The sequence below is a fragment of the Thunnus albacares genome, chromosome 11 (assembly GCF_914725855.1).
Source record: "Thunnus albacares chromosome 11, fThuAlb1.1, whole genome shotgun sequence".
NCBI classification, from domain to species: domain Eukaryota; kingdom Metazoa; phylum Chordata; class Actinopteri; order Scombriformes; family Scombridae; genus Thunnus; species Thunnus albacares.
In genome coordinates, this window is record NC_058116.1 from 21,727,564 (window position 1) to 21,799,652 (window position 72,089).

At 38.1% G+C, this 72,089-nt stretch overlaps 1 long non-coding RNA gene across 2 annotated transcripts; it reads left to right on the forward strand.

The window, feature by feature from the left end:
- The first annotated feature begins 42,637 nt into the window (after nucleotides 1-42,637).
- LOC122992751 lies at nucleotides 42,638-52,709 on the forward strand. Of its 2 annotated transcripts, XR_006406124.1 has the most exons (5): nucleotides 42,638-43,007; nucleotides 45,138-45,476; nucleotides 45,866-45,901; nucleotides 49,296-49,472; nucleotides 50,854-52,709. It is a non-coding gene; the product is annotated as an uncharacterized LOC122992751 (long non-coding RNA). The 2 variants fall into 2 exon arrangements; XR_006406123.1 differs by lacking the exon at nucleotides 45,866-45,901.
- The last annotated feature ends 19,380 nt before the right edge of the window (nucleotides 52,710-72,089 follow it).

The window sequence follows — 72,089 nt, forward strand, 5'->3', positions numbered from 1 at the left end:
TAATATCATTAGTTTTACTGAATTTTGGCCATAAACCAAAATATCAGATAAATAAAACATTTGACCTGAATATGGCACTGGGTGAAACGTCATAGGATCATCAACATTATTAAATCATGAGGGGGTCATGAATGTCTGAACCAAATGTAATGCCAATCCATCCAAAAGTCATTGAGACATTTCACTCAAACAGAAAAGTCAGGGGATCACCAAAGTCAGAGGGATGCATCGTCTGTGAACCATGACTATTTTATGCCAGTTCTTCAAGTAGAGGGTGACACCTCAACCAGCTGGTGGCGCTAGAGGAAAAGTCTGAGGATCACCAACATTATTAGGATCTATCATCTAGCCACCATGGATATCTCTACCAAATTTCATGGCAATGGATCTAATAGTTGTTAAGACATTTCATTAATCACCAAAAATGTCACACGGTGGCTGTAAAGGAAAAGTCAGACTATCAATAGGCTTAATCCTCTTGAGACCATGAATGTCTGTACAACATTTCATGGCAATTCATCCAATAGTTGAGATATTTCAGTCTGAACCGAAGTGGTGGACCGACCGACTGACCACCACTGGGACTCTGCTGCTAGCACAGCTAAAGAGGAAAACCAACAACAATTATTTTGACTTTCAGTTATAATTACGAGAATGATGTATGGAGAAATGATGAAAGGCACACATATTGTAGATTACTGGTCTGACTATAAAATTTAATTACAAACTACACATTGGTGGGTAAACAAAAAACACCAAAAAGAAATTGTGACTAAAAATCCTCTGAAATGTTGATAATAAATAATAAAATGTAGGGAAAAATGGAATGAAGATAACTACAAACAAATAAACAAACAGAAACACTCTCATATTCCACTCAGTGACAGCTGTTTCAATGCCTTTTACCATCAATTTTACATAGTGACTTCAAGGATAAATATAGCAGTCTTGTCTTCCAAGCCTAACACATAGAGTATCACCTATTACCACAATCAAAAGCACTCTGAGACTACATCCAAGTGCAATCTGAATGCTTAATGGTGTTCCAAATAAATAGGCCCAATCAAATGGATAAATCAAATCTAATGCACAATTGGATCTATTTCTTTGCACCTTTATAATCATTGATGAAATCTATTTGTCTTAAGAGACAAAAGTATTTCAATTGCACTAAGTTATGAACAATAAGTTATCAGTGTACAGTACAATGAGTCGTGAATTGTGAGCAGGTGTACTGTGTTGAAAAAGAAAATGTTTTCTTTATGTGAGAGCTTTGCTCATTAGAAAAGATGAGCAATGGGCAGATGGCTTAGTGCATACATATTCAGCACTGAGGGCACTCTGAATTATAGTATATCTCTGTCCTGATATAATGTGCAATGAAAGGGCAGCGCAAGTAGAAAGCTATTTGTCAATGACATCCTTCTGCTAATAGGATTAGATGCATCTGAAAGGCACTCAAAAAGGCTGTTTGCAGTGAATAAGCATCACTGCAGCAATACTTAATAACAAATACAGAGCTCACATACTGGCATCAGACAAATAAATGGTGAATTCACTTTTCTCTGTAGGAAAATTGATTATTGGTCATATCATCGGTGTTAGATTGTCTTAAAGGATATGGCTGGCTATATTTTCTTACTGTCAACAAATCTCATGTGCAGAGCCAAATCAACAATGAATTGATCTTTCTTATAAGCATTGTGTATATCCAAAGCCTGATATATCTTAAAAACACGTCAATGACCTTTGTACTGAATTTTTGAAAAATTTCGTCAAGAGGTGTTAAGAGGTTGTGATATGTAACACAACAACGAAGCTCTGTAAACAAAACCACATTCCCACGCATGCGCAATGGCGTCTGCCTTACTCGGAACTCTCCAGAGACTGAAAACCTGGTCGCTGCTATTAGTCTTTGGAGCCGTTTGTAATCAAACTACTGTGACCATAATCTTTGGGGTGAAGGAACATGTCACCCAGTGCAGCAGTGTGGCTCATTGACATGTTTTTAATAGTTTTTACACAACAATGGAGGTCTATGGCACAGAGGAATAAGATATAACAGGCTTTGGATACATGCACAATACTTTAAGTAGGATCAATTCATTGTTGGTTTGGCTCTGCATATGAGATTTTTTTTTTTGATGATACGAAAAATATAGAAAATTTGCCATCCATACCCTTTAATATCATTACTCAGATTGCAATTAATGCAAACTTTATAGTAATAATGACATAATAATCAAATTAATGTTCAAAACTGTTGTTCACTAACTTTCACTACTATGTGTTTAATCGGACAAAACTCTTTACTTGTATAAAACAAAAATCTTCTGCAACTTATTTTATTATTTTTAATAACCTAGAATTTAATTTGCTTCCAGCTAAGGTCACCAAACATTAAGAGTGAAGTATCAGCAAGCCCAACACCCCCAATATAAGAAATTTACAAACCGAATTGCGTCATTCTCCATGAACATTCCCTGTTTTTAACTTGCATACTGAAATTCTTGGTATTACCAAAGGTCTCTCAATGTTGTTCTTCTTTGTCTATATTTTGTAATCTTTTGGCTCTCAATCAGATCATCATCAGATTAGTCAGAGCTCAGTTTACTGATTTACACATCCTCTATAGTGAAACTGAATGTTGGATTATAGAGGACCATAAAAATAGAAATACAATGATTTCAGTCGTGTCAGAAAGGCAGTCATCAGTGATACCAAATCTAAAAATATGCTCAGTTTTTCCTGGGTGTGAAATGAAGCGAGTTTTTTGCCCCTGATCCAGAGCCAAATCCCAGTGTGCTACAGTTTTATTTTTTTTTTCTTCTCCAATATACATCTGCACAGTAGGTCCAATGTAAAGTAAGCATACATTAAAATTTATTAAAATAGGTTTGATGGATAAAATGCTCTGTATAAAGAAAAACAGAGCTTGCATCACAGCTTTCCTGTGATGGTTTCCTTTTTTAACGCCTTTTTGGAGAAGAGTGTCAGTGTGGATCCGTCGTGACAACTACTTCATCTCCAGCATGACCAAAGTACTGAAGTTCAAATGCAGTTTTAAACCAACAGCAGCACTTTAGAGGTATGATTCACCTGCAAACGTTGCTGAAATAGTGGCCTTTTTTCCCCCTTTTAACTCTACATGACTTTACTTGCATCACTTGCTGATGCATGCTGTCAAATCATTAATTGAAACTCCTACTGGCTGCCACGGGTTTATATGAGGAGAGAGAAAACTCTCACAACACTGTGCTGTTCCAGTGTTTTTTGGGGGCATGTTGGAGATTCTTTGACAGGTGGCATATACCACAGCAAACAATCAGCTCAAGCTTTATGCAGCTGATAACAATCCGTTTAAAACTGTCTGGATTGGACATTGCTGAATACTTCGTAAAGCTGCACAGAACTGATGGGAGGAATGTTGGGGAAAAAATAGTGTGACTGAGGCATGATAAGACAAAGATGGAAAGATGGACATGGGCATGGACGGTGTTTCAGAGGTTTGTCCTGCTTTACACACCCTGTACATCGAAGCTGACTTATCGCTGCTCTTTCAATGCAGTCAGGGCTGCATTTATGTTCACACAAATGCAACACATTACACACTGTAGTGGTCACATGTTGCTAACCAAATTTGGAAGTAGCTTGGCTGATTAGATGTGTTCAAAATGCATTATGAGGTGCATTCACAGCCTTTTGTGGATACATCGGGATACATTTTAGCACCAAATATGAGCATCGCCTTTAGAGGATTTTCATTTTTTAGTATCTACTGCTTACTCTCTGCAAACTTGAGAGGTGGCTTTAAAAGGTTTGTGAGGTAAGGGTTAGTATACCCCTTGTCCATTCGCAAGGAACTAAGGCTGTCGTCAGCTTGAATTCTTTTCAATTACAATGGATCCCAATTTTGGCAAAGTGCACTGTTTTGTCTCAGTCCCTTTGGGCATGTGCATTGGTTTCCTCATGCTAAAGAGCCCACCTCCTGCTCTTTCACTGAAATTACTGTTATTAGCTAGTGATTTCAGTTCAAAGCTAAAAGACTAATTTTCTGAAATGTCTATAGAGCAAATGAATGGGGAACTTATTCCTGGAGCCAGGCCCAGTTGAAGAAGGATTGGGCAGGTTTCAGCTCCACAGAGAGAATATCCTCACATCACTTGGGATCTTCTAGTGTAAACATACTGTATGCATAGAATATGAATAATAATTACAGATTTTAATATGCATCGCACTCATCCTGAGTAACATGCATTGGGATTAGTTCAATATGAGAGAATAGAAATTGTGGAAAAAAAGCTATTGAATTCACACTGTTCTTTTGTGAGCCACAACTCTTGTAATTGCCACATCTGTTTGACCCTGCAGAGTTGAGATTCCACTGGACATTAAGTTTTATCATATAGATTTTAATGAGTGAAATGCCTCACAAACCGCCGTGATGGTCAACATTGGAAAAAGAGGTGCATGTTTGTATAGACAGGATGTATTTCTAGTTTTGTCATATGAATACATTTGCGTGTGCTCATCAAGTTATTAACCATGATAAGAGCATCTATGGATTCATTGATCTCATTACCTCTGCTGACGCAGGGCAGTAAAGCACTGGATCGACATCAGGTGAAGGTCAAATCACTCAAGGTGGACCTTTGGTGATGCTCACTGGAGCTAGATACAGACTTTTTATATGTCCTATGTCTTTCATTCATTTTAATTCAGTTTTGTTCTGTCAAGTTGTAAATATTTTACTTCTCAAACTTCTTAAAATGATGTATACTGCTCTGTCACTCACTGCTAACTGCTCCAGTTTTACAAAAAAGGTAATGCAGCTGAATCAAAGACCCCAGAGACAAATTCTACTTAAGCTTGGTTACAGCAAACAATTGTCATTTTTTTCACAGCAGCCTGAAAAAGAAAGTATCTGAATCCACTTAAATAAAGAAATCGACCTCAGGGGAAACCTCTTTTCGCCAGCTTTACCCTTGACATAGTTAGTGCAGATGATTTCAGGCTTCCCTTCCTCTTCACTTCAATCCGATAGAGGGCACAATCTGGAAGCTATTATTTGGGGAGAAGAATCATTATGCTCGGCTACATCACATTGCTACTCAGAACACAAACACTTTTTTTTGAGTCTATTGAATTTGCTGACCCCCAACACCCCAACAGTTTTCAATTACAATAGCCCCTGACCCCCTACACCACTTGGAATACAAATGTAGGAGCTTGAGCATGCCTTATCTCGTGGGTCTTTGTCAAGTGTCTGTCTTATTTGTCTGTAGCTCTTTCCAACTGGCCACACAGGTTATTCTTTGGGTGTTATGCAGTTGTCAGGCAGCTGTCACAAAACCCGGTCAGCCTCCTGTCGGCCCACTGGCCTTTAGCTTGGATCTCCTGTTTCCATCACCCCTATTAACTTTGGATCACTGGCTATATTCACTAAATCTTCCCTCCACGTAATAGAATTAGTGCAGCAATACGCTTTTCTCCTAATGGTCAAATGTGTCTTTTTTTTTTTTTTTTGCCTCCCGTACAGGCCTTCTGTCTCAATTGACATTTTCTTTTTCGTTATTCTCCCGCTGTCTTTGAGGTGTCACCGGTAATTACATCTAATGAGAAAGGAAAGGAGTTGTTCACCTGGAGAGACCATATGACCTCTGGTGAAAACATGCTGTTCCCGCTATCACTCTAATGGAAATGTGCAGCTGAAGTCGGTCAGATTTGATGTGATGCCACTTTGATACTCGTGTACCACTTTTGAATTCAAACACCCTTTTGTGTCCAATAGAATAAGGAAGAAATTATATTTTACATGAGTGCATGTCACAAGTAATGACTGGCAAGTGGAAGATGTATACCTTACCACTTAGTAATGCAGACATATTCTGCAGAGGTGAGAGCTGTAAGTGATCCCATTGAAGCTGCTTAAAAGGAAACTTCTTTTTATTAAGAGAATCTCTTTTTAATGCAACTATTGCATCTTGTCGACTTTACCATGATAAGTAGATGCATCCAGGGGGAAATTATAAATAAGATGTGTATTTTGAGGGCTCCAATACTGCACACTTGGCATTACTACAGTAGGGCCAAAAATGATTCTCCTGAAGGCACATCACTGTCTATCTCATCCAGTGTTTCGACATTTACAGACACTGCTACTACTAGAGAGTGCAAACAACATATAAAATGAAAGGGCAAGACACAAAAGAGGTAATAGAGGGCTATTCATATTGGACATGTTGGCTTAACAGAAGTCAGACATGGTGATCTTGCTAACATGATGTAGAATGGCTTCACTATAAGACAGGGCTGTGATAAAATATCGGGGTATTGAGGCAGTTTTGATAAGTGAGTATGATGTGGGTCAGGAGGCTTATTTATACAATTTAGAGCATTTTGATAGAGCACATGTTCCAAAAAAAGAAAAAAGTCCAGATATACTGTAATACAGGCAAGATATACAGTAAGATACTATATATACACTATGATAAATATATGATATATGAGGAGACCTGCCAATTGCACCATTTGCATCCAGAGATCAGGATCTCTAAAACTATATTTATTTAACATTTTCTTATTGTCAACTAATCCAGTAAAAAGACAAAAACCTTCAATGCATTAGTCCATTTTATTATACTTTGTGACTTGTGGCTCTCAGCTTAAAGCACTCTGGTTCCTCCTGAAAACATTCATCTTTAAAAACAGATTGCAAATATATAGTTTTATATTTCAAAAGGCTAATTTATTCCTAATACAGCGGGGCACTATAGTTTATGGCAAATATTTCTCAAAAGAGGGGGAGTAAATAATGCATTTGTTGCGGATTATTTTCACTCTCAAATTAATACACATAATGTGGTAGTGAGTATTTATGGCACAGTATATGTGTGATTGCCTCAAAATAAATGAGTTTATTTTGTCATCCAGCGCCATGGTGCAGCTGGTTTATGTGTCTTTAATAGTTTTTGTAGTGGGAGAGTAGAGAGTAATACACTATATCAAGCTTTGCCTATACAGGCAATATACTTTTTGGTTTCAGTCCTCTCATGATTTTCTGACAATAGGAAAAATGTACAATCATTCCATTCCATATCATTTAACACACTAAGTACAAATTGCCATGCTAAATAATGTGTTAAAATGACTTACTGCCCCTGCCATTTTTAAAATCACATCAGTTATTGTTGTGGTAGTGATACGATCTTCTCTGCTGTGTAATAATGCTCTATGACTTTCTGCATACATTTCAGTGCTACATGTGTGATTGGTTGCAAGTTGTAGTGATGTTGCAAACCTGTTACGCTTCTTTTCTTCGATATGAGATCTTTCGTCTTTTGCCTGGTTTATAGCTGCATGCCAATTATTTATGCAAGCAGAGATGTGCATGGCTACTGTATATTGCTTTACTTTGTGCAGACCACATGATTCTATTTATTCATTTACACTTAATTGCAGTCCACATTCCTGGCACTGTTTAATTATGTGTAAACAGACAAACACACCCACACACAGATGTACACTTAATCCCTTTTAACAACCCTCACATTTTCTGACTTTGGAACAAACATTTTCTATAACGTGACTGTATTAGCAATGAGACCTCACCTTGAGTTTTAACAGTTTTAAAATATCTATCAGTGTATTTAAAAGGGAAGTGTGTGCATGTGCATGTGCATGATGTTTTGGTAGCCCAAGGCCCTGGTCTTCAGAGGTTGGTATGTTAGTGTAACCCTCCCCCCTCTCGATCTCATAAGCCCCTTTTACACAGCCTGTTTGAGGCGATAATGTTGCGCCATTATTCCACCTTGCCGTTCTGTATAAAAGGTATGAACATGGAATGGGGGGTATTGTCGTTCTGTCATTAAGCCAGCAGCAGAGGCAGTCACGTTGCCGGATCAACGTCTGTGTAAAAGGGACAGCTGGCATGGCAGCAATACATATACTAGATGCCAATGCTGTTATGTTACACATCACACCGCTGTTGTGTTACACACCACCCTTTGTTTGGTTCAGTGTAAAAAAAAAAATCCAGCATGATGACGGGTCGTCTTTATAGCAATATTGCGAGATCTCTGTATAAAAGGGGCTATTGTCTCCTGTTCTCTCTCTTTCTGTAGACTCTCTCTGTCTCTCGTCTCTCTGTATGTGGTCAACGACCTCTGTTACTTTCAATCATTACTTTGAAACCCACGCTCAGGGGAATACTGTAGGAGTGGTTTATGAGGACCACTGACTCACATTTTCTAAGATGATTCAAGTTCAGTCCTATCATTAAACACTTTCTGGTTTAAAATGCTTGCAGTTCTTTTAATATGAAAATTTAAGTACATTTAATCAGGCCATGAACATCCCAAAGAAGCTGTCCACAATGACATGTGGATACAGAATTTATTTAAAAAGTTAAATTTAGCAGCACAAAAATACTGTTAAGAATAAACAGACTGTTTGAGCAAAGTCTTGGCTACCTGCCTAAATGGCAAGCAGAACTGACAGACACAACCTAGTTACAATTTCAAGCTGTGCTTATCTTGTTTGGATGTTTTGTATGCAACGAAACCTTCTGGCACCGTCAGAAATGGATGCTAGATCAGCGATCATCCTGTCTATTGTGATATGCAGTCATGTTTCAGCAAAGACAATAAAATTATGCTGCCTCTAAAATGCCAAGTGTTGTGAGAAATAGAGCCAACGTCACATAAACATCTTTATTGACTGCTCGAATAGCTTGATGCTTTTATTTATAGCTGTTTTGGTCTTTTTAAGATCTATGGATGAGCTGCTGTGAGGAATCACATTTCAACCTCATGCCCTGACATTCAAGGTGCAAGGATCAGTGTTGCAGGTCTTTGCTCTCTGCAACTGTTTGCCTGTTTCAAAAGGCCGCCTGTTGGTGTGCTTTGCTCTCTGCAGGAGAAGATCCCATGGTAGTTCATTATTTCATTACACTCCAACCTGCAGCAGCAGGCAGTGTGACGTGTTTCTCTATCCTCATTTGCAGTGCCACTAGATACAGTTTCTCTGCTCTTTTGCATCTAATTAGGACAGACTGTGTGCCTCCAAACAATGGGATAATGACTGGCACTGGCTGGTTTCTTATACTGGTGCTAAGTACCTCCTGGCTAAACACCAGTCTTGGAATGGGAATCACTTCTAACACTAATGTGTCATAATTATGAGTGCCAGGGCATGCTAGTGCTTATTGGTTATCCACATCATGCCCTGGGCTCTGGAGTGGCTGTGGATTGGTTGTTGCTTTAAATGTGAAATGTTTTACTCCAATTTCTACTCCTTGAAGATTTTAGGAGAAAAGTGGGTTTGGGATGTAGTTTGCCAGTGTATTATTTGTAGGTAAAACTACTGGCTTGTCAGATCTTGGCTTTTGGTATGATGTTGTAAAAGCAATCTTGCTATTAGTGTTGGTCATGAGTGTTTTTTAGTGATAGCACTGATTTGTTTGGTGTAGAATTCACAGCCATTAAATTCTTGAAGCATGTTATTTCCAGAGGCATGATTGACAGTGCAAATTAATATGACAGTAAAAAAAAGTGTCCTCAGTTGATCTCATGCCAAATGATTAGCTGCATGAACTTGACTTTTAAAAGCTGCAGGGCCATTCATCAACTAGCTCTCTGTTGTGAATGATGTGGGTTCGCTGGTGGATTGCCTTTTTGTCAGAATGTGTGCAAGATTGCCCTTATGAAAAGAGATGCAAAATTTCCATATGAAAACAATTCTTAAGTTATTGTGTCAGCTCTCCACATAATGCCATGGCCAAACCTCAATAAATGACATGGGGATGTGAGGATTAGACCCTTTGGTCTTTCACTAAAATGTAGAGCCCTGAGGATTCCCTTTCAAAAAGCTTTCTCTTATAAAGCAAATCTTTTCTCAGGCTCATAAATTATTTATTTTTGAGTTGGATATTTAGATTAATGAAACCTTGTGGATTGGTTGCCTGATACAGTAAATGTAGCCACATTTGAACGTTTGTGGCCAATTAAATAAAAATAACACAATGATGTGTTTCAAGTTGGGCTCTAAAGCTATTCACAGTCAGTTCTTGTTTCGAGCAAAGCACCTCAAAGAGGTTGAGCTTTGTGAGTCATAGATTGGTGTCACAAATGCCTGCATGTGCAGCAACAGTCATACGTACATCAGCAAACTGACACTGCAAATGCTTCCCTGTAGAATACCGCTGTTGTTGGGGGCAGATGCCTATTAGAGCCAACTGTGACATATTTTCACCTTTTGACATTGTATTTCTCTGTTGAATACTACTCTCCCCTTTTTCTTGATACAGATGTTTCACATGTGAAATACTGTATTATGCTTAATGTCCCTTAACATTGACAGGCAGAGTCATTTAGATCCACACATGCACAACAAACGCTATTTATTATGAGCTGTGAGGATAATGTGACCATTATTGAATTTGCACATTATTTCACAGGCTCAAATGGTTATAATATATTACCCCAGGTCAGAGCCTTCCATCAAAGGAATTTTTCAACAGGCTGTAGGCATGTTGTTTTATTAAAATCTGAGCACATTAAAATGTCATTGACTTTCACTGGCTCTGTATCATCCTTTTACAGGCCCATCAGCTCAGCAGGAGTATCCAGTCACTAAACGATTTCCAGTCCATAGGCCAGGTGATGTTTTTTAATTGATTAATTAGGCATGCATGGCCTGATTGTGTATAATTGATAGATATGGATCTTAATTAGGGGTGGGCTGTATAACTGGAATACATAAAGCATAACATGGATTACGCTGTATCATTTGTACTGGTATATAATGAATTTTAATTCTCAGGTCACATAAACTTCACTGTGAGTATGAATACTACACACTCCTCCAAACATGGTGACTTTGGGGCAGCACATGAAAGTACCATTTATTTTTTTCTTGGACATCTTTATGGCCTCCAGACAACTCAAAACCAACCTGTGGACATTGTTCCAGACTACTAAAAATAAAAACAAGCATTCTGCATTCACATCAAAGCTGTGAGACATTGTCAGCTCAAGGCTGGTACTTTGTAACCTTGATGAGGAACACCTCCTCCAAGCTACGGGCACTCAACCCACTTACAAAACAAACACCTGCCTGCTGCTGTCATTAACATCTTCTGCTGTATTAGCTGTGAAATTTGAAAAGATAACAAAATGCTTATTGCAGTTTTAACACAAACTCAGGAATATTAATACATTCTCAATGACGAAGAGATACAGTATATAGCCTCATGCCCTTGACTAGCAAATCAACATTTCTGTCATGTCTTGATTTATACAAACAGCAAAGAAAACATGATTCAGATTCAGTTACATGTTTGTTTGTGTGATACAAACAATGAAGGATGAACCTAATAGGAAACCACAGAAAAAGGTTGTGTCTAGGGAACATCATTAACATCTACTACTTTAATTCTGGCAGTGTGCATGTGATACACATACACATATCACTTAACTATTATGATATTAATAGTTAATTGATAGTACTGCAAGCATCATTATCATAGTCTCTGTACTGCATTTTAATCATGTTGGAAAAATAATACTATGATTTTATGACATGTAATGTAATGCAGCATAATACATATACAGGGGATTAAAATTTTATGTCACACCCAGCCTAATTAATCTTAATTAATTAAATTATAAATGTAGAATTCTGATCGGCAAATACATGGGTGGGTTTACGCTTTACTATTATTAAATTGGCAAAAATGGCCAATAATACTCAAATTTGCAGACAAATTTGATCAGTGCATGTATGGCTATTACCAGACAATGTACATATCTTCACACATTTACCCAACTACTTGTGCAGTTTTATCCTTTTCTTGTGTTTCTCCATTTTCGGCTACTTTCTACTAAGGAAAGTTTTATGCTACAATTTAGATTAAGATTATACAAAGCATATAAACTTTTTTCTACCTCATTCCATTATATATAAGTAGTTAAAATAAGCTAAACATTGACAAGCTGAAAGATTAAATGCTGTGTACATATTAATGCATCAGTAATAAAAAACCAGTAATAAAACACATATAACAATGTTAATACTGAATGGAGTCATTATGTGCTTCACTTTAAGTTCTTACATTTTGATGATGATATTTATATAAGTAAAAATTACTTAAGCAGAATTTTAAAGGCAGAACTTTTGCTTGTAGTGTTGAGTAAAGAATCTCAATACTTCTTCAAATCCCACATTGCTTAGCCCTTTTGGACACATATGCTTCTTTAGTTGCACCAAAACTCTTGCACAGCTTGACTATGCCACTCCATGCCAGACCTAGCTGGTAATATTGTGAGTCTACAGTTTCCAGTAATTGTGTTAATTTAAATAGCAATAGAGTGTTTAATGTGACAGAGACTTATTGTCACAGTGGGATGTTGCTAGGTTACAAGTTCAGTTATGGTAAAATGCCCAATGGATGATGTCTCAGCCAATTGTGCTACTTGTTGAAATGTCAGTTTTACATTACATTTTCTATATTTCCTACACATCGCATTCTGTGAAAGTACTCGCCAGGCTCACTATTGATCAAGCAAGTCACATGAGATGTCAGTTATAAACTCCTTGCATTTTCTCACACACAGTGATTATTTTCTTACAGCTCTTGTCATAAAATTGCAGTGAGAGGTGGATGAAGAATAGCAGAAAATTGTTAGAGTTCTTTGTACCACTGTCTTCGAGGACAGGCTAATTTTATCACTGTCCTCGGCGAGGTGAGGAACATTCAGGCGCTCATGTTGAAGCCACAGATGGTATATGAATCTAGATTAGCGTGTCTATTGATTGTGGTTCAGGTTTACAATGACAGGCAGATGGAGCATCAGCATTTAATCTGATAAACAAACTAAGCAATCAGGGTCATTTATTATTAATTATTATTGACATAATGTATTATTCCTCCATAAAATCAGAATGTACCTTTTTCTGCTGTGCTGCTTGTCTCCTATATCATTACGAATTATTGCAACATTAGGGTTATTATCATTACTGCCTGTGAATAGCTATCACATATTGACAGCTAACAAGAACTGTGTGATCAAGTGATTAAATAATAGGATTATAATGCTACGATAAAGCATTCACCTCCTGTTAAGACAATCTTCAGGGTGTTGCTTGTCTTTGTGAGTCAAGTGATTAACTTAATTGTACAAAGATTGGACTAACTCTCATGTGGTGCCACTTTTCCTCTTTTGCCATCAATTTGTAAATGAGTTTAAGCGATTGATCTGATAAGAGACAGAAAGTATAAGGATAAGGAGTTTCTTTGGATTACGCAAAGCATGAATAACATTGTGCTATGAAATACTGATCTGTCATCTGTCTGAAGATCTGTCTCTATAAACCCTTACGTTTAATGTAATTTCCTTTAGTATTTGTGGGCAGCATGATCACATACAATAAGCTGCACCACAAGTCTTTTGAAGGAAGACAGAGGCTTGTATGTTTCGCCATCCCAGTGCATGTACTTGGTGGTACCTGAGGAGGAAAAGCACTGAAATGTAGCAGTAACTTGATGTGAACACACTGTTGCAGACCTCAAGTGGCATTTATTGTAACTCTCTAAACATAAAATACCCACGTGCTGATCTGTGCTGTTCTGGTTCAGTTCTTCTGTATGTGTAACCTTGTTCTTGGCCTAAAGTGTTGTTAAGGTGTCAAAGACATTAATTAATATAAATCTAAAGTAAGGGTCACAAAATGCTACATAGATGAAAGAGATTACTATCAAGTTGGTGAAACAGCTTCCAAACTATACTTGCTGTGTTACAAGCAAATTTTTCTGTTGTGATGGAACAGTACAATTTTTATGATGTCATAAAAAAAAAGATACCATCAAAAAAGTGGAAGAGTAAGAGAAACATTGTCTTTTCAATTTCACCCTCGTCTTTGTCTAGTATTTTTTTTTTTACCAACATTGTTTCCCTCCTGCGTCTGTAAAGGTCTTAAACCAGAAAACTGAACCAGTGCGGTAAGCAGCAACCAGCCACTGACTGATTGGACCTGTCAGCCCTCAAAACATTTGATTGGATTTGGCCACGCTGAGGTCTCTGCTTTCACAAAGTGAGCCAGCCCAGGGTTCTCCACAGAGACAGAATGTTCAATAAAGTCCCACTTTCAGCCTTCCCTTTCTCCTTCCTCTCTTATCCGGGAACCACAATCAGATAAGCGCCTCACCCAACAAAGGAGATAGAGCACTCTTACTCCAAGTCCATATGTCATGCAGCATCTTCCCACCCAGGAGTTGATAGAGCAACAATTAGACCTCAAATGTGCAAGGTTAAATATTCTTTTAATTATTATCAATTTGTAATATAGTCCTGAGGGCTTTGTATCAAAGCGTCACGTTTAATTATTATGCAGTTAGAATGGAAGACCACTTGTGGCTTTATCTTCTCAGTGAAGTTTCATTCTGCTGGTGAACTCTTTATCTGCATTTATTCAATGGGACTGTATCTGTATTATCAGCACATTTCTGAACATAACCTACTTTGGAATGGAGAGAAAGATGTATATTTTATACAGCTTAAATAAAATATTAAAACTGCACATCAAAGATGGTCTTTCTTGACTGTGCAACAGGGCTCTAGTCAATTTTGCACGTATAAAACGGATAGGAAATATTGTTGCTCAATACTGTAGGTGTTTAGGAAAGTTTGAGAACTTAAGACTGAAGTTGTGCAAATTACTTTTCATTTTGTTTTTCTGTAATAAAGACTGGGTTAGTGGTATTCAGCATGCGTTTGTTCAGATCAGTTCATGGATGACATCAGGGTCAACACAAGGCCAAACGGAGCTCAAAAGGGCTCAGATAATTGGCTCCTGGATTTCTGTCAGAGGTCACACAAACTGCAGAATAATTTAACATGTCAGTGGGAACAGTTTGGATATGAGGATAAGACTCCATATGCCAAACATGGACAAGTGTGTCAACAAGGAACAAGAGTCACAAGTTGAAGGTCAACAGGGTTTAGATGGGTACTTCAAAGGTTAGTTTGACCTCAATACCACAGTCAAGACTTTGCTCAATAGACTTAACTACTGTATGATGTAATAATTGTATGATAATAATAATGATAAATAAATAATTATAAATAGCTCTTGTCCTCATGTCCGATTTCTTCTCCAAAAGTTGCTCAAGGACATCATTCACAAAGACGTAAACAGCTAATCAGGCTTTATGAACCATATAGCACAGAGTTATTCTTAGAAAGGCTCATGTTTAATGAATGTCAGCTGCTCTCAGTTTAATTGCATGTTTAAACAGCACAATTTCCATAACATCACACACAGATCGCCCAATGTTTTGCTGTTCTGAAGTTGATCTTGTTTTTTATTTATTTATTTATTTTTATTTTTATTATGAAAGAGCTGATTGCATGCTTTTGTGCAGACCACCTCCCAGCACACAAGCTGTATTTTTGTCAAGAGCTCTTTACTGATTTCAGTGAGCTGCAGTATATTAAAATAAACTAACATTAAGTATAATCTTCTCATTATGTATATATATATATATATATATATATATATATATATATATATATATATATATATATATATATATATATATATATATATGTATATGTATATATATATATATATATATATACTGATGATGATGAAACTGTGCTGAATTGAAATTTTGCATCTCTGACAAAACTTTAATGGCATTTAAAATCAAATGCAGCCGAGACACAGAGTGAGTAGTGAGTCCTGTATTTCTTCAATTTTTGTTCTTCTGTTTTGTTTGGGTTTGAATGACAAGTTGTGAATTGTTGGCTCAGTGTCACTCTTGTATGTGTGTGTATATTTACGTAGCTCAAGATTACAATAGGGAATGTGTGGGGAGTTAGGCTATTTACAGTAGAACGTCATTGCAACATTTAATATTTAATGATTATTTTTCATAACAACTAGCATCTAGACACTGTAATGAGTACTTTGGTATGGCCTCTGAATGCAGATATGAGCTGTATGTAGTCAGCTCAAGCCTGTCAGTGCTCTTTCTCATGAACTGCACTGGAGGCAGAAATATGCTACTGTCAGTTAAACAAGCTGATTTTTTGATGAAAAAAAAAAGTTTTCTGGTTAGACATTATTCTGAAGTCTTGTGGACTTGCAGTGGTTGGCTAATATTATACAGCTGCAAACAAGCAGCTGAAAAAAATGTGTTTAGCTGGAGAGCTAACTGACCTTACTGACCTTCCAAGTTCAAATTAGTCAGATCAGATTGGAGATCTAAAATGCAACTGTTGGGATCAAAATGCCACATACATGAATGAAAAAGAAATTTACCATTTACAGAACTTGCACTTAGAAAATCTGTGGTTCAATGGCTCTGCAAATGTTTAACTCAATAAAACTCCCTCAGACAAAAATACAGCTACTTGTGTTGCTAAAACTCCAATATAGGGACAAAAATAAATCAACTGATTGTGTAAGATATGACAGTTTGTGCCACTAAACTTCAACAGCTCACAGAGGCTCAATGTAGTCAAGGGTTCCATGGATCAGACAGGGGAAGGCACAGTGCTAATACTACTTCAATGCTTTACACATGCTTCTAACAATGTCAAAACACAAGCATGCTAACATGCTCACAATGACAATGCTAATATGCTGATATTTAGCAGAATGTTCACTATCTTAGTTTAGCTTATTGGCACTAGACACTAGGGATGTGCAGAGATCCCAGTATTTGTATTTGTATCTGTATTTGTTGAGGCAGCAAAATTATTTGTATCTGTATTTGTATTCGAATAAAAGTGGAAAGAGGCTTAAAAATCCTGTTTTTGTTTTGATGACACTTTTCATTTTAGAAAATTAAAGTGTTACAATAAGTGTTCATGAATAAACTACCTTACAAAGGAGGTCCCCACATCGGGTCTTGAACTGGAGTCTCCCAGATCATAGACGACTGCGCTGATTACTGAGCTGAAACTTTATTCATCACCTCATGCAGACAGACCTCTACCTATTTATACACCCATAACACAGAGACAGCACACCGTGTAATGTGTAGGGAGGAACTTCAAAGGCAATTATTGCTTTGCACTTTTCATTTATTGCCTATTTTTTATAACCTAACTTTGTGGAAAGGAGAAGGGGAACAACAGGTTATGGAGAGTACCTTGGGAGCACTTCGCTTGTGTCAGTAGCTCAGCTTTATGTCTGGGGAACACCCCCAACAAATTTTTTTAAAAATATTTGTTTGAAACAAATATTCGTATAAAACCCAGTATTTGTGCTTTGCCGAATAATGTATTTGTATTCGGGGACACCCCTACTAGACACAAAGTATGGCAAAAGCTCATGGGAATGTCATTAGTTTTGGTCAGTATTTGGACAAATTCAAATTTTTACCTGATGATGGCCGTAGATGAAAAGTCACGGATCATTACATCATTAGGATTTGTCTTGTGGGGAACATGAATGTCTGTACAAAATTGAATAGAAACCCATCCAACAGTTGTAAGGAGATTTCCCTTAAAACCTCAAATACCAACCTCATGGTGGTGCTAGAGGAAAACTCAGGGGATCACCAAAGTTATTAGGACACATCATCTGGGAATTGTGAATGTCAGCATAAAATTTAATGCCAATTCATCCTGTAGAAGCTAAGATAATTCACTTGATAAATGCTGCTTAAAACTCTCTAAGCAGCACACCACCTCCTTTTCATTTAAATACCATTTACTGGTGGAAGGTAAATGGTAAATATCAAAGATTTCTTGGGCTGGCAAATTTGCCACGGGTGTATTTGTTTTCCTGACCTTTGTATGAGATTTACTGTGTCAGTAGTGAACACCTCCTCTAACAGAGCAACAATTACTGGGATTCTCCGGGGCTCTAGTCTTTTATTGTTATCATTCTACCATACATGCAGCCAAAGTAATTTGCAGCCACAATATTGCTCTTCACTGGTATGCTGTTACCAGACAGGCATAGTCTTGTATTTTAGCTAATTTCCTCATGTAAAACACTGTTAAAACCAAAGAGATGGTCTTTGCTTTCAAAGTAAATAGGAAACATGGCATGCTGTAGTTGCATTAGTTTTGTACAAAAACAGGAGGCTGGAAACCTTGGGGTGATTTCTGAATTTGATTTAATTCAATTCACTAAACATTATAGCAACATAACAAAGCAGCTCAACAGCATCTCGATGATTAAACCATTGTTTCTGTTCCAGCAACCTTTAATCATGCCTTTGTCTCCTGCCAGTTAGATACCTGTAGCTCTTAATTCTTGGGATTGCTCCAGAGATCTACTGACCGCCTTCAATTTATACAAAACCCATCTTAAATGGTACTCACAAAATCTGGAACATGTTAGCATTCTATGAAGTCTGGTGATCTCTTGCTGTTCACTGCCACCAGGGCCATGCTATGCTGGAGACGATGGCATTAGCTGGCAGGGCAAGCAACTTCAATGTCTTCTTTTAAACCTTAATAAAAAACTCATTTTGTAAAATTGGTGCTTACTTTTGCAGCCATTTGTTACTTTCATAAACAATATATTTATCATGTTAATGTGTGTATTTATTTCACTTCCATTTAACTCTTCTTCTATCTATGAAGCACCACTTTCGTAGAAACATTAGTATAAATAGGAGGATTATTACGATCAATAAAAAAGATGTATGGCAATGCTGACTGCCCATTTTAACTGTTGTCTGTAAGCAATCTACAATATCTGTATTTCAGATGTGTTTCTGGGAGATTGAGAGAGGTGTTACTTGTCAAGTTTTCAATTATCATTTATTTCACAGCAGGCAGTGCCCTCCCATACTCAGTCTCACATGTCTTTGCGGCACATTGTTGTTATGAGGAATGCATTATTTAGTACAACAATTTCTGGTTAGTCTGTTGATCCGAGACTCCATTTCCTATTTCGGATTTGTGTATTCAAATGTGACAGTTGTGAAAGAGCTGCCTTAATTCTCTGCTAGGTCTGAGTAAGCTATACGATTCAGAGACAAAGAGAGTCTCATCCTCATAATGTAGACTGTTCAATGAGTCGCATGGTAGAAAATCCCTTGGAGCTCATTCACCTGTATCTTTCTAACAAGGTCTCTTCTACTAACAGTGACAGGATGATGCTATTTTCCTGATATTAATTGTTTAGTTCCTACGTTCTTAGTGGTCCTGCACTGAACAGTGACAGCTGATGACAAAAATATTCACAGTAAAAATGTAGTTTGCTCTCCTTCAGTTACAACTTCCTATTTTGTGTTATATACAGTAGGCCTTAAAGCTGCCATAGATCACTGTCTCAACATGGCTATTAATGCCTTTAGAAAATTTTAGCTTTATATCATATCTTGGTAAAAAAAAAAAAAAAAAAAAAAAAAGTTCCTACTTTTTTAACCACATAAAGCTGTGGTTAAAAAAGCCTCAAAGCTGTTTGGAGTGTTCAAGGGTTGGAAATTAGATAGGGTTTTGCTAATTTCTTGTTTAAAAAACATTTTTTTTCATACAAGTAGTGACAATGGAAAGAAATTAAAGCATTCACACACTTAATTCAATTGCAATTATCCAGTCTATTGTCTAATAGGGGTGTGCCCGAATACAAATACGTTATTCAGCAAAGCACAAATAGTGGTTTTGTTTATGAATATTTGTTTCATACAAATATTTGAAAAATTATTTGTTTTCAGGAAGAAAAAAAAAACATGTCAAATACCAGTGCACAGGTTGGTTACATCGCTATCTCAGTCTCTCTCCTCTGCTGCGCTGTTACGTCTGTCAGCAGGCCTCAACATCCACCTGCTACATGATGCACATATCCTAATTTGGACATCACTTTGGACATCAAGTTGGAGTTGGGGGTGTTCCCCAGAGATAAAGCTGAGCTACTGACACTAGCAAGGTGCTCCCAAGGGACTCTCCACAACCTGTTGTTCCCCTTCTCCTTTCCACAAAGTTAGGTTATAAAAAATAGGCAAAAATTGAAAAGTGCAAAGCAAGAATCGCCTTTGACATTCTTCTCTAGACATTACATGCTGTGCTGTCTCTGTGTTATGGGTGTATAAATAGGTAGAGGTCTGTCTGCAACGAAGTGATGAGTAAAGTTTTAACTCAGTAGTCAGTGCAGTCGTCTATGATCTGAGAGACTCCAGTTCAAGACCTGGTGTGCAGACCTCTTTCGTAAGGTAGTTTATTCATGAACGCTTATTGTAACACTTAAATTTTCTAAAATTAAAAGCGTAATAAAAATGAAAACAGGATTTTTAAGCCTCTTTCCACTTTTATTTGAATACAAATACAAATACAAATACAAATACAAATAATTTTGCTGCCTCCAGAAATACAGATATAAATACAAATACTGGGCCCTCTGCACATCCCTATTGTCTAAGCATTTTGTCAAACAGCAGCTCTGACAAAACTCTGCTCTGCGTGTTTGCAGTCAGGATAGGTGTCTGGATGCTTGATATATTTTCATTTACACTCTTATTTGCAGCTAGCACCTTGCCTTCTGGTACTCTGCAGTAGCTCTGGGAAATGTGTTTAAGGAAAAGGAAGTACAGACAAGTACAATTTAGTTTGCTCAGGATTCACTGTCTACATCTAAAAGACTGAGTAATAGTCCCTTCCATTTATTCCATAACTATATTTTCCTCGGGTGACAAACAGACAACACTTATAAGATATCAAAGTGTAATTTCTACATCTGTCTACCCTCTGAACGAGTTCTGCTGAGCATTCAAAAGAAGTTGCTCATTAACTACCCCTAGAAAATGGTACATGCTCTATATGATGCTATACTACATCCTTAGCAGCAGTAAAACTGCCAGCAGAAAGTGGAGAGTTATTTCCAGCTCTAATAGGATCGGGGCACTTTTATCTGGAGTTTTTATCAGTTGATTAACTAATGCATTGTTCCTCGTCGAGATGTAGAGAGTTGTTTCCGTCACCCTAGGCCGAATAGGTCAAGTCAAGGTGAGATCCAATCAGGCCAACAAGCACTGTCCCAGGCTGGCGGGTCCTGGTGTAATTACACTCTCCAAGACTCCTGGTGAAGTTACAGATAAGGTGTGGGCATTGTTAGGGGACTTGGGGAAACCTTGTCTACGCAAACATATTGTTTCACATTTTTCATGTTAATTGCATTGTCAGGATTTGGTGTTGCTTTGCATCATAAGCACAAAGTTTCAAGGTGACTTCTTCCGTTCAAAGTTGATGGTGTAAAAAGCCTTGTGTGATATGTGTGTCATATGTGTTGATTATTTCAAAAAAAATCCTTGTATTTTCAAGCACTTGTGGAGAATAGCTTACCAGTCTGGTCTGCAGTTCATTGTCTTGTCCCTATTTTAGATCTTTGTGTTGTGTTCTCAGTGAAGGTACGCATGCTGTTTGACCTGCATGTCTTTACGCACAGCACATTTCTTAAAATATAAACTGCAGATGAAGCCCTCATATCATTACTGCTGTGGTATGAGGAACTGTCATTCTGTTCAATCATCTAAAATGGACTTAACATCCTATACGCCGTTGTAGATGACATTTATTGAATAGGATCTAACCACACACAGGCTCAGCCTTAAATGCATAGAGTTATATTTGTTTGAAGCATTCTATGTAGGATTGGAACATTTCTGACAGTAATATTATAGGTTTAAAAGAAGACACTGTAGCAGACAGCCTATTTAGAAGATGAGACCATACACTCCCACTGAAATTATTCTAAAAACAAAATTGAAAAGAATCTCTGCAGTGCTTCAACATAAATTTTGAGTATCCATTTGCCACTAATCTGATTTTTTGTTGCACGTGAAATCGAATTACCCATATGGTGAATCTCAGCAATATTTCCATCTAGCTCTTGCATACTGTGAGAGCCTCATGGTGTCCAGGTCATGGTTCTTGCTCCTCTGTCTCAAGGCCCAGTGCAGCAGGGTAAATTTGTATCCCCTTGTGCATAGGTGTGTCTGATTGGTGGATCAAGTTTTGTGTCCCCCTGTCTGGGACTCTCATTGAATTACCACCATGTGGGCCCAGCAGCTGTTCCTTCTGCTCTCAGCAGGTCGCTGTCGTTAATTGAAGCGTAATGGGCTCAACAGCAGGGAAGGTCAGACAGAGCGCTCTGCTGATGCACAGCCCCTGTCAGAACCTATACACAACCCACCTAGAAACTTTCAACTCCTCTCTGGGGTTAGACTGATATCAAGCTGATTGAGGTTTTACATGTCAGTCAAACCTTTCTCTTTCCACAAAGGTTGCACTATATTGTCAGGTTTAATTGCCTTTTTGTAAATCAGGTTTATTTAAAAGCATGTACAATTCATAAGAATGTGCCTCATGTCTTAATTACCACAGCATACCAACATTTTGTGTGTATTGGTATGCAGTTCTGCTGGTATGTCTCACTGTGTTGACACTGACAGATCCCACTTCCAACTTGGCACTGGTTGTTGTGGATACTTCTCTTTATGTGGTAGCTCTATAGTACCAGCCACTCAGAATTGCTACCCTCAGACTGATCCCAGTTTCCAGTCACTGGGAGTCCCCCCTGTCCTCCTGGGCGTATCTACTTTCCATTGTAAACATGCCTATTTATTCCATTGCAGGGTGTCACCATGAGATGGCGCATCCTTAACAAAACTAAGTACGGATCCAAAACTGACTGGACCTGACTTAAACACTGAATAGACTGACTACAACCAAAGACTGAGGAAAATTTGAACTGGACTTTGTTATACCATAAGAGCATTGCTTTAGAGTAGCTAAGGACACATCTATATGTTTTATTAAGAGGTTGAATAGACACCAGTCCAATATTCATTTAACTACCCGGTGGTCATTAGGCATTGTAGGGTTTACATAACCAAGAATCCGCAGCAGTCTCGCCATAATCAGTATCAATCATTAATGTATTGCAAATCTATATGAAATACAATTGTATGTTGTGTTTGCAAGTGAATGTTGTGTTTTATATGCAGGAAAGAGTATTTTCAAGTTAATATTAGGTACTTGTGGTCAAAGTAGAGATCTGAGGACCTGCTCAGCTTTTTGGATGGAGAACCAATACTGTGCAGAGGCAGGAGCCAGGCACACATGCTGCAAGGGGAGGAGAGGAGCAAGACTCACACCTTCTCTCTCTCTCTCTCTTTTTCTCTCTCTCTCCACCATCCATCCCACCCCACAGACACACACCAGCACACGCTCACATACATGCACACACACACTCATGCAAAAGCATGCATACACAATTGTTAATGCTTTTATGTTAATCTTTTTTGCCAAATATAATGACCTCTGTTGTATCTTTGTTTAATTGAAGGAAGTTCTGTGACATCGAGTTATTCTCACACACACAGGCACTCATTCCTGTGACCCAATGATAGATATATCATATCATATAGTTATGATAAAATTGAGGTTACAGATATATATTTTTGAACATGTAACCAATTATTTCTTTAAAATGCCCACCTTATTGAAGACAGAAACTAGCTGGCATGACTTTTGATAGATATTTAAGCAGTTGTAAGAGGTTTGGTAACAGGACTGAAAAAATGCAACCATCTTCCATTAAGAAACCTTGCAAAAAAATACATAAAATGGCCTGAGATTGACCATTACACATTTTGAATAGTTAAAAGGTGTGTTATTAGATACATTGCTGAAAAATATGAAGAATGAAATTTAATTTTGAAAAGTTACAATATGCAAATAGCATCAATTCAGCGGAATGGCCCATATTATGCAGATTTGGTGTACATTAATTTCCTTACGTACATTCAGTGGGGGGTGTACAGATGACCTCTTGGCTGGGACCCCATTTGGTGGACTCCTATTCCCTGAGGATTGTCTCTTCTGAGCATAATAATGAATATGTATAAATAATACATATGAGTATTATATTACATTAATGAAGGTGTATGTACAGATGTCACAGCGCTAAGTAAATACTGCATATAGCACACTGCAATAACACAGAGGACCACTGCTACACAGTCCTTAAAGATGCATATCACTCTGTTCCCCTGGCAACTTTGGGCCACTCTGATCACTGCTTGGTTCATTTTATTCCAGCCTGCAGGCAGAAACTAAAATCTGCAAAGCCCGTTGTCAAAACAGCGAAGAAACGGACCAGTGACGCAAAGCAGGAAATGCAAGACTGTTTTAACTGCACAGATTGGAGTGATTTTGAAGATGCAACTGGCAACCTGGATAAAATGACTGACACTGGGACATCTTACATCAGCTATTGTGAAGAAATGTGTGTGCCATCCAAGACCTACTGCACATACAAGAATATGTACCAAGATATATGAAGAGGATGTGAGCTAGCTCTAATGCAACAATTTCCAATGGGAAATAATTGCACATGAGCGTAAATTGTTGGAGATATAAGGTTGAGTGGATCATTTTAACCTTACATGAAGTCACAATGTAATTGTTTGCCGTCATTTAGTGGTCTGAGACGATGAATAGCAGTTTCTAAACCACTTCTCAGGAGAGGAAACAAGGTCAAGGCCTTGGGTGGGCTAAGAAATACCAGCATTTTACAGTGGATGAAATTCCCATGCTATGATATAGAATCACACAACAAATTCTAAATATGTACAAAACAGGCCACTTTGTGGAATGATCTGGCTAGAATCTGAGGATGAAATGAGGCTATATATAGGCTATAGACTGTAAACAGTAAATGTTCTCATTGTATTACAGGAGTATGATGAACAATGAAAAAGTGAACATGGTCCAATAGAATTAAATTACGTAAAAAGCATTAAACACTAAAGTCTAATGAAGAGCATGTGTTATCAGATCAAGTGAGATATACTTGAATGATTGTTACCCAATCAGTGGGCTACATGTCTGATATAGTGTTTGTGACTGTTCCCCTAGCAACTTCGATTGTGGCCACCTCAGGCCCTCATCATAGTGCTGTTTAGGATCATTAAACATTAGGTGATTTATAGTATCTCACTGGTAATCAACAATGTTATTCGATTTCATTTTTTATTAGATGTTGCTACTACATATAGTTAGAGGTCTGTGTTGCACTGCCAGATTGTTCAAATCAGGTCAAACCAAACTTAAACCTACCTAATGAGCCTCAAACTGCACACAACAAAACTGTCTGACCTCGGGTCCTGTAGAGGAACTAGTGCTGGTACTCAATGCTGCATATACAGTATGTATGTGTTTCCACATATTACTTTCTTCTTCTACAGACTCGTAAACATGTAAAAATATGGGTATATATCTGAATCAGGAGTTCGTCTGTGTTTCCTTGCTCCCCATGCTGGGACTTTTAGCTCTGAAGTCAGCTCCAGCAATAGCATATCCATTCATCTTGGTGCTCACACCTGAAAGCACCATGCATTATCCTCTAAGCTCCACTTAGTTTGAGGATTCAAAAAGATATCATGGCTTATTGGCATGAGATCAGGGAGTCAGTTTTATGAGTCAGAAAATCCCGTTGTTATTAAACATGATACAGCTATTGGGGCACTGAAGGGGGTCAACACCAGGAAAGCAGCTGGTCCAGGTGGCATCTTCGGGTGGGTTCTCAAGTCCTGTGCTGGCATCCTGACTCCAGTATTCACAACCATCTTCAACCTCTCTCTGACTCAGTCCTTGGTCCCCACATGCTTCAAGCAGTCTGCTATTGTCCCTATGCCAAAGACTGCTTCCACTGCCTGCCTGAATGACTACCGCCCAGTTGCTCTCACCTCAGTAGCCATGAAGTGTTTTGAGAAGTAAGTAAAGGACTACACTCCTCTCTACCAAGCACCTTAGATCCCTGCAATTTGCCTACCAAACCAATCCAATCTCCCAGCTACTGCACATCACACTCTCCCACCTTGACAACAGGGGAGGGGACTATGTTAGATTGCTGTTCATAGACTTTAGTTCAGTGTTCAACAGTATTGTCCCATCCAAGCTGGCCAGTAAACTGACTAACCTGGGTCTAAATGGCCCTGTGTGCACCTGGATTTTCTGACCACTTGACCTCAGGTGGCCAGGGTGGGCGGATACACCTCCGACCCTCTCATCCTCAACACTGGCATCCCCCATGTTGCGTGCTGAGCCCCCTGCTGTACTCCTTATACACACATGACTACGAGGCCAAATCTCCAACAACACCATCATGAAGTTTGCTGACGACACAGTCATAGTGGGCCAGATCTCGAATGATGATGAGGCAGCCTATCTGGAGGAAGTGGCAGGCCTGTTGCAGTGGTGCCAGGCCAACCACCTCTCCCTGAATGTCTGTAAAACCAAGGAGCTGATTATGGATTATGTCAGGAAATGTCAGAGGTCTTACACCCCACTGCAAATCAGCAGGACTCCAGTGGAGAGGGTGAGCAGCTTTAAGTATTAACTATTACAGAGGACTTAACATGGACTACACATATTGACACTGTGACAGCAAAGGCAAGACAGCGCCTGTATCACCTCAGATAGCTGAGGAAATTCAAGGTCTCACAGAAAGTCCTGCTACCCCCTCTATTCTGCTGCAGTGCAGAGCATCCTGACAAGGAGCCTAACCGCCTGGTATGGGAACAGCTCCTCTCAGGACAGGATGGCCCTGTAGGGAATTGTGCGATTGGCTGAGTGCACCATGGGTACCGCAACCCCCTCCCTGCAGACAGGACACAACAGGAGGTGCATAAGCAGAGCTAAGAGGACTCCACCACCCCAGTAATGGACTGTTTGTGTGGCTGCGATCAGGCAAACGCCTGCGCAGCCACAAATCACACAATGAGAGACTGAGGAAGAGTTTCTTTCCACAGACTACCACAGCTATGAACAATGAACAATAAACTCTTGAAGGACAATATACTCAAGGACATTCACCTATGGACTGCATATTATACTACATGTTGCACTACTGTCTTTTACATACTGTTGCCACCTTATCTGCAATCTTTATAACCATGTTTACAATTTGGTATATTTTGCTTATTTTGTATTTTGCTTATTTTGTACATATTGCTTACAACTGGTATTTAAATACTTACATAATAATGTTTAAATTCTTATTTTGTACATTTTGCTTACAACAGCTATTTGAATACTGTTGTCTCTTTATCAACATCTTGTTTTTTATTGTTTTATTGTTGGCCCTTCCATTCACAGATATAGGTATAGATTTTGTAAATATTAGCTTAGCTTTTATAGGTTTGTGTACTTGCATTGTGCACTGCCTAGTAGTTTGATGCAACAACATTTCACTATACATACTTGTATGCATATGTTAGAAATCAAATCTCTTTAATCTTGAATCTATTGCAGGCATTGTTTGACTAGCTGTAACTGATTCATTCTTGTCTCGCTGGCATTAGAAGTCTCTGTACCACAATGAGTTGCTTTCATGAAAGAGCCTTTGAATTCTGGGGTGTACTGTAAAACAGGAGCTGTGAAAGATTTATGGTGTGGTGGGGTGCCCTGGTCAGAGTCGAATGTGAGATGTAGTTTCTGTATGTATGTATAGATTCAAGTCCTAGCTCATGCTGTGTTGCTACATCTGGAGCTGTAATTTCCATGTCTTAGGAGTAGGAGTATTTTCAGTTTCAATGTGATTCCAAGAAGTGATTCTGACATGCTCAGTTACGGCCCAGTTTACAAATGTATGTTAACAGGGGTAACCTGTAAGTTGTCTTTTGCCACTGACCTTTTGGCTCTCTTCGTCAAAGAACAAAGAGTTGTATCTTTAAGACTGACATAAGTCATTTTGAAAACCTTTTCCTTTTACTGAGACTAAAAGTCAGGTTAAAGGGGGTCTATTATGCATATTTTCAGAACTATATTTTTAATCTAGGGCTCTACTGGAATATCTTTGCATGATTTACAGATCAAAAAACTCTTTAGTTATCTTATACTGACCTTTTATGCAGTCCCTCGGTTCAGCCTCCCAAGAAGCCCACTCTGTTCTCATTGGCCAGCTCTCAGAAGCTGCCCCTCGGCAGACGTCTGCTGGCTCCAGAGGCTACATAAACAAAACATGAAACAAACTAGTAGTAGGATTTCACTACTTTTTCTCATTCTTTACTTGAAATGCCAACTTCCTAATATTTCCCCTTTAAGGTAAAAACACTTACTTTTACATGGATCTACATTACAGTATCAGCTCAGCAGATATATATCTGAACAATTGTAGTATGATAGGATTTTTGTTTGTGTGTGACTAAAATTCCACTACATATATTTGAAGATGTTTACAAGGTTGTCTCTTGTGAATAAACTTTAATACTGAAAGCAATAGTGAGGAATAGTCATCCAGTCGTCCTCCTTTGTGTTTAAAACAGACAATCAAAGTAGCTTCTATAAATACTGCACAGATTAGACATTTCAGTTTTATTATATGTCAAACATGTCTATTCTGTTTTTCCTTTGGATATAATCAGTAATTACATCTGCACAGATCCATGGGAGAAAACTTGTCCAAATGAAGTATGCATCCTCTTGCTTGTCTTAGAGATGTGATCCAATAACACATCACAGTGGCAAATGTGTGTCTTTTGTAGAAGAATGTGTAGACTGTTATTCTTTGGCAAGAAATCCATCTAATTTAAAAAATGATGTGGCTTAGTGATGCAGAATGTCTTATATTAAGGTTAAGCTGTTACTAATACATAATCAATTATTAAAGTCTGTGTATGGCTTAATGAATGCAACCAGGCTATACAATTTTCCACCGCTATAGCATCTTAATAACTTATTAAATCAATACTGACATACTCATTTAGTGAAATGAATAATTAAAGGTCATTTTAAAGTTGCAAATTCTAATCAGGATTCAGTCGCTTATATAAAAACATTTTGAATATTTACATTCTTCCAGCATGGTATCTAAACTTGGCCCCATTGATACTCTATTTTTGCATGTTTTCCACTCACAGAATGCTTGATTTTCTGGCGTATTCTCTGACTCAGCAGTGCAGCAGACTAACCGGTTAAGAAAGAAAACCTTTCTTTGTGTGTCTTATTCACTTTGCACAAATCTCTACAGCAAATAAAGAGGAAATACAATAGGTGCTATTTTTGTGACATGAAGTACACACCGAGAAAAAACAGAATTGGCGTGCCCTTTCCTAAATCCTACTCTCTATCAGGTGGAGTGAAGTCGCTCTTTATTTTCCCTGACAGGGATATGGTTTTAACTGCCACACTGGCAAAACATTAAAGCATACATTACAGAAAACATTAGCTCAAGTATACAATATCTTTCAACCATGCTATTATATTGCATGGTCAAAGGAGAAAAGTTTTTGTGCTCTATTCTTATTATAGTTAAAAGGAGATTTTCCAATTTCTCCATTTAGCTGTCATAAATACACTGACACTAATGACATCCCAGGCACATAATTTGTGTTAAAGTACACCATGTTGCATAAAACTAGGCCACAAGCAGAGGAACTCAAAGTAAGAAAACTGACCTTTTTGAAATCTGTTGTTGTTAGCACTCCTTTCATTACATGATCTGTAGATTTGTGCATTTTTAAAGTATCATGAACACAATATAGGTGATGTAACCAGATATTTTATGTGTGCAACCATGTTTTTATTCATGAATACTGCTGTAAAAGGATAAAAAAAAAAGCTGGTTATTCCATGAATGTGACTGGAAAGCTTCAAGTTCAGCAGCAATATACCATCCCACTGTGTTGTGCCACTAAGTGGGATTGTTTAAATTGATTTTAATGGATTTTGACTGTAAAGTCAGTGTAAGAAAATCACTCTCTTAATCACCCAAATCACAATACCATGTTTTAGGAGTCCTAATAAAGTGTCAAATAAAGAGAACTGGAAGATCTCATCTTTTCGTTTCCACCCTTGAAAAACAAACAGGTGCTGTCTCTTTGTAATGTATAAATGTCTCAGCAAGCTGCCAAGTTAACATTTTTATTCAACATCATTTTCTTTAAGCTATATCTTAAGCTATCATTTCTTTGTGTCAAACCACTTTACTATTGAATGACAGGAACAAATTCTCCATTACCCAGTTTAAAACACAAAAGAAAAGTCTGACAGCTGCCTGTCAAACCCTCCTACTTCACACATTGTGACTGGTGTAAGAATGAATACAGACAGCAGAAACCACTTCGGAGCTCTGCTCCAAAATGTATTTTCTATATAATATTTTTTGTCATCAATCTTTCTGAAAAACTGAGACATGGCATTGGAATATTCTGTTCATGTTTTGAGCTAAAAGGGTATTCTGTATACTACTTATTTCAGGATAGGCACAATGGTGCTGTCTTTGTGCTTGCTATAAATTGTATCTTCAGCTTATAATGGCATAGTAGCTTGTGAATATTTTACTCAAAGAGTGTCCTTTCCTGTTAGAGTTTTCATCAGTTTATTGTGCAGTATGAACCACATCCCATATTTTGGAAATGCCTTAAATGCCATCCAGAATGAGGAGTTTAGTTAAGAGGAGCAAAGCACATATTGTATTATCCATTGCCTGCTAGAATCTGAATCCATCAAAAGATTGTCAAGAGACAATGTTGAACATTTTAGATGTTTTTAACTTAAATTTACAAAAGATTACAATAATTATGATGAATAGTGATGGTATAATTGAGATGATAAACGTGGATTTTACTGTACCACTCACAGTCATCTTTGTCTAAGGGAGAGGAAGCCTGGTTGGACTCAGAACAAGCATTATGTTGAACACAGTATACTAGAATACAGATGGGGTCCCCAACCTTTTTTGTGCAGCAGACCATTTCTTGACAGTGTTGCAGAGGACTGGCTAGCCAATCTTTATTATTGTTTTTATGGCATGAAAAGTTTTGATAGGAAAATAGGCAGCACAGACGGACACACAGTATACATTATAGTGCACTGCAAAATAGAACAGGATTAGTACAAATGAAGTTCAAACTTCCACATTGGCTTTAGCACTGAAACTTTTACAGCACTCAGCAAGATAGAACAGACAGACAAGGATTTATAAAAATATGAACACAAACTGTACCCATCGCAAAAAATCTCATTTTGACATCATAAAAAAGATAAAGAAAACAAGTGAGTTTGAAGGTGCTTTTAAAAAATTACCTCTCTGAGACTTTGTAGAAGGCTGATCCAAAGTCCTGAAGCAAAAACAGCAAAAGCATGATCACAGTCACAACCACCTTATGTGCCTGCAGATGAGACTCAGCCATAGCAAATGCTAAATGTTAAGTGTTGGTATGGAACACTAGAACCAATCATGTATTAGGGATAAGTGGTCAATTTTAATTTATATGTTGCCATCATTCGAGAGCACAACCCGCTTCTGTCAGCTATTATGATTCCATTATAATAATAACCAAGTTTATTTGTATCGTACTTATCAAAACCAACATTACAAAGTGCTTTACACAAAACAAATGATAAAACAAAAGATAAAGGCAGTAGCATGGTGTGACTTCTCCACTAGTAGAGGCTACGGTCCTGGGTAACTCTGTGTATTTTGGCTGTGAGCATGCGCCACACAATGTAGCAGGGAGCCAGCTGCTGGTGGCTAGTGGCTAGGCTAGCGGTTTCTAAAAGTTTAAAAAAGTATCTTTTAGTGTCCACTTAGTAACTGCTTTCACATTACAGTTATCAACACAATACCACAATGATCCGTGTATGTTTTGCCTGCCTTCCAGGGGGGTAAATTTTTATCTAATAAGGAAGCAGCAACTGGGTGGAAAATGTGTGTGGTGTGTGTGTGGTGTCAACTAATTAGGGGCATGTTTCTGTAATTTATGTGAGAGTAACTACTGAAATATATATACACACACAACACAACAATAAGAAAAACATTTTTTCATTAAAATATGTATTTCACAATTGGATTTGCAGGGGGGCCGGTGCCCCAGTGGCCTTCATGGACCACATGCCCCTGGATAAAAGGGTAAACAACAAAGCAGAAAACAATAAAACAGACAAGACAAGATAAAAATTTAAAACAAACATGAATATAAAGTAATAAAATATCAAGTATATGAAATATGAAATAACCGTTAAAAATGAGTTTTTAGAAGCGATTTAAAAGATGGTTAATTGGCGAGACTGAGCTCCTGAGCTGGGATGCTCTGACAGCAAAGGTTGTGTTAGTCCCCCCCCCACCGCCACAACTCACAAAATACAAAACTAAAAAACTGCGATTTGACAAATATGGTGAAAACCACTGAAAGACTGTGCCACATATAACAACCCACTGCTTAAGTCTGTTTATCAGTGACAGGGCCTTTATGTTCTTTTTTCGTTTATATTCTTTCATATTTTATCATTTTATTATATTTTATTAATTGTAAGCTTTTTATTGTCTTTTTTAATTAAAGTAAAGCACTCTGAAACTTGTTTTGAAAAGTGCTATATAAATAAGATATTACCATAATTATAATTAATTAATTAACAGGATTCCATGATCTACTGTATCTGCATTCATTAAAATATCATTGGAGACTCTGAGAAGGGTGGTTTGATATTTATGAAAGCCTGATTGAAAACATCTGACAGGGTTTCCAGAAGCTGTAATAAAGCTTTCTTTTCTATGATTTAGACAAAAAAAGGAAGTTTGCAAACCAGTCTTTAATTATTGTTGATGGAGGAGAAAAGGCCAGGGTGGCTGGACGCAGGCAGTCTGGAAGCGGTTGGGAAGGCAGCTGTTGGAAAGAGAACCCAAACTTTTGATAAAAATTTGGAGAGTATGATGTCAGCTGTACTGGAGGTGGGTTTCAATTTCAATGAAATGTCCCTTAGACTGCTGAATGAAATTGGGGTGAAATGGCTGAGGGTAGAACAATCAGGGCAGGAAATATCTGAGAAGAAAATGGAAGTGGAAATCTTGGACCTAATACCCTTTTGTCAGTCAAAAACGATAAGACGCTAGGGCACTGTTGACTAGAGGAATTAAAATAGTTAAAATGTGGTGGGTTTATTTAATTTATATTTTTTAATTTAGTGCAGGATAAGTGATTAACACAAACTGAGTGCAAGATAAATTATTAACATAAAAACACATATGACATGGGGCAGTTCATACGGGAGAAATAACAGAACCAGACACTAGCCCAAACAAAACAACAACACAAACTAAATAATAAAAGATTAAAATAAATAAATAAAAATTTGGCTTAATACTAAATACACGTGGTGTATGTGTGTGTGTGTTAGTGTGGGTAGGTGTTGTGTGTGTTTGTGTGTAAGGATATAGAGGGAAGAGAGCAGAAGGGACAAAAGAGAAGAAAGAGAAAAAGGAAAGAAAAAAAGAAAGAAAGCTGCAGTGCTGTTTGGGGGCATCCAGGGACAAAGAGGTGCCAGGATGAAACCAGGATGGGTCAGGACAGATTTTTTTTTTCCTCCTTTTTTTTCTACTCCTATCCAGTGACTTCTTTTTATAATTTGTTTGCTTGTCTGTCCATAGTACTCCCCTTTCTCTCCTCCTCCCACTCCCTTGCTCTTATTTCTCTCTTTGGCTTTAGGTCGCTCCCAGACCCATAGGAGGTTGCTGGCCTGTTGCAGGTCAGATACCCTCTAGAACAGAGCAGATCCAACCAACTATAGATAGATCTGAAGGGCATATTTCTATTTGAAGGGGGGTTAAACGAGAAATAGTCCCCCAGACACCAAGCTGTCCAAACCAGCCACCTGGGCACCAGTATGAGATGGTCCCATAATGCAGAGCCATCTTTTGGTTTTGGGAAATGGGAAAGCTTGACAGAAGATAGATATAAATAAATAAATAAACAATAACAATTATGATAATAATGTATAGGCATCAACATCCTCCTCATTCTCATCCTCTAATAGTATGCAACATATGTAATATTATAATAACAATAACAATCATCATTATCAAAATGATCATCATAGTAAACATCTTCCTCATTAACATCATCCTCACATCAGAAATCATAATTGAAAAAAAATATATAATGAGTTACCAGATGATGTTCTGAATCAGAGGGTGCGATGCAAAAATAAAGTAAAACAAGATTAAATACTGATTAATTGAACAAAATGATTACCAAGGGAACGCAGAATTGGGAGGGGGAGAGTCTCAGTTAAAACAAACAGATAAAAACCAAACTAAGCAAAAAAACACATTCAGTACATGGCAGGTAGGTATGTGTAGATACGTTTATTATAAAAAGAGGTGATGAGTGAAACCAGCGCGGAAATTAAGAATTTAGGATAAAGATGAATGGATTCCAGATTATGTCAAAATCAGCGGTTTGTTTTTAATGGAGACAGATCATTTTTCCATTGATATGTATTTGATTAGTAGATTTTTCCAGAGTGTAATATTGATTATGTTCCATGATTTCCAGTTCATGACGATAGTTTTCTTGGCAATGATTAGAGCTATGGGGCGTATTCTACTGGATGTGTTGGTGGGTTTAAAAGGTGATCAGCAATATTAAAATTATGTCAGGGACCATGTTTGCAGTAATCATATTCGAAAAATATTTAGCTCTTATAGCAATAATATTAATGTTTGTATAGGACATTCCAACTCAGAGTGCTTTACGTGCAAATAACAAAGTCAGAGCACCAGGACAAAGCCAAAGATATCAACAGATCAGATAAGAAGTGAAAGAAACAACAATAAAAGGCCAATAAAACCGGGATAAAACAATAAAAGGTCGTTAAAAACAGAGGATGCGTTACATTAAAGAAGGGAGCTGATAAAATGCCAGTTTGTACAAATATGTTTTTAGCTGTTTTTTAAAACTAGCTACTGAGTTGGCCTCTCTGATATGTCTCAATAGAGATTTCCATAATTGTGTGACACAGCTGAAAAAGCAGCATCCCCAATTTTGTTATGGGTCCAATTTCCAAGCTCTAAAAGACCAGCAGCAGATGACCTAAGGGCACATGGGGACAGTAACATATCAAGCCGTACGCAATGTAGGCTGGTCCTGACCCATTAAGAGCTTCAAAAACAAGTAAAAGCACTTTAAAATCAATTATAAAAGAAACTGTGAGCCAGTAAAGAGGATAAGACTGGAGTAATATGCTCTCTCTTCCTTGTCTTGGCCAAAATACATTTCTGATAAGCTGCTACTTTATGAACCACCCAGACCTCTCAGATCGTCTGGGACAGGTCTGCCTTTTGTTCTCAGAGCCAAAACTGAACATGGAGTAGCAGCGTTCAGTTTTTAATGCTCCACATATCTGGAACAAACTCCCAGAAAACTGCAATTCTGCTGCAACTCTCAGTCTTTTTAAATCAAGGCTGAAGACTTTTCTGTTTCCCGCTGCCTTTTTTTATGAAACTAAATTTGAAGCTTTTGATTAATATCTTACACTTATTCTCCTCTTTTATCTGTCTTATACTATCTAAGCGTATTTAAATTTCCAATTAAAACTTTTTAATTGTATTTAAATGTCTTTTTATATTGTCCTGTGTTCCATTTACATTCTGTCTTCTGTCAGCAGAGGACACATCATACTATTTGAAGTATGCTCTCAGAGACTAATGTAAAATTTTCTACCAGTAATGTAGGAGTGAAACCAGTCAATCACCTTATCAAACGGAACAACCCAGTTTTCGAGACGATGTCGAAGAATTTTATGTTATGTGTCCAATGCTGAACTCGAATCTAAAAGAACCAGAACTGACACCATGTTTTTATCTGTGCTGAGTCTTATATCACTCACTATGGTTGGCTAGACATTAAACTACTTTTCAAGAATTTTGCTGATGAATGGTAGATTGGATATGGGTCTGTAGTTATTCAGGACTCTGGGGTCTATGTTCATTCTCTTCAATAGTGGCTTTACAACAGCTGTTTTGAAGGCATCGGGAAAAACTCCCATCTCCAGAGATATATTAATAATATGCATAGCGGAGTTAGTGGTGTTATCAAGGACGCATTTAAAAAAGGGCCGTAGGGATAGGGTCCAGTTGGGAGGTGGAAGATTTACCACCAGTTACAATCTTAGAAAATTCAGAGACATAACTGTTTGAGAACTTTCGGATGTCCTCCGTGAGCCAAGGTAAAGTCTGCTTATTATTTTTTAATCTGGTGTTTATAGGAGCCACGGTATCTAGGGTAGAGAAAATTACATTTATTTACTAGTGTATCAATATCAGATGAATTCATTTCACTGACACCGGCAGAGAAAATAGAGGAAAATGTTTCCCATCAAAAATGCGAGAGTTTCTAATCAGCAGTGACAGCCTGGAGAATGATGTCAACGATAATACAAGAGTGATCTGATACAAAGAGATCAATTAAGTTGACGAAAGTAACGCTCAGACCATATGTAAATATTAAATCAAGTGTGTGGCCATGGTTAAGTGTTGGGCTCAGAATATGTTGTTTCAAGTGAAATGAATTAGTGATACATAGATTTTCAAAGGCAGCTGAGTTGGAACAATCGTCAACATGAATATTGAAAGCTCCAACCATAATAACCCTGCCATAGGACAGCATCACCTTCTCAAATTGTTGTTTATCCTTTTAAAGCCTGCAATTAGTGTCGGCATTTCCTATCAAACGCTCACATACTTGGGGAAGAGCTAAATTGCTGCTGCCAAAACATCGCCTGTCTACTCGAAACTAGAGTAGAGTAGGCACTTATTATCTGTCATGTTACACCCTACATAAACAGCCATGGTGTGAGTAACAAATTGCATTCTATCATCTTCATTTCCTGCTCATCAGCCTTGTGTAGCGTCAACACTTGTGAGTGACATCAGTTATCTTTTTGGCAAGCACTGCTTTATTTGCAATGCACATGGCTGCCTGTCAGATCAGGGTCAGACATTATTTGTAAATAATACATTTATTTCTTCGCTGAGTACCTGACAGATATTGTTTACTACATCACCACAATTCATTCAGCTCGGCTGTTCAAAGATTCTGCCCTATAATTAGGCCAGGCTTGCTGTCCGTTGGTGGATGCATACAAACAGGACACATGGGCCTGCGCAGAATTTATTCTTAAATTTTATTCTTAAAATAGACATATGCTTTTCATGATTTTCTGTTATTTTCATACTGTTATGATGTTGGATGGTCAAAGTTCCAATACTTGAGGTGAACATATGTAAAAATGTTCCCTGAAAGTCAAAAGTCAGGGCTTCAGCCTGCTCTGAAAGCTATGTTTGCAATGTTACTTATACTACAGCTTACAGCAGCACTTAAATCTCTCCGTCTGTGACTGCTGGCAGCTACAAAACCAACAGAAATCCTCTTCACATTTTGTCCAGTAGCTCTTTAACTCTCCGGCTATCGGTTCCTGCAGTTATCAGCCAGTAAAATCTTGTTTCAAAACTTTTAATCGCGGTGTAACCAGAGCTCCACTGTTACTTAACCTGTCCGCTGTGGAGCGGAGCTATAGAGCTGCGGTCCGCTGCTGCTGCAGTCTGCGGTTACACCGCAATTTATTGTTTTGAAACAAGATTCTACCAGCTGATAACTGCAGGAACAGACAGCCAGATAGTTAAAGAGCTATGAAATGTGAGGAGGATTTCTGTTGTTTTTGTGGCTGCCAGCAGCTCTTCCTCATGCGGACAGTCACAGACAGAGAGATTTCCTCCAGCAGGTCTGTGCTGTTGTTAGCTGCTGTTAGCTCCTGAAGCTAAAACCGTCTCGATGGGCATATATACAAAAAAGTTCATTAACATTCTCCCATTTATATTGGGCTCAAATTTCATGACATAGAGAACTACCAAATAGCCGACTCTACGTTAGCATTGGCTCTTTTCAGGGCTGATTTTAAACAGCAAATGACAGGTTGAACCATTTTCAACCAATTTTTATAAATTTGGTGTCGATGTCAATATTAACATAAGCATTGATGTGTTTCATCACAGTGCAGTCATATAATTTAGTTTACAGCTCAAAAAACACATTTAAATGTGCAGTACCTCTTTAAGGTTTAATCTCTGGAACACCCATAAATCAATACAGGAAGTCACCCGTTTGAGTGCCTTTCCTCTACATGGAACCATAATTTCCAATAACAAGTGCTGGACAAGCCTCCTCTTGTCTTCTCTCCTCTCCATCCATGGCTGCACTCTGATAATCCAGACGGCAACAGACTCAGCATCTGGTCTCTCAGGCAGCCTTTCTCCATTGTCCTGAGCCCTTATCTCTTGGCACAATACTGGTGCTTCCTTAACGTACAAAGTGCTAACTTGTTTCCCCTCAGCCCCCCAAAATATGAACTTTTAGCTCAGTAGAGCTAAAACTCTACCAATTTCATAGAGAAGACTTCAAAAGTTTCTATGCGTGTGTGTTTGCCTATGCTTATTAGTGCATGTCTTTGTTTTGTTTCATGGTTCATGGTTAAGTGGAACTTGAGTTTGATAGCAGGCAAAAATCTGAGTATTTGTGGATGCCCATGAGCAGGTGCTGAAAATGTTTGATTGTTTTTTGATAAACCAAAGAAATGAGCTGTTGTGAATGTCGGTATATAGCAGACCTCTGAAAAAGTGCATCCTGATGTATGCCACCCTCTTTCTAAATCCACCCCACAGTTTGGATTGATAATGTCACACACACAGACATACACAAACACACACACACACACGTCTTTCAGCACATTAACAAACAGTAGTTCATTGCATAGCAATTGGCTCATTGTTTCAAATATGTAGATAGCACAGTATGAGATAGAAACATAGCTGTGCGTGTCTGGGTTATTAGTGCTGCTGGCAGTGTTGATGGGTTTGGAAAGGTCACTGAACAAAGTGAACACAATGTTCTGACATTTAGAACTGAGAGAATGGGAAAGATAATCATAATGTTTTTGATGACTCAAAATATGAAAAAGGTGACTTTATGCATGAACTAAAACCTTGTCTTAGAATCTTCAAAGTAATATTTGAATATTAAGTCCTAAGCTAAGTTTCCTAGTCCCAATTTATTTAGCATTTAGCAGTTCATGAATGTCAGTGCCATTCCGTGTGCTGGTTGATCTGTTATGGCCTTGTTGACAGACGTTCTGTTTTTTTTTTTTTTTTTTATTCAATCTTTGTGACAACTCGACTGTGCCTTGATCTAAAAATATGCAATTCTTCTTTAAAGACTAAAATTTACACATTTATTATGCAAAGCTTGCTTTGATGTGGCACATGGGTATTAAGTCATACAGTGGTTTTATTTTACATATGTTATTGTCAGACTGCAGCACATATTGGGCAGCGAATAGGTCAGTATATTGTAGTCTGATCTATTCATAAAAATTAAGAGTTGTTGTTGGTATTGTGTTGAGATTTACACAGAAACAAGCTACTAAGGTTGGCAGACTTCCAACATTTAAATTGATACAGAGTCTTGTGTCAGACTACAATACCACAGTTTCCTCTCTATTTCCCCTCTTCTTTCTCCAAGACACTGGAACATTTTGACATTTTTTACACAACCCTAGATTACCACTTTGAAAAGGGAACAGACTTCCAATCATCACCACTTATCACAAGAACCAGGTTTTTAATTTCACCCATGGTTCCCCTCTCCTCCACTTTTTTCCCCTGTGTATAATTGACTTTTTGCAGGTTTCAGCCATCTTCGGACATCTTCTGCAGGCTAGGCAGGTATCAACCCCTCCTCTACTCCGCCCACACACACACACACACACACACACACACACACACACACACACACACACACACACACACACACACACAGACACACAGATACGGATAAATACACACAACTCTCAGTACATTAACAGTTATTTTCCAGAGGGATACTCGTGGCTTCAGGGTTCAGGTGTCTCTGCAACTGCTGACCCATGTTATCAGCCTGCCTCAGCAACCAGGCCTCCTCAAAATTAATCCTGACGCCGTCACGCCACCCCCTTGCTCACACTGATGGCTCTCTCTCTGGGCAACAATCCCCTCCGGATCCTCAGTACTCGGGACTCAGACACGCTCACCTGCATATCCCAGTCCCACAAGACGCTCCTATCAATCGAAAAAGGGAGCCAGAGTGACCAGGATTATAGCCAGTGCTGCGTTAATTATAAGCTTTTTTTAATGAAGGGAAGGTAGGGGCTGGGAGGCCAGGTGGAACAACCACGCCTAACAAATCCGATTATTCAGGAATGGTTTGTTTCTCTTTCAAGCTCTGTATCTCTCTCATTCTGTCTTTTGTGGAATAATTTCTCAGCTTCGCTTCACAAAGCAGACACATTTGTTTTTGGTCTCTGTTTCTGCTCCAAATCCTTTTTGCTCTATTTTGCACATGCTGTCGCAGCATCTCAAGGGGGTGTATTTAGTTTATTTTCACTGAGAATGAACTACCTGAAACATAACCAATTAGCATTCTGGGTAAGGAAGATGAGAGTTGTCCTTTCACCTAAAGCAACATTAGCTGCTTCCACTTTTTTCCTGGGAGACTTGTCTTATTCTTATCTAGCATGTTCACACCAATAAACATAAAAAAGCTAAGAATTTTGCAGCTTTTGTTCTGCTATTATTCTGTGCTAATTTGACATTCTCTGAGATCCCTTTTCATCTATTTGATGAAATATTTATGGTGTGAAAAAATATTGAGTGAGAATTATCTGGTTAACACCACACTGCTCTGCAGCTTTGTTTTAGGCATTGCATCAATTAGCCTCAATTGACTCCAAAGGCCATTGATTTGCTTCGAATGGGGAAACTTGAATGAATAAATGGTGCATGAATATTTAGCTATAAAATTAAACACCTTTAACATGCCTAAAGCAGCTTTGATGCATGATGGCCTTCTTTGTTAAACATAATGTTAACATTTAGGCACATACATTCTTCTTTTATAATGTGCGCCTGCCCCTGATTCTGATAAACATGTGAGACTGAGCTGCATCAATCACAGAGCAATGATTCTTATTCTGAATCCGACATTTGATTTTGAGCAGCGTAGTAGGAGATTTTGTATGTTAAAATAGCTGCAGGCTTCGGTTTTGCTTGGTTTGATTTTTCCTTTCATCAAATGTTAATCACTTCCCAGGAAATATTGTTATTCAGATGAGTTAGGACTAGTTGTGAGTCAAATGGAAAATATACTTAAAGGTACTGAAATAAAGATTTCCTCTCTGTAATAGTATTTGACGTAACTAATTTGATTAAGAGATTCTCTGCAGCTTGTCCATTTTTAAACATTCTGGTGCCACTTTTTTTTCAAATTTACCCTGTCTGATCATATTTGCTTTGTAATTAATCAGTGTAATTCAGCAATCTTCTAAAGAAGCATGTGCTTCCGGGCCGACTAATTCAATGATACAATTTCTAACCCAGAGCTATTTTTTATAGGAATTCAGACGTTCGGGCAAAGAAAAATGCAAAATGTTGAGATTAAAATGATTTAAAACCAATTTCCCAATTTTGTGAGAAAAAAGAAGATACTGAGGAGTAGATGGATGGTATCATTTAACAGATCTTTGTGCGGTGAGGCTGGGTGGGCATGGCTGAGTTAAATTTCTCTCCTGCTGTTATCAATGCTGTGACCCTGTCAGCTTGCTTAACTAGCCATACCACTGCACATACAGCGCATGGCGGCTAGCAGAAAGAGCCGTAGTATATGTTCAGTGCCACAATGATAAACATACAGCTGATTGAGTTCACAACCCTGGCTTCAGGAGCAGCTGCTTGGGCTGCCAGACTGTTTGAGGTGCTGGCAGAGTAGATACCTCTCCCTTTCAGATACAGCCACATACAGCATCTATACAGTCTAGGAAGATGATTTTCAATTTCTGGAGGCATTGGAAAATATATGGCTTGTTGTAGTGATGTGATTATTGGCAAAGCATCGTGGCTGAGTTTGATGTTTGTCTGCTGAGGTACAGGGGTAGAAAGTGTTTTATGATATGGGGGTTTGAGTCTATGCTGCCAAGCCTATTCATGAAAAACTGAGTTTCTTTGGAGACACATTCAGATTATATGAATGAGGATTCCTGTTCTGATCAAGGTCTTACTGTAGCTCCAAAAATAATGTTTTGAATAAAAAAACGGATTGTAAGAGATGGCGGATAAAAATAATTTGACAGATGGTAAGGTGCAGGAGATGGTCAGGTTAAACATCCACCCATATGATCAGAACATTTCCATAATATTGACAGTATTATGTGACAATATCATATATAGCTGGTTTACTGATATCTGCAAGATATCTAGGTCTTGATCTTTCAAAATGATGCAGGTAGCAGCTCTGGATGAAATCTCAACTTCTACTTTGGTGCTGTATTTATACAGTTTTCTTTGGCTGTCAGCATCTATTCAACATAAAAATCCAAGCTGGGCAATGTTGAGATTTTGTCAGGCAGCTTTGTACCAACTTGCGGATATCTCAATTTTTTTTTATCTTTCAGAGGTTAAAAAAAAAAAAAGATTAGACTAAATGTCTTGCAACTACTGCTGCATTCAAATGGAACTTGTGAGCTCATGGTTATGACCTGGGAAGTCTTGTATATGCTTGACGTTCAAGTGGTTAAGTCGTAAGAACACTGCTGCTAGGCAACAGGTGTCTAGATGCCACCAACGCTAACAATTCAGCTAGATACTGACTGGGTAACGTAATGCAGGAAATACAAAGGCATAATGACAGAGGAAAAAGATGAGGCCATTGGAAATATCAACAATTTCTTCAGACATATCATAAAATTACTGAGAAAAACTCTATACAACTAAAATTACAATACATTAACTTACCATCCACTGAAAAAATGAACTTTCATGGCCTCCGCCATTTCTGAAAATGTCATTAACATGTCACAACTCATGAACTTGGAGCTTTGAGAAAATTTCCACATCCGAAGTTGTGAATTACCACAAGATGGGGGTGTTCATATGGATTTTTCTTGTGAACATGATAAACACGATGTAAACATGATGAAGGCAGCATTCAATACATATGCAGTTAGACGATGAAACGCTGGCAGACTAGACACATCACAGAGACTGGGTACATGGCTAAATGCACTGTCTGGGATGGATATTAAAGAGAACCAATGCATGTGATGAAGAAAGAAAGGGGTGTAGTCATGTCAGGAGGGCTTTTGGCTGTGTGACGGCGGAGGGTGGTGCCAGGCCAGGTGAGGTAACCAGCTCCTGAAGAAAGGTAAAAAGCATGGGGCAGGTTTAGGTTGGATTGTTGTCACATCAGAGGTTTGCAGACACTTCTGTCTTTGTGCTGAATTCTGTGGAGTGGAGCAGAGACAGCTGTGGAGGGTAGGCCTGAAGAGACTGCACCTAGTGTCAATTGGATATGGTAGCATAAATTAACCTAGCATATAAACTGCTTTACTCTTTTAAAAATGAAATCAGGACTGTCAACTCTCACGCGCTGACTGTGAGATTCATGCATTTGACACTTTTCACACGCTCTCACGCCACACATCCATTTTCTCACACAGTAAAAAACAAATTCATGACTGATAATGAAAAGTTGGTAGCCCTGTGAAATACATATTCATGAAATTACCTTCTGCTTATTTAGTAGGTATAATTAAACAAGACTAGAGTCCACAACTATGTTAGAAGCTGTGCGGCTGAGGACTTACGCACAGCAGCGTTTTAAGCTAAATGCTAACATCAGCATGCTAACATGTTCACAGTGACAATGTTCACATGCTGACGTTCAGCAGGAAAAAAATGTTTACCGTGTTCTCCATCTTAGTTTTGTGTGTTAGTGTGTGCTAACTATTTCCTAGTCAGCACTAAAGACAAAGTCATTAGTTTTTCAGTTATTTGGTCATTCACTAAAGTATTGGGAAAAACTTACAATTACAGTCAGACGATGGCACTAGATGAAAAATTAAGGGATTGACAAAGTTTTCACGAGTCATCTTGAGTGTTACATGAATGTCTGTACCAATTTTATCCAATAGGCTAGTAGTTGAGATATTTCAGTCTGGACTAAAATGACGGACTTGTTGCCAAACAGACAGACATTGACAGAGCTACGTTGCTAGCATAACTAAATATTGTTGTCCTTTTTAAAGTTGCAACATTTGTGTGATTATTTCCAGATATTGTGTTTTTGGGTTTTTAGCATTCCTGGAAAAACATAGAAAACCTATGTTCAAACAGTTTATTCGGATTTTTTAGAAGTTGTCTGTTCATTAAAACACAACAGCAATCACTACCTTATCAACTTGATGCAAAAATCCAAGAGAGGTGAGAAAACTGTAAGAGGTACTGCACGCACTTTGACTGTAATAGAAGTTGAAAGTTGAGATTGAATAAAGATTAAATTAGTTCTTTGACCCTACCTGAAAGTGCATGTTTGCAATTGATTTTGCTCCAGGAACACCTTTCTTCCATCCTATTTGTTGACTTTTATTTAGTTAGTTGCCAGCCAGAAGAGACAGGCTCATTTGAGCCACAATGGAATAGCTAGGCAAAGCACTTAAAAGCCTTGGGAAATAAGGTCTGGGTCGCTGGGATCTGGGTTTTCAGGAGCATGGCCAGGAAGGTCAATAAGGGAGTAGAGCTTAGAGCTGTGGCCAATGAGGAAGGCATTGGGAGTGGATGGTAGACAAGGGCAGAAGGTGTTAATAGAATCAGAGTTTCCTGTGGATGAGCTCTCAGAACAGACTTGGCTGGAGGGTTGACAGGTAATCACTGAATGTCATAGGAGAGCAGAAACCTAAGCTGCAACTTTTGGACTGCACTCTTGTCTTTGATATCACTGTCAGAATGTGACACAGGCAATGACAAATCATCACTGTAAGCCTTTCAGTTTTATGTAAAATTCACAAACAACAGCCAGCCCTGTGGTAATACGATGCATAAATGGCGTTGCTCTTCCCCTGTATAAATGCAGCAAGTCTACATTTGGGAAACATATTATATGCACAGAAACTTTCTCTAACATCTTTCTGCTAAGATGAACAGTAGAATGACTATGACAGAACACATGAACAGACTATAAATCAGAGCAAAGTCATACCTTTGGACCAGCATGTAGTGATTGCGTACTGAAAATAAATGAAATGACGCTGCTTTCAGGTCATGCATCTTTATGACGCCTCTTTGAATTGACACAATGACATTTTGCTCTTGCTTTTCCACACATCTACGTTGCAAGATAGCTATCAACAATGCATCATGAGAGAAATATCAATGTCATTGTGTAAAGTGTCACATTTTACCATGCTGTAGTATCAGATGTTTATATCAGTGTTGCTTTTTTCTTCTCTCTTTTTGTCTCCCTACCTCAGACCCTGTAGCTGTGTTGACTCCAGTTCCAACCCCAGTAGGAACATCAGTGGGTGGGAACTTGACAGAGCCAGCGCCAGGGAGTTAATACCACTCAGTGCTGCTGGAGGTGTGACATAGTCCCAGCCCTCTACACATTGATTCACACAGGATTAAGCCACTGCATGATGCTTCAGGCGGAAGGCCTGGCACAGCTGATTTACCGTGCCTGTCAGACTTAACGTCTTTGGAGGCCTCCTCTGCCCTGCTCCTGCTGTCTTCTACAGAAAGACTAGTAAAAAGTGTTTCCCACCGCACCAACAAGATCACCCAAAGGGATGACTGGCAGTCATCTTGCTCAGGTACAGTGTATATTATAAATCGTGCAGTGTCAGATACAGTCTATCTAGGTGTGCTTGCATTTGGGGAGTTGATTAAGAGGACATTTAACCATTCATTTCTTCTTATTCTAAAGTTGCAGTTATATGGCTTTGTTGTATCTTTCTCCAACCCTATTGGTAGATAGTATTGAATGATTCTGTAAAGTTCTGGATGAAGTTCCATGCCAACGTTTTTAAAATTCTCGCTTTCTACAAAATCTGTGCATGGCAACTGTTAGGTTTAGGGAATGTGTGGCTATGCAAAAGAGATTATGGTAAAATTGGGATTAGGGTTAGGCAACTAAAACACTTGGTTATGGTTGGGGAAAGATTGGGGTTACAATTAATATAAAGGTGAATGTAAATTACAGGTCTATGACAGGATGCAACTCCGGTCTGCATGAAAGGTGAGCTCGATACATACCCATCCACCACTCCAACCTCCATACCCTCTCATTCCACTTTGCACAGTACATATAGGGTACAATACTTCATGCATTGCCATGAAATGTTGGCTGAAAAGTATATTTCTTCTCAATCCTTTTCCAATCAGCAGTACCCATTTGTGGCACAGTCATGATGAAATAACAGATACATAGTATGTTACGGAGCTGTCATCATCTGAGTAGATTTTTTTTTCTGTGTCAAAAGAATTCAAGAACAAAATAGAGATGGGCAGCAATATTCTCAAATATCAGTCTATACAGTGGCAGATGAGAGCAGCTGCACCCACAAGCCTGTGATCAAAGGAATTTAAAATAAAAAACTATACTGAGTTGCATTTCTGATTCTTTGATTGCTGCCATGGTGATTCCTGCCAATGAAAACATCTGCAAAAATCTGCTTGTTTGGATGAGGATGGATTTCTGTTTTTATATTGCCAAACCCAATCAAAAACAATTACATGCACCACAACATGGAGAAAACACTTGCAGCTGTATTAACCTGAATATATTGGATGCAGTACACAAAGAAGAGCATAGGGATATGGGCAGGGATTTAAGAATGTGAAGAGAGAATGAGCTGGTTGGCTACATAATTGTGTGTAAATCCAGGGAAGAGGATGGCATCTCTGGTAAACGGGCTGGGATCAAATGCCTTTGTTTCCACTCCAGACAGAACTGTCTCTTTGGCTTATTTAAAAAGGCTGGAGCATCACATGGTGATTGTTCAGAGCCTTGGCATACTGAATTAGCTTTTACCATTCATTTGGAAAGATCTAATCAAACATTAATTATTGTGACCACCTGTGAAAGAGAAGGCGGTGGAGTGTTGCTCATCTGTTCCCTTATGATAGCTGCAGGGTCCTTAGTCTCTGAATCCAGCGAGTGAGCCCCAAACAAGGACCACAAGAGACAGAGAAGCAGATTGCATTCCATCAGATCTAATAGGATGCACAGCAGCATCTGAGCCACGCTACTGTTTGCCAGGTTTTCTGTGGCCACTGAAAGCCTGGCATGATTCCTTTGACCCAGATATTTAGCAGCTTAAGAGCTTTTCTTTTTTAAGATTTTCAGGATAGCTTGTATTCCTCCTCTACTGACAGACATAGACAGGAGCAGCCCAAGCCTGAGCTGTATGAGCTCCATTGCCACTAACTCTTCAAACTGATAGGCTTGAAGAAAATCAGCCTATTCAATCATCCCATTTTTGCAAACCATATCTAACACTATGGTAATCTCAAATGTCTGTCTTTCTGTACTTTGAAAAACAATACTGAGATGCCTTGGGGTCATGCTTGTTTTCATTGCTTGTTTATGTTCAAGACCATGTTTTCCAATCAGGTATGAGATGTTCTGTCAGCCGATGGAGAGCGCTGCTTGTCCTATGAATAGTCAAATTAGACTAGCTAGAGGGAGGATGTAATCTGGGTGCAGTCAGGTATGGCTTCCAGAGCAGAGAAGCCCGAGAGGTTGGCCAGTAATCAGCAACCAGAGGTGTCTAATTGGCATATGGCTGTGTAAGACTACTCTGCTCATTCATCCAAATAGAATACATTCTCTGGCCAACAAAAAATGTGAGACAAAGGCAGTGTTAATAAAAAAAAAAGTGCATATATTCTATTCCAAGGGGGTGAGTCCTATAGATGGAGAACAGTTAACTTTAGCTCTATTCTTTGGGTTGACAGATTTCAAATTATATGCATGTGTATGCATGAATATGCAAAACCCATGCTGCAGTTTCACACTCTGGACAGAATGGAGAGTGATACCAAGGACAGATACAAACAAGAGTTGTATATTGAAATGTCAAACCCTGAATTTGTATTTGCGCTGATTTAAAAAAGACCCTTTGACAAAAAGACCCAAACACTTTTGAATACAGAATAACACATCAAACCTTGAGCAAAATCAGATAGTCCATCAAAAACAGGGCATCTGGCGATCCCACCTCTGGGCACCAAGCCACCTCCACCCTCACAATTCTTTCTCATTAAACAAATTTTGCCTCCACCAAAACATAGCTAAAGCAGCAAAGTAAAAATCTAATTTCCCTGAATGAAATCAGGCAAAAATAACTGAGTACCCAGCGCATTTCATAGACACACCATGTGTAAATAATCTTAAATCTCAAATGCCTGCTGCCTCTCTGTAGTTAATCTACCATCAGATACTCTCTATGATATGTTGTTATCAGGACGAAATGCAGTAAACCCACTGTGTTGCAGTGATCAGTGCAGTGATAAAAGGTAATTAAACTAAAAATGTATTTTTACATGATGCCGTAAATATATTGATTCTTCTGTGAGAACAATACCATAGTAGCCATCCGTTTCATGATAATTACATTTGGATGTCGAAATCAAAAATGTCAAAATAAACTCTCACAAAGTTCATTATTTGATTTTCCTTTTGTATTCAGGTTACTTGTTTGTGTGGGCACATAAATTAGTGTACTGTATCAATGATATAGTACAACCTCTGTGTGTGCCTCAGAGTATCTTTGAGTTCTTATAAACTTTTTTACATCTTCAGTTGCTTTTTCTTTTCGTTGGAACAACTTTCACACACACACACAAACACACACACAATTTGTGCAATTATATTTAATTTTATGCCAAATTATGTGGTACAATTACAAGTTTAGCTGTGTATCAAGTTTTAGTTTCATGAATGCAAAATGACAAAGAACTGCAGGGAGAGCTCTGTGGGATGATAAATCAATAATAACAAATCTCACAATACCCAAGTGCTACAGTGCAACCAAATTTGTTTTTGGAAAATGAATCACCGCAGTCATGAACACCATAACGTCAGTCTCTCAAAGCATCAGGTGTTACAGATTCAGTTCTGTATTCATTAATTTTGCTGTTGGTGCAACACAATTAGAGGCCTAGTGAATCCAGGACTAATCCCTAACACTCTTAGGACATGAATCACAGTAGCAGGAGATAGGAATAAATGAGCTGCAATAAAAAGGTACTAATACCCTGTATTACTCCAAGATTAAAGTCTCCCTTTCTTTCAATACATGTTTCCACTTCTACCTTGGGAGGCAAGGATGTTCAAGCCTCTCTGACTAATTATTTTTGTTCTATTTGGGGGGAAAAGCAGGCATGGTATCACACTTGTCTGCTGGATTTATGATTCATGTGTGAAACAGTGTGGTGCACTTTGGAAGGTGACACTGAATGTCATGTTTCTGGGCTGGAGGTTTCAGTGGGACACTTTCTGCAGCAGCCTGCAGTGTCTGAGACTTTAGCTTCACACAATGTATAATCTTATCCTCTGGTTCCCCCAGCCCACATCTTTGGCCATATTTATGAGTGAGTTACTCATGAATTGTATGCTCTCCCCACAGGAGTAAGAGAGGAAGCAATGGGCTGGACTATGACTCTGAAAGATGACTTTGGGGTCATTGCCTGGACACGGCGAGCTGGGAACTACCTCAGCCTCTTCTTCCTCTTGTCTCTCTTTTCCATTCCAGTCCAACCAGACATTGTGTTTCCTAAGGACCATCATTTCTCATGGAAAACAGGTAAAATGTTCAATAATTCTTCTTCATTATAAATGTGTTAATCGATGCAGCTTTATGACTATTCAAATGCTCCTCATCCAGGGCAAATCTCTTTCTCTGGAGCAAAATCATAATTATTGAATGTAGTCAATAAGGATTCCACACACTGAGATACACAATTACACCTAATTGCTCAACATTTGTCGGGGTTGCTTCAATGGTATTCTATAAAATATGTTCATTTTTCTTTCTGTTCAAGTGTGAGGATTTAACAAGATAGACCTCTGAACCAGTTAAGATTCATAAAGTTGGATATGCTGCATTTGTGAGTGTTCCACACACACTCCAGTACTCCAGACACACCAGAGTCAGACAGTCATTACTACTTCTCATTATTGGAGAAAAATACTGTACCACTACATTTATTTTCAGTGCCACCTGTTCTGTGGGAAAAGTAATCCTCTTCTTTCTGACACAAATTGTTGGGGAGCATAAACCTTGGGCTGCTATTAGACATCATCAAGCCAGTAGGCCTGTACATGTGGGTGGTTAGCATAATAATACCTTTTTTTTTGACAAACTATCCATCCTTAGCCCTGTCATGACAAACAGGCCTTGGATTGTTACCATAATGATGTGTATGCTGTGGTAACATGACACAGTTAATAAGATATTGGTGCACAGTAAATAATCATGAAGCAGTATGTTCTGCTGTGGATTTATGGCCCAGTTACGTCTAGCTGACATGGTTTCATTGAGCAGCATGCTGTGTATTGTTCTGTGAATGTTGAGTCTAAATGTATAGAGTCATAGTATAGAAGTGTTCTTTATAGTATATGTCACTAATACATATAGTATGTTACTTTATTTAGACTTAGCATGTGCAATATTTTATACACAAACATTTACTCAGTATCACCTTGTATAGATTTTAGCTAATATTTTAGAGTGAGTCACGGCTGGAAAACCGTATTGAAAGCTGATGTTGTACGTCACTCTCTTATAAATGGAATTTGAGGTAATCTCACGATTCATCCTTCACTCGCTTCACAAATTCAATTGAAAATGCATTTGCAAAGCAGCTTGAGGAGGAAAACTCGGCCTTCCCACACAAAAGCCTCACTTGCTGTGCGATTAGCACTTTCATTTCTCACTCTGTGGTTGGGTAATGACACTGCCCAAGTGATAAAGAGATTGATTAATTTCACTTGAAAGAGCGTATGTTCAAAAGGGATGTAACCGGGACACCAAGCGTGAGGATTTGACATCCTTGCATGGCTAAGATGGCTTATGCGTTGTTACTTAACTGGAAATGAAAATCACTTTAGAAAGAAGAAAGAAAATCTCAAACTTAAGATGCCTCACCTCTGAATATATCCTCCTAATGTCTGTTTGACTCTAGGGAAAACCGAGGGACTGTACCAATCTGTATCACAATGCTTTGAAGTTAACAACATCTTCGAATCTAACAACACAAACTTCAGTTGGAAGATGAAACGTGTTGTGTTATGAGGACGTATTTGGTGAAGTTGGGTTTAAATGACTAAGCCTTCCACATCTGTCTCAAATTCAGCATCTATGAAGCAGCTCCGGGCTTTATGTCACAAGTCTGAGTATTACTTTCATGTTGGCAAATATTGATTTAACTTCCCCAGACCACAGACATGATATATTTGAATACTTAATTTGGCTGACAAGCTCCCTTTTAATTTTGGACTTGTCAATGTAGGGAAGATGTGCTCTAAATTATGCATAGCCACCCTATTGTGTGTTTGGTGTGTCTATCTAGGCCAGCAGCATTGTGGGATAAATCTTTTGTGGGAGCCAGTTCCCAGAACTGTGGCTAAGCTGGGAGTCTCTGGCTCAAACAGAGAGCTGGAGCCATTTAAGCTTGACCTTCATCAGTGTCTTGGAGAGCAGAATAAAGCACTGAAACACTGCAGCTAATGGCACAATTTAACTCTTTAATTCTCTTTATTTAACCCTTTAAAGTGACTGCTCAAAGAAAATCCCCTTTAAACTGCCACACTTGCCCTTTTAACAGGATGCTACACGTTCACCCATAACTTGCAGTGTGTTGAAAAGCAGTGCACTCAGAATAGAACATGAGATGGTAATCGGAGTTAACAATCACCATGTAAGCCTGTAAGGGGTTTTCTCTACAACAGAAGGTAGCAATCAGTTCCCTGTATGTCTCTGATATCCAATTATGTGTGATAAAATGATAGGAGTAATCACATATAATAAGGACTGGATGTTAACTGTTTCCCATTGCAAACACCCTCGCAACACATCACTGTGCGGTCACAGCAGTGATTTGCATTGCACCGTGTGTGGTTTGTTTTATTTCATTACATTAGAGTTGCTGCCCTGTTGCAGATTGCATATAACTAGTTTATGTGTTGAGGGAATTTATTTTAGAATATAATTGCACAAGTGAAATTTTGCATTTTATAGCTTTTGCCACCTGAACTCTTGAGTATGCCTCTCAAATTTTGTTCGAGTGATTATATAAAGCCCTGTTATAGCTTCAGAATGCTGATATCCTCCAAAACAGAGCTATTAAATTGGATTTATTTTGACTCCCATAAGCATCTGCATTAAAACACGACAGCGAGACACTGTGCTCATCCAGTGTCAGCTTTAGTCTGCTGAAGAAGTAAGATCTTCTCTCAAGGGTTTTCATTTTTCATCTTTGAGATTAGAATAATTTTTTTGTAGAAGGTCTTGAAAATGCTGGGATTCCTCTATCAGAAGTTATTGTTCTTTCTTACAGCCTAAACAGGCAAAGAGCTGCTTTATTCTTACGTACAAGGGAGAGCTCATCCCAGATGGGGCTGTAGTGTGCATCAAAGGTCTGCTCATTTCTAAAAAAAAAAAAAAAAACCAAAACACACCTTTATTAAAGTTTTTTATTTTGCGTTTTTGACTAGGGAATCCACATAGTTTGGAAAGTTAAATATCTGTATCTCTAGGGAGAAAAACGTGATAATACTACATCATTTTAACAATACATTAGAGTGTAGTAGTGTAGTGTAATGTACAGTATTGAGACTGATTGAGTAAAATAATGCATTTGTATTTTACTAGCGACTATGTATTTCCTCATTTATGGTCACTTGTTTCATTCATTCATTTCTTCCTTTTTTGGCTGTAAAAATATTGTTCTATGTAGTCCTGCCAGGGTCCTCAGGAGAACTGAATTACACAGCCTGTCTACTGTTCATCTAAATTATGTGGGAACTTTCAGTTGTAACAATCAGCTTAGGGCCAATGATTTTCAAAAGATTGAGAAATCAATAAAGGTTTTTCTTAATGAGAAGGATCTCAGCTCCTGCTGGATTATTCAAAGAGCTTACAGGTCTGAAGCCCCAGGACCTATTCTTACCCGCCTTGCCTTGTCTCTGCAAGAAAAAACTACACTCATGTGCACTGATACAGTCAGGCAACATTTACATTTCATTTCAGAGTCTGAGTATATTTATTTGTAATTTTACCACAGTGTTGCACCATCAAAGCTGAAATCAAACATCACTGCTGTAGTGAGCTTCTGTTGTTTCTGTAAAAAAAAAAAGCTCAGAGGAGGCTGTGTGCAAGGATCCAGTCTACCAGGATTTCAAATTCAACCAAATGGCACTGAATACTTTACAAGAGGCTCTTTTCCTTTATGGTGAGAAAGAAAAAAAACATTTAAATGCATTCCTCAGCTAGTTAGCATCACTGGATAAGCTGTTTGAATTGGACGATATTTATCTATATCTATATCTGCCCTGTCAGTTCTTTCTTTCATAGTCAATATTGTACCTTGTGGATGACAGCATTGTGTTATAAAGGGAGTCAAAGCATGGCCTTACTGTGGTGATGGAGGAACAATCAAGAAGTCTCCAAAACCAACAGGTTCCTCTTGGGAGTGTGATTGTGCACAGTTTCCTAAAACCTGTGTAAGTAGCTGACCAAAAGATGCATATTTTTGAAATTTGGGATGGTGACATGAGAGAAGAAATCAAAGGTGTCGTAGGAGGGTTGCACTCAATGAAAAGCTGTCACTTTATTTACAGAGGACAAAACGTTTTTAACTTTCATCAGTGTGAAACTGACATTTTTTGTTTTCTTTCTGTAAATAAAGTGACTGAGTGAGACCCTCCTCTGTCATCACTTGTCAATATAATAAGGATAAAGCGCCAATTTTTATGAGTGTGGAAACTCTACATGTTATATGAAATCAAAGGGTCACCAAGCTTTTAGTTTTCAAGATATGTTGGTTACAGGAAAACTGATGAAGTCAAACACAACAAACCTCCTTTGGTGGAGGTAATACCAATGAAGCAACAGTGAAGAACACAAATAATAACAGTATTTGAGGTTAAATCATAAATTTAGGTCTCATGTGACCAATGCTATTAGTGTGAAGTCCCCTCACAGAGCTGGTCAGCTGCAAATGACAAATGACATGTTCAAGAGAAACCAGATTATTGTAGGAAATCTGAGAATGTGTTTAAATGCTCTGCCATAACCTGATTACTCTCATGGAACTACATTCAAAATCTGACATATTGTAACACTAATATGAATGTTTTCTCCTGTGTGCATGAGTCTGAATGTTACAAAGAACATATTGGTCACAAATGAACACCCACCTATTTAGACCTATTCATTTCCATTTCTGTTTTGGTCTGAAAATCCTGATACAAGTGTGAGGACTGTTCTTTCTTTTCATCTCACTGCGCTACTGTCACAACAATGCTTTTTCTGTGCTGATCTTTGTCTGATCTTTATACTGTTCATGTGGCCTTAATAGCACACCTCGTGCTATTAAGGCCACATGAACAGTATAAAATATACAAACACATCTTTTCCTCTCTGTTTTTGCCTTACATCCACACTCAGCCGACACCTTCTCATACTAGGTTGCCAAATACCAACACTGTCACATCCCTCTGCGTCTCATGCAGATGCACAAGGCACCCTTTGGCATTTGTATAGCGATGCACCAGGCTTTCAACTAAATCCAATGTAGACCCATCCGTGGCAATATTAGATGCTCAGAGCAACTGGTGTGGTCTGGTTAGGTTTAGGGAAAGAATGTGGTTTGGGTTAAAATGGTCACTTTAAACGTTATCATAGCAACAGTAAACACCATGACAAAAAACTGTCCTGAGTCACGGTTGGAAACGTGACACTTGCGGTTGGAGGCAGGAATCGAACAGTAGTATCTTGCAGCTAAGTCCACATTTTGCCATCTAACTAATCTAACCATCCAGTCATCCACTCAACCCACCTCCATCTAAGAAGGAAAATGTCACCTCATATATATATATATATATATATATATATATATATATATATATATATATATATATATATATATATATATATATATATATATATATATATATATATATATATATATATATATATATATATATATGTATATGTCATCGGTTTCATGGCGTCTAATAATGACGTGGATGGGTTTATATTGGGTTTAGCTGAAAGTCCGGCGTGTCTCATACAGACGTTAAAGGATGCTTTGTGCATCGGTATCAGATGGCGAGGGGCATCTGATAGGCAAACCTTGCCTTTAGCTAAAATCCTAAACTGGGGGTATTTGACACCCTGGGAATGAGAATGGGCTAATTCTGCAGGCATTTTGACATCACAGGAAAGATGATTTTCAATAATGATCTCCAAACTCACATTGTAATGTGAATCAGGAAAATAAAACTTCCAAAATGTACCCCTTAACAGAAATGGTAGCAGAAATGAGAAGAAGTAAACTTTTTGCTGCCTCACACCCTCTCTGTGATCATTTATTTAGAATGATCAATATAGCCAATGACATAATACAGTTGTTGCCACTTTTTGCAGCTGTTTACTTTTTGCTATCAGAAAAACTTGCAGCATATCACAGTCATTTACACACCTGAGTGCAAGCTGCATTTTAAGATTTAAATGCCTTAGTCTGGACCATTTTGCTCAGGGTAATTTAGCTCTTTTTCCCACAAATAATGAAATGCTGTTTTGTGGACTGTTCAAGTTATCTCAGTGCCATCACATCCCTCTGAGAAAGTCAACTAACTGTCAAATCAATAAGGGTCTGTACCACCATTTCAGTGTAATAGAAACCTTATTTACAAAATGAACAGCTGAGCCAATGTGCATTACAATTCACCTTTAACACCATCCATGCAAGGAACTGACTATCTAGCACTGGACAAAAGTCTTTTCACTGATTAACTCAACTAATCCACTCCATGTTAGCATCATAAAGCATTGCTATTGCACATATAATCTTCTGTGTCCCAGCCAACAATCCAGCGTCATGTGTATTGCAGTTACAATTACATTTTCATAATTTCGTCATTTAATCTGTACCTTTTTGAGAATAGTTTATTTTTCCTGCGAGTTTTAACATAAAAATAACAGGTCTACAGATCTACTTACCCACTCTTGGCTATATAGTTGCTTGTTTCTGTGTTGTGTGTTTGTTATTTAGTATGTTAGTTGGTTTTGTAGTTAATAGTTGGTGAGAAACATGTGTGAATCAAAGGCCAACACATGCTCCATGCAGACATGCGGATGCTTACGCTTTGAGCTACGCAAGATCGTCTTCATACATTGTTGCATTTTGGAATGTGTCACCTGAAAATGCTTAACAAGACTCAAGCACGAGCTGCATGATGAGCGTTGCAGCCAGGGTCGCTGTAACATGAAACAACAAAAGAAATATGACTCCTTTTGTTTGGGTTAATTTATGCTCAGCACAATCATTTTGACCAGTTCAAGAAGCTCTTGTTGAACTTTGTCACCTCGACATTCAGACAAGAATTCTCTATGAGCGATTCACAGGTTGCACATCGCATCATCTGTGTTTTCTTTTTTCCGTGCCATACACGTTCCTCCACAGACCCCATGTTTGTTTAGATACAACTGTGGTCATGGACACACTCATATTAGCTTTAATAAGCTTATATTGCCTCCTTCAGGACTGAGATTGATCGCCTCCAAGGCCAATTGCGTACTTGCATGGAGCATGTCTGGGCCGCAGGTTCATGTTTCTTGAGGTTTGCTTGATCATATTTTATTCTAAACCAGAAAAGGTTATTGCTATAAAATTGTGAATGTATTACAGTAAATAATTAAACATATATATTACAGTGTAACAAGTTTTTTTTTGCCGTTTCTGACCCCTACGGAGGTTAGCCATGTGGACAGATAACTCCTTTGCTATTAAGCAGACTAACCCTGCCTTTAGCTAAAATCCTAAACTATAAGGTTTGGTATGCAGAGTAACCTCAGTCTAATTTTCCATTTTACTAGAATGACTGTTGACATCCAATTAAAAGATTAAGAAAGGTGTCTTTCTATCATGTTAACCAACATGGAGATGTGTTGTGTGTGGATATGTGGATATGTTGGTTGATTGTATAGACTCATTCATGTATTTTCATAGAATCACAATGGTGGCTGGTAACAGGTGATTTGTCCTGTGGGCTCTGGGGTTTTCAGCAGTTTGACAACAGCTGTATACCCCTGTCACAGTGGGATTTCTCCTGCTGCATTTGGAAAGCTTAAAACGTAAGTAAGCAATGATTCACACAGGGAAAGAAAACCGTTGCTGCACTGCACTCTATATGCTCTGAAACGTTTGGCAAATACCACTCAGTGAGATCACAGCATAGTGTAGTGAACAGTCAAGACAAGTAGCAGCAAAATGCAGAATTTAAACAATTAATAAAGACAAATTAGCCACAATTTCAAACACTTGAAAATGTAAAGATTGACAAACTGATTCATTTTCTGAACACAAACGCATAGAAAGTGACAAAATTGTAAATGTAACTGTAATGATACAGGTTTCAATATTGTGAAAATGGGAGTGATACGATAATTATGTCCATGTCCAGATATGCCAACCACAGAAGTTGAAAGCAGAGGGAAACAGTTTGTTTTTGTTAAAAGTAAGAAAAACAATCCTTAAAACAATTACAAAGCAGTTTTTTACATGTTTTATCTGGCTACTCAGCAAGCTAGCCACTCATACATCAAATAGTCACCTAGGTTTTATTAAGAATTATGACTGTGTGCAAAGCTGGCAACTAAAATATGAACAAAAAACTTCTGAGGACATCTCATAGAACACTTTCTTCCAACTGAGCTTCTATCTCCTCTCACTCAACCATTTGTTTTGACACACACTTCATTTAAGTGTTTTCTCCCTGCTTTTTGTAAACACTGTAAAGCTTTCAAGATGTTTCCCTTGTTCTATTCATATAATATCAATTATGCAGTGTGGCATTACAATTCGGCAAATTCCTGCAAATGTGCACAAATGTTGTCTCATTAAAATTTTAAATAAAGAAAGAAAGTGGTTTGTAATCTGCCTCCTCGCCTTTCTCCTTTGGGTAAGTCAGATCTAGTACAGCAAGTCAGCCTGATTAGGATCAAGGTGAATATAATTCAAAGTTGACTATTGATCTGAGAGATGTTGCTCCAGTTATGTATTCTATATCTCCAGCTTTTGTAGACCCTCACACACCCACTCTACATTTTATTAAACAATGCCTTCGGCATAGTGTTGACAAAAAAAGCGAAAGACAAACGAATGTTCTGCTTTGTGTAATTTAAATTTGATCAGTGCTGAAAGCACCACATTTGTGATGGTATACTGCGTATGCCAGCTATCAAAGCGACATTGACAATATTTGACGTGCCTCCTCAAAAGCCCTTTACATTGATTATGCAATTGAGATATTATTGTAAACTCGTGTCCCTCTTTCCTCTTCTTTTTGGCAGGAAACTGATTGAGGTTGTCATACAAACCGGCGGCTGGTCTCATGAGAGCCACAAGGCAGGAGATTCCTAGCAGTCAGATCTTTAATCCCATAGAGAATATTCTCACTGAAGAGTTAGCTTTCAGTGCAGCTTTCCTCTCAGAAGTCTCTTTCAAGCAGTGCAAGGCTTTCACTTCACCCTTATTCAAAACGTTCCAATTCTGGTCGAATCTCCCACAGATGAATTTTTCCATTAGAGGCTTGAGGGAGGAATAAGGAGAGACACAGCTATGACTAGTTTGTAACTAAGGACAAAAAATATTGTAGAGAATTCCTGTTGCAGCGGGAAATATTCAGTCTGGAATGTCATTGTGTAAATGATGGGTATCAAAGATAGAAGGTCTTCTCATTACTGAATGGCTCTTTCAATTAATACTAAAATTGAAATACATAAAAGCTTTTTTGTCTGGTAAAGCCCCATGTGTGCAGAATAGTATCCTTAATAAATCAAATTATTTTAGATCTGATGGAATTTCTTTGTGGGTTTTTTTTTTTTTTTTGGACGTCTTTTGATTCATCTTCATGCAGAAAAAAATACACAGACTCCTCAAATCAAATTACACTTTAGATGACTTGATGACAGTAATTTTTGCAGCTGAAACAAGAGTGTCATTGAAATAAAAGATCAACTGAGTTATTTCAAAATGATTGTAGAAATACAGTCATACCTTACAAGCAGAAAAAGTCAGAATAGTGGAATTTGATTAGTCAACAGCTTCAGCTCCGATAATGCAAATAAAATAAACCTGCTGACAGGAGGTTCTCATATTCTGCTGCTGCCCAAGTGCAAAGATTTCAGTAAATCAGCAATGAGAGGAGTCAGGCAGGAGCATGTCCTGTTCCCTCATCCTTTACCAGAAATTGGGAGTATGGAGTTTTGAGCTTATGTGATTGCCCTTCTACTTGTGTGTTATGCATGTCTCTGTGAAGGTCAGGCACATAAAGGAACCGTAAATGTAATTTATTACTGCACGGGATGAACGGACAAAGCATCTGACATCCTTTCCTGCACACTACAAAATAAGTTAAACCTCAGTGTCACATAACATTATTTCTTCATCATTCTGTTCCTCATTTGCGTCACTCTTCTTAATATGCTCTATAAATGCTCACTCGTGAGGAAGCTTCATTATAACTCCAGTTCATAAAAAAAGACTATTTGCTGCTTTAACTAAACATGACATGCCTGTTGTAATTAACTTCTATTTGCTTTACAAAACCTGAAGGTCTCAGCCAGACTGAGACGAGAAAAGCTGCAGAAAATACAATGGGAGCTAAAATCTAAATGCCTAAGTGTTTCTTTTTTTTAAAAAAAACACTTTGCATTTGTCTTCCTCATGGAGTGGTTTCCTTGACAAGCTGCTCACCATGCTGGAGTGCGCTGTCTTTGTCAGCACAAGTGCTTATACCCCCTACTGCAGACAGAGCTGGATGTAAATAGGTTACCAACTCATAAGGTTTCTCATTTTATCATTTCACACTGTTTCTATCACTCTATCCTCCTTTGTTTGATAATTAATGACATGATATTCATCCTGAGGTGGATGTTTCACTTCACTTAAAAGATCTCTTCAGAATTATGAAAGATGGGAACTCCTCGCTGATGCACTGCCGACAGTAAGAGAGAAGGAAAATTTTAATCATGTTTTCTGTGTTTGAACAGCAGCATCTATAGAGACCTGTTAAAATAGCCCACTCTGTTTACTCTGTATTTGACCCGGTGGGGAACACACAGGAGAGACAGCGGCGAGGTGAAACCAAATGGATTTTATTCTTACCTGAGAAACACTCCCATATGAGTCATTTTCTGATTGCAAAGCACTGTCTATCAAGAGTGCTTGTTTTATTTTACCCTTTGATGAACTGCTGTGCAGAAACAAGCGAGTCAGAAAAGAGGATATACATGAGAGAAGTGGAAGAGAGAGGAGAGAGGCTGTGAGGGGGAGATTGCAGTGGAGTTATCCTGCCAGTGTTAAGCGCTTGCCAATGCAAAATTTACATTCTGAATTATCACTTGTGTCACTCATCTAACAGCAAATATATGATCGAACAAGACTAAAGGTTTACAGCCATATCAGCATCCCTCTGAGGCTGCTTGGATATGTACCAAAGTTCATGGTAATCTATTTAATAGTTGTTGAGATATCCCACTAAAACCCCAAATTGTCAACCTCATGGTTGCACTAAGGAAAGCCAGGGGATCACCAAAGTTAGTAGGATTTCTACTCTGGGGACCATGAATGTCTTTCCTTCTTCCATTTACCGACAGACCGACATCCCTGGAGCCATGCAGCAAGTGTGGCTAAAAACATGCATATACACGATCTGGATTCTGTTCTAACAAGCAGTTGTTATGAATTATTTGGATGACTTGGAGTAAAACCTGGAGCAGCTTTTGATATCAGTCCATGTTCCACATAATAGGGGATACCAAGATATGCTGTCAATATCAGTTTATTCTGTACTTCTAAATTTCCCCCAGTGATTGACCCTGAATTCGGGGTCTATTTTAGATTCCAGCGTGGCCATTACAGAGTTTAGCATCACATTTTTTAGCTATAATTAACATCATACACTCAAAATGTCAGATTTTGATGTCTGCAAGATTACCGAGGACTTCTTTCTTGCTCACTGATTTATAACTCTTATACAGAGAGCTGTAAAACTTGGACAGTAGCAATATATCATTTTACAATGAAGCTGCAATTCATGTTGACTTTTAAACAACTTTCACTTAATGCATCCTCCACCTAAATTCTTAATTTGAAATTAGACGCTGGATGTTTGATTTATTTTTTCACCTACAATAACTTAAGCATACTGTACATGTGATTACGTAAATACAAAAGAACAATTCAATTTCATGACAAAATTACTTCTAACTTTGCGTCGAGCAGCAGTGACTGATGATTGTGTACAAGTGCCCAATGCTGGCCTCTTTACACATAAAGGAAGAACCTATGGTGATTCTTTTGACTTTTCTGTATGTCTAATTTATGTATGGGGTTTAAATATTTGACACATTTTATTCAGGATTGTTTTGTTTACGTCAGTGTTTTGTTTGTCAGTTTGACTGTTGTCCCGTTACATTTCTGCAGCATATCATTTGTTCTCATTCAGTCTTACCACTTGTTCATTTTCATTTGTCTTACCCTTGGATAAGCAGCTGAATAATTATTTGTTGTTGAGAGTAGAGGGAGAGCCGAATCGACCTGTTGGACTCAATGGGCACAACAAACCAATTTAATTAATTCTACTAATGCTTGGCTTTCAGCCACTTTTGTGTTAAGCAAGACTGTTGAATTATTTTTTTATGAGTGATTTCTTAATCACAGTGTGGACTCTCAGTTTGTATTTATTTGCTTATAATGTGAGAGTATTATTTTCCGAAATGGGCAAATGGAATACAGTCCACAGGAGTTAAACAAGACAACTCTGGTATTACAATCTAAACGAATCAGAATTATTTAAAAAAAAAAAAAATGCTAGTACTTATACAGTAATTATTTAGTATTTACAAGGTAATTATGAGATAAATATGGCTGCAAATGGGTTGTTTCACACCACTAACTCAGACTGTTGAAGCCTCAAATTAGGTTTGGCTGAATTTTAAAATACATTTTTATACAGAGCAAGGACTTTTTTGTCCTCCATCTCTTAAACTTTTCATTATAGGGCAGTTTTATGTAATCTCTTTGGTCAACATGGTGAGTCATCTTAATTTAGTATTCCAACTAGTATTTACTGAAGGAGTTGCACTTCCTCCAGCTATGGTTAGCAAAGGTTCAGTGAATCAGAGCACAGATTAATTGACCCCACCAGGATCATAAACCAGAAAAAACAATCTTTTTTACAATGTTTGTGTTCTGTATATTAAGGTAAGAGTCATCCTTATATATCCTTACCCAGAAGCTGCAGTTATGTTGAAATTATACCACATTGCAGATCAGAACTCCCTAGGGGAGTTTGCACAAATCGTTTTATAATTATTCATCTCAGCAAAGTGACTTTACCTCAGGACTGCATCTACCTAGCCTTCAAACCCTGGATTCTATTGAAAAGATTATTATTGAATTTCATAACCGTGTAGTTGTAATGTTGAACTTATGTGGTACTCAAGTGGGAGTGCAGTTCACAGAGATTTAAATGAGGCACTCAAAAAGTTGCATTTCAATAAGATGTAACTAGGGGAGAGAACACCAGTGTAATTATAAACAGACAGCAATGAGAAAAGGGTGCTAGTGGGTTTTGCTCTCAGTCTATCTGATTTGGCAGCATGAGGCCTGAGCCAGTGAGTGGCAGAAGCAACTCAATGACAAAGTCAGAATATCCAAAGAAGCTTCTTATCACAAGTGAAGCAAGGCCTGCAAAGCTAGTTCAATATGAAACTTGAAAGTTGCTAAAGTCACATACCAGCCTCTTGCCTCAGCTGAGCTGGAAGTCTGTTATAAGACCCTACATACAGATTTTACCTTTTGTTACTCATTCTCTAGGTAGTATTTTACAACAGCTATTGAAAAATGACCCACCACTACGTATGCATACATAGAAAACTGTACATAATTATTCATTTAAATGACTTAAATTTATACCTCACAGATGATAACCAGACTAACCCTTGACACAAAACATAATGTATTTTTACACCCATGAACAGGCCCCCATTCAGTTTAGCAGACAGTATGACTGAATCAAGTAACTATGAATTTCATAAACTAACTAATCAGTTCTAATTTAACAATAGAATGTGCCTCAACAGTGCCTCATACACTGTGTTTGGATCAAAGCATGACTATAATGACACTTACATTTGGCTTTTTGCTTTTATGTAGAGCTACTGTACGTACAGTACTGCTTAGTATGCATAATTAAACCAACACCGTCATGTCAAGTAAAGGCTCAGATATCTGGTGGCAATCAGAACATGCCGGTCATTAGCTGACCGTAGGTGTTAGATGGAGTGAACCACAGTGCTGACCTAACGAGCTGAACTCATTACTGGAACAGAAATAGACTGTGTACAGTATGTACAATCTAATTTGCAGCTGACATATTCTCTCCCATGGTGACTGGAGAACAAATTCTACAACTAATAATGTATTTCAAATTCTCCCTGTAAATGTAATGCTAATGCTATTCCTGTGTTTCTCAGAATTCCTGATACCATCCTCCATAGACAGTCATTTTCATTCATCTCTGAGCACACATTCCTCACCAGATCATCTAAAATTATGTTTTGGATGTTCTGCAAAAATGTAATACAAGGAAAGATGCTTAACTTGGCTAATTTAAAATGTAGCTGAGGGACAGCAGTTGAAAATTAGCCTCTTGGCTAACACTGGCACATTTACAGTGATGCTGATCAATGTGCATTGTCCCTGTAAGAAATAAATCAATTTGCAAGACACACATAGGACGTAATTAATATATGCGTTATGCTCCATGCATCATTTTCCTACCCCAAACGCCCAGCACTTAATCATCATCAAGGACACCAGGTGAACTTTTAATTAGGATTTGCAGAGTCATCTTGATCTTTTATTACCTCTGCTGTGGAGGTAATATGATGGCGCCTGTGTTTCTGTGCATGCCAGACATGGGTTGTGAACATTCACATTCCCACGTAGACACCTTCTGAATTTGACACAATGGGCCCTATTTTAACTGTGCAAGTGCAACGACAAGCGCAGTTTGGTGGGTGCATGCACTGTGTGGGTGTCTCCTTGTATACCTTCTATTTTGGTTCAAAAGGGCTGAAGGTGAAAATAGATCAGTGGGTGTGGTGATTAATAAATACTCTCAGCCAATCACATCACTGCTCTCATAGCTCTGAAACAGCTGTGCCAATCACAGGTAGCCTTAGTGCGATAAGGACAGCTCAGCAAACGGAAAGCTTTTCTTCAGGAAGTGTCTGGCCAGTTCAAAGCATCAAGACATGAACACACATCACTACAAATCTACAGCCAACAACAGATGGAATAGGTTTTTTCATCAATTACGTATTATATTACGTATTATAATAAAGATAAGCTTTTCATACAGTATAAAGTAGCTGTGTAGAACAGGTACTGTAAGAATCACCCACATTCATAGATCAGTGCAGATTAAATTAATGACGTTCCTGCTTTAACCACATTAAACGTTATTTTCTGTGCCAATTTTGGTTTGAAAGTATTTAATTGAAATAAATTATTTATATTTTAAGCATTAATCTGTTTCATCTTGTTGATAAAATCACCAAAGCAGTAGCAGAGTGAGGTTGCACCAGAAACAGATGAGGTTCTGAGATGTCTATTTTCAGCGCAACATCTAGGACCAAATTTCAACCAAAATACAACAACTGTTTTTGCGCTGCTTCATTTGAATGAGCCACCCACCTGTCTGTGCCTCTCCTCCCACTTGTGCATCGTGTGCTCTGTGCTGGTCACCAAAATACCACACAGACAGGCAAAGCAAGTTTCAAAGTCAGGAAAGTACCTCTCTCATCATTGCCCCTCCACAAATATAGGGCCCTTAAAGTTGATAAAAATGATGATGATTTTATTCATATAGCACTTGTCAAAAACAAAGTAGAAAGTGTTTTACAAAGAAATAAAACCAAGACATATCAGATCAAAGTGGAATAATAATAAAAATGATGAAATAAGATTAAAATAATACAGTAACAAATTAGGTTAAATAATTACACTAAAAGCAGAATCAAAACAAGTCAAGATAATGCTATTCTATTGTAAGAGACTGAAACAGAAGAGAAACAGAGCTGGCAGGTTGTTTCAGAATCAAGGGGCCCTGACTGCAAATGCAGTCTTCTCTGGTTTTTGGACATGATCCAGGAACTACTAACAGATCCTATAGAGGATCTCAGAATGGACTTATATTGAGTTACAGCTGGTCAAAGATAAAGTCAGGGACCAACCCTATACCTGCCTTAAAAGTGCTCATTAAATCCTTAAAATCTAATCTAAAACATACTGGCAGCCAATGTACAAATCCTAAGATTGGGGTTATGTGCCTTCTTTTGGATCTTTTTGCTACAGCATTCTGGACCAGTTGACATTTTCACAGGTTGTACTGACACAGACAGGAATATAGCAAGTTGCAGTAATCTAACTTGGATGTAATAAAAGCATGGATGATAGTTTCCATGTTTCTTGCTGATAAAGAAATCTAATTAAAATGTTGCGAAGGTGTGGGATGGAAAATTGGACAACAGACTTCACATGATTGTCAAATTAAGCTCGTTGTTAAGGATAACACCCATATTTCTACAATGGGATTTAATGCAGGAGGACAGAAAACCTAAGTGGAGGGAAACATGATTAATGGAAGAGCCTGGACCTATGATAATAACTTCCGATTTATCTGCAAGTTTAACTGCACTGAGTTGAGTGCTGTCTTGTTATTTTTATTATTCAACTTTTGATCCAGAAATAGTCTTTGCTGTTTGCAGAAACTAATGTGCTGCAGTTTTCAGCATTCCTTTTGGGGAATGGAAGGGCTCAGTGTTTTGGGGAAGAACTGAAAATGCAGTGACAATTCATGTTTTTTTAGGGTAATCCACAGGGAGATAGCAGCTGCTACTTCCTCATCATCAGAAACGGATATTCAAGACTTTTCATGATCAAACTGTCTTTGAATGTGTGTGACATATTATCTGTAGTCATTATACAATGGCTGCAGATCTCCAACAGAGGACAGGTGGGATCCGTAGGAGGTCCCAATAGATGAGCTCTCAAAAATATAACAGGGTCTAAAACTCTGACCAGCTTCTCTATAAGAATATAAGACTGGAAACAGATGAGAGGCATGTGTCTTTGTGATCCAAAGAGCTAGCATAATGCTGCCTCCAAAAATGTGTTTTCAGTCTGACTGGATATTTAATCATATTTTTTATGATACTGCTGTGATTACAATATCCTGAGTTTTGGTACCAATACCAAAATAATATAATTTTCAATATCATAAATTTGATGTTTATATATATGTATATGACACCTACATGTTTATATGTTTTTCTATAAACATTTAATTGAAGAGGTCATGCTTGTGTTTTAAATTGCATTGTATATATTGTATAAACTGTATATACGTTGTAGTTTTTGTGTCTGCATAGCTTGGGCATTAGTAGATGGAATATTCAGACTCCAGTGCATACAGAACTTCCTATTGCATATTTTTGATTCCCACTGAGAGCAAAATGTTTCCTATACAGTAGTTTTCTTCTGTTGTGTTGCACTATAGTATCTTTCATAGTGTTCTCTATAGCATGAATGCAGAATTGACTTGTTGTCCTACTTGTTCCTTTTCTATTTACCATGTCAGTCAGGTGCATGATAAGTGAATGCTGCTGCTGGTGGTATTGTGACTATAGCCAGATTTATGTTCACTCAGCTGAGATTGTATACCTCAAAATGTGGATTTTTGTGGCTGTGTCTCAGTTAGACTAAGATAAGACCTATGAGCGTTACAATATCTGAGAGATAACTACACCCTGCAGATATGCCAGGTCACATCAAAAAGACAGGTGTACCCAAAGTCATTTTGCATCTCTATACAGATGCCAAAGGGTACCTTGTGTGTCTGTATGAGGCGCCGAGGGGCGTGACAAAGGGTCGGTATCTGACGACCTGGGAATGAGAATGGGTTGACTATACACAATAAAATATTAGCAAACATATTTCACTATAACACAATAGTGTCACAAACTACAGCCTCCAAAATGAAACGTCACTGATGCAGTGTAAACAAAAGCTGAAAGTATAATACTTCATAAAGGCAGGATTTATTGCACGGCTATGGTATAAAATGTTACTACAGGTGTACCTAATAATCTGGTAGCACAGCGCATAGCGGGTGAATATTCATTTCCCACCCAGAGCTGTGAATGCCTTGTCTCAATTTCTGCCTTGACTTATGAGCCACAAAATCCAAGCCAGACAGCAGCCTTTCAGGGCGGGCTGCACCTGGTTTAATGTCATTTAAAATCCATGCATCCCATACCTCTCCCTGATGTGCGCCCATGCTTACATAATTGTCTTTCTTATTTTGTGTTCATTCAAGAATGAAGATGACAATGCCGTAAGTACTGTATTGTTTTCACAATCACATGGTGTACTATATTGAGCAGTTGCTCTCTTTTTTCTCATGGTGACACTAATGAAAAAAATCTCTTGCTCTCTGGCAGCAGATCAGTCATGGATTTGACGCATATACAGTTGCATCACAGTGTGACAAGGGAAGGTTTGTGGGTTCAGCAAGCAAGGGTCACATTTATCAACCAAGCCTTGATTATATTTTAGATTATACATGTTTTTTTTAAGCTTTGAACTGCTGACGGACAATTCTTTTGTGATTGAATCATCACTTTTGTCAGTAACACTTGCAGGAAGAGCAGTTTGGTGCATGTGCCCAATCCTGATATATGCTACCTTAAGTCCATGTTACACTGAACAGCTCAGTGCTTTCTAACAAGACTATGACGGATACAAGTTTAGGTCCAAAATTTGTTTTTGAACCTTACCAGTCATGTTGAAGTGAATATAGAAATGATAGTGGTTGCCATAACATGGTCACAATGACTAAATTAGATTAAACATAAAGTACAACTGAAACTGAAGTGAATGTCATTAGTTTTGCAGATATTTAGTTGTAAGTCATAGTACTGGACAAATTACAATTTTGACCTGATGATGGTGCTGAGTAAAGGCCCACGGTTTGCCAAAGACTTCGCAACTCATCTTGCGGGGAACATGTCTGTACAGTATTTCATGGAAATCCATCCAACATTTGTCAAGATATTTCATTCAAAACCACACTGACACCCTCATGGTGGCAATAGAGGAAAAGTCAAGGAATAACAAAAAACAGTTGCATTTATCCTCAAGGCATTATGGATATCTGTACAAAATTTTATGGCAGTCAATCCAACAGTTTTTGAGGTATTTCACTCCGGACCAAAGGAGTGGACCAATCGACTTGTGTACATTCCCACTGCTAGCATGAAGCAATCATTTATCCCATTCATATATTTCTCCCATACATTTAACTTAGCTTGGACTCATGTGGACACTGCAGCTGAAGTGTCCTCTGTGTTAACTGAGAGAAATGAAGGGAGGTACACCTCCAACCATCAGTGCTCCCAAACTATCCATTAGTTTTCTGTCCTTTCCAATAAGTCTCCAAGAGGAATGGAATCTGAGGTGTCTGCACATCTCTAATGGACTCAATGATAACAACTCTACCGTAACTGCACAGTGGCTGATGACTTTGTTTGGATCCCTGATAAAGAAAGGCCAGGGACTGTTTTTGTTGTGTATTTTAGCTTAGGTTGATCGTATGGGTATCAATGTAGAGGAGCAAACAGCAGACTTACAGAGTATATTGAGTGATTTTTCAATTTCACATTTGAAAGCATCCTGTATTATTTTTGTGTGTCTGTAACAAACAAAAGTGTTTTTTCTTGTCTTTTACAACGCTCATGTAGTTTCTTTTATTGCCACAAATGATTCAGGTGAAATTAGCAAAAGCTTGATAAACAGTGATAAAGATGATGGGAACTGTTAGTTTGTCCAGTCATTATTTATCTGACCTCTCACAGATGACCATAAAATGAGTGAGCATCTGATTAATAATTGAGGGACAAAGGGGACACAAATGACAGATGGAGGATAGGTGAAGTATTTAGCCTCTGCAGGTTTCACTCTCTAGGCTATCTGACTCAGGTAATCACTTCCTCTGTCAAGGAAACTCTCTTGGCTCGGGGTCCTCATAGAATTTGTCCTCAACTCAACTCTGGGACCATTTGCGGTTGATTAAAGGTAAAAGCAAATTCCTCCAATTTAAGTCTTTGCCATAAAATAAATCTGACACGTTTAAAACCGTGCGGACAAAGAAGCTTTTAAAAACAGCTGTCTAATCATGACTTTTCAATGGCATTGAGCAGATGTTTGTTGGGATGAGAAGATCAATACTGAACTATAAAGACTTCTGATGCCAATGTCATCTTTTGTGAATCAAACCTTAAAGACATTTCTGATACAGTAGTAAAGGATAATCTAGGGCACAAACAATACTGTTTTCAGTATCTCACACAGTAACACACACAGTGAGAGAAGAAGATGACAATTAGATGGTGTGAATGCAGGCTCAAGAGAATGTTTAGTAATATCTTGTGTAAATTGTTGAATTTACTCAAGCAGGGTTTTTGAAATTAGTTGAGTGGCATGATGATGATGATGATAAAAATGCTGAAAATGTGTAGAATAGGGTTGAACAAATACAAATGTTGATAACTACTGTTATTAAACCCAAAGCAGTCTGAGCTTTGGCAGTTTGTCTATACCAATGCAAAGGCTTAGAAATACAATAGGTGTAATTTCAATCATCATGTTGTAGCAAGACTGTTCTCTTTAGATGTACTAGGCAACTTCAAGCAGGAGATAAGGTGATGAGGTAAAGTGAGGGTATGGAGGTCAGGGTGGATGGATGAGCATACAAAGATTTTGGGCACTATCTTAAAAATACTATATAAATATCATAATGGTTAGTCCTAATATTTATAAGAATTAGCTAATCGCAGTAATGATGGATGAAATTGTGGCAACACACATAGGTATTAAAACAGACCCATCAGGTTGAAGGTGTCTGTCAAAACCCAGCAAACAGATATCAACAACAGATCAGACACAGACTGACTTACATCAGTGCATGAGGACATGAGAAACACATCAGGAAATAAATGAGGTGAAAACAATGATTAAAATAAAGAAGGAAATAAATCTACACAGCTCCTAGCTGTTGCCAGCAGGATCAGCATCTTGGAGAGCTGATCAAGTCCTGACAGCTGTGTATGATTATTTATTACATGATTAAAATTAATGATTGAATTTTTGACCATTTTTTCCACCATTAAACTAGCAAAAGTGGATTTGGATTTTTTTATTTTTCATTCATTTGTTATTAACATGTTGTGAGCTATCACTTAAAAATTTAAGTCACTAAAGTTACATATTGCAAATCACCTTGTGTTGTGCACTTCATTTATGGTTATTGCAGTCTATGTCCCTTAGCTCCTTACAAACCTAGAGTAGCAGTGTATTTAACAGGAGTGGGTTACACTGGTTACATAAACATGACATTTTATTACGATCTTATACACTTACAACGGCAAACTTGTTACAGTAGAGAATGGTTGTCTATTTACACATCCAGCAGAAACGGATCCACAACAGCAAAAATGTGGACTTGTGTCTTGGGCCACCTGTGTGAATAGCCCAATATTCACTTTTCTATTAACTATGTTTCATGCTCAACCAGCTCTTGAGGAAAATACGTGCCTTCTCCAGATGGAAATGAGGTCGATGAGAGTGGTGAAATTGAACCAAACAGTAGAGTTGCAGTCTGTGAGACCAAATCAATGATCTCAGAGAACACTTTGGTAGAACTGAAAGGGAACTGAAGAGTCAGTGGATAATTCTCTGTGGGTTTGTCACTTTGTGTAACCCCTTTCACATGTTCATGTAGTCATTTGAGCCATTGCTTATATAATCAGTCATTTCAATTCAATCACTTCACCTACACAAACTCATATGCATCATCATTCAATAGTGTAATTTAAAATGTTTTAGCCAGTGCCAGGGTTTATGTCAAATTATCCTGTGTTGTAAATAAATAAATAGGTACTTTACATTTATTCTTTTGGCTGTGTTTATTGGGTAAAATATTAATTAACACAAAGTACCAGGAGAAGCCTAACAACAGTTCCCAAAGCTGCACTGCTGAATTTGGCTGCAGATTTTTTTTCCATAAAGGAATAATCAGCAGATATATCATACAGACTGCACTGCATTGCCAGAGATACAATTGTCACTTCATCTCTGTCTTGCCGTGGCCCCGGTCACCTGTATTATCAAAACACCAGGGCCTTTCCTCAGGTTGCTGCCTGTAGAAGATATGGCCATTAGTTCTGCTCCTGTGCTTACGGGAGAGAAATCCCAGGTCAGCGGAAGACAGTGAGACAGAGGAGTGAATGACATCCCATCCAATTACTTGTCACCTCTACACAGGCTGGTGCGGGGACTTGAGGAGGCCACATAAGACAAGCAATTACACGGAAAAAGATTCTGATCACCGCAGAGGTATAGCACACCTTCAGCTGGCCCCCGCTGTAGTCATCATGTCTTAAAGTGATACTGAACAAAGTACTGTAAACACATTGATTCTCACAGAAGCCCCACAGGAGTTTTCCAGCTTAAAATCAAAGTGGAATCTATGTGTATAAAGGAAGCCTTAGAGGAAATACAATATCTGCTGTGTAATTGAACTACCAGGTCTCCCAAGACCTGTAAGTATAACAGCCAAACACTGATTTCAGTGTCTAGATATGAAAATGAGAATATTTTTAGTGTGACCGCAGAGCATGTAATGATCACTATAAAGAAAAAAAGAAATGTCACTGGAATGGGATTTATTGTTAAACCTGAGTGTAGAAAAATGAATGCTCTGCTGTGTTGACATGTAAGTACACATAAACACCATTTGACAACATGTTAAACTAAAATCCCAGCTTGCATGTTATTGATAGGATAGCTGATGTTTGTATGTGTGTGTGCATGAAGGCATGCTATGTTAAGTATGAGGAGGGCAGTGTATGACAATGACAATGCCATAACAACTATTATTAATACTGTCATCACTGTTGCCACCTTATTACAATCTCTATCAATTCTTTATAATAATAATTGCAGCCAGTGGCAGTATGAGCTGGGGTGATGGGGTCTCCTGGGAAGGCGTCCAGAAGGCTTTC